The sequence below is a fragment of the Glycine max genome, chromosome 18, assembly GCF_000004515.6.
Source record: "Glycine max cultivar Williams 82 chromosome 18, Glycine_max_v4.0, whole genome shotgun sequence".
In the NCBI taxonomy this organism is placed as follows: Eukaryota; Viridiplantae; Streptophyta; class Magnoliopsida; order Fabales; family Fabaceae; genus Glycine; species Glycine max.
This window is the reverse complement of record NC_038254.2, coordinates 50,692,633-50,755,289: the sequence shown is the minus strand read 5'-3', so window position 1 is coordinate 50,755,289 and position 62,657 is coordinate 50,692,633. Positions and strand designations below refer to the sequence as shown.

The 62,657-nt window shown below is 32.0% G+C and overlaps 5 protein-coding genes across 6 annotated transcripts; 1 reads left to right on the top strand and 4 right to left on the bottom strand.

The window, feature by feature from the left end:
* Positions 1-4,713: 4,713 nt before the first annotated feature.
* Positions 4,714-6,882, bottom strand: LOC106796820 (uncharacterized). Its single transcript, XM_041011846.1, has 4 exons — positions 6,141-6,882; positions 5,235-6,044; positions 5,032-5,150; positions 4,714-4,932 (listed from the first exon to the last, which is right to left on the bottom strand). The coding sequence occupies exons 1-4, from the start codon at positions 6,880-6,882 to the stop codon at positions 4,714-4,716; spliced, it is 1,890 nt and encodes a 629-aa protein (XP_040867780.1).
* A 9,762-nt stretch (positions 6,883-16,644) lies between these two features.
* LOC100815884 (protein RETICULATA-RELATED 2, chloroplastic) lies at positions 16,645-18,470 on the top strand. The gene is made up of 2 exons (XM_003552281.5): positions 16,645-16,873; positions 17,113-18,470. Exon 2 carries the CDS (start codon positions 17,118-17,120, stop codon positions 18,159-18,161), a length of 1,044 nt encoding a protein of 347 aa, XP_003552329.1. The 5' UTR covers positions 16,645-16,873; positions 17,113-17,117; the 3' UTR covers positions 18,162-18,470.
* Positions 18,471-26,210: 7,740 nt separating this feature from the next.
* On the bottom strand, positions 26,211-30,607 carry LOC100800396 (putative zinc transporter At3g08650). Its single transcript, XM_003551575.4, has 6 exons — positions 30,353-30,607; positions 29,542-30,243; positions 28,793-29,077; positions 28,221-28,349; positions 27,535-27,632; positions 26,211-27,339 (listed from the first exon to the last, which is right to left on the bottom strand). The coding sequence occupies exons 2-6, from the start codon at positions 30,010-30,012 to the stop codon at positions 26,526-26,528; spliced, it is 1,797 nt and encodes a 598-aa protein (XP_003551623.1). The 5' UTR covers positions 30,013-30,243; positions 30,353-30,607; the 3' UTR covers positions 26,211-26,525.
* A 2,990-nt stretch (positions 30,608-33,597) lies between these two features.
* LOC100815005 (probable LRR receptor-like serine/threonine-protein kinase At1g06840) lies at positions 33,598-43,695 on the bottom strand. Of its 2 annotated transcripts, XM_014770461.2 has the most exons (22): positions 43,518-43,695; positions 43,297-43,384; positions 42,939-43,043; positions 42,471-42,621; positions 42,247-42,318; positions 42,066-42,137; positions 41,447-41,590; positions 41,282-41,353; positions 41,079-41,150; positions 40,034-40,108; positions 39,864-39,932; positions 39,681-39,749; positions 39,474-39,539; positions 39,195-39,281; positions 39,003-39,071; positions 38,278-38,789; positions 37,416-37,574; positions 37,047-37,330; positions 36,566-36,617; positions 35,527-35,786; positions 34,528-34,662; positions 33,598-34,154 (listed from the first exon to the last, which is right to left on the bottom strand). In XM_014770461.2, the coding sequence occupies exons 3-22, from the start codon at positions 43,030-43,032 to the stop codon at positions 33,795-33,797; spliced, it is 2,874 nt and encodes a 957-aa protein (XP_014625947.1). In that variant the 5' UTR covers positions 43,033-43,043; positions 43,297-43,384; positions 43,518-43,695; the 3' UTR covers positions 33,598-33,794. The 2 variants fall into 2 exon arrangements, with proteins under 2 accessions (XP_014625947.1, XP_003552328.1); XM_003552280.5 differs by lacking the exon at positions 43,297-43,384 and having other exon boundaries at positions 43,518-43,694.
* Positions 43,696-49,302: 5,607 nt separating this feature from the next.
* LOC102662855 (uncharacterized) lies at positions 49,303-52,406 on the bottom strand. Its single transcript, XM_006603499.1, has 6 exons — positions 52,060-52,406; positions 51,855-51,981; positions 51,707-51,772; positions 50,149-50,298; positions 50,018-50,053; positions 49,303-49,668 (listed from the first exon to the last, which is right to left on the bottom strand). Exons 1-6 carry the CDS (start codon positions 52,404-52,406, stop codon positions 49,303-49,305), a joined length of 1,092 nt encoding a protein of 363 aa, XP_006603562.1.
* Between the last annotated feature and the right edge of the window lie 10,251 nt (positions 52,407-62,657).

The following is a 62,657-nucleotide window of genomic DNA, read 5'->3' as shown; positions in this document are numbered from 1 at the left end:
TAAAATAAAATTGAGTTTTTTTAAACTTATCTAGGATGTGTTTTGTTTGCCATTAGAAAATTGATTTTAGATTTAGAATTAATTTTAGATTTATTTTTATATGTTTGGTTTCATGTTACAAAATAAAATTTGATTTTAAATTCAGAATTGATTATGAACTAAATTAATTTTTTAAGTAATTTTTGCGTTGGATTAACAAATTTATATTAATTTTACTTTTAATTTAATTTTATAATAAAAATATCCAAACTTAAATCATATCATTTCCAACTTAATTTTAACCGAATCAATTCATTTAAACACTTCCAACTTAATTTTAACCGAATCAATTCATTTAAACTTAATTTTGTGTAGAGACATACACTTAGATATGGTAATGTTTTTGTAATCTAGATTTCTTTTTTTTATACAAAATTACTCCCGCTTCTCAAGAGATGAACATGATAAAATAATATGTTTGTCATTTCAAATTATTTTAAAAGGATGATTGGTTTTGTACAAATAATAGGCTTTGTTTTTTCCTATCTAATTTCTCTCTCTTTTACCTCATGGTTATTTAAAGAAGTAGGTACAAATCATTAATTTCTTAAAAAAAAACCCAGAAAATTGCTTTTCCTATTCTAATTCTAAAAAAAAAGTTTTCTAAACACCTTACATTTTTTTAAAGTGTAACTATTTTAAGAAATAAGGCTTAAATATGTTTCCTCAAATATGAATCACTTTATTTTTGGTCCCTTAAATTTAAATTTTTTCTTTTAGTCCCTTGATTTTAAAAAAATATTCTTTTTAGTCATTTTTCATAAATAAAAAAATTAACATCCCAGTTACACCAAAATCAATTTGATATTTTTTTTAGGGAGAGAGACTAAAAGAAATATTTACTAAAATTAAGGGACTAAAAAAATTTAAATATTTGAAACAAAAAAAAAAGTGAATCAAATTTAAGAAATTAAATACATATTTAAATCAAATTTAAAAAAGCACTCATAGTCATTCAAAATGTTCATAAACTAGAGGAAGATAGACTCTATTCCACTCTATATTGAAAAAAAAAAAAAAAGAGATGATGGTGGTTAAAAAGGAAATGAAAGTGTGTAATTATTTTGAAATTGGACTTTATATGCTGTTAGTGGGGGTGGTTTTTTATATGATGTTAAAACATAATAATGGTTTAGTTTATAATGTTTGTTGAGGGGTAAAATAATCCAAAAATTGTGGAGAGAAAAAGTGGATATCACAATTATAATCGTTATAATTTCATTTTGATTTTTTTTTCCAATTCAAAATAATTGTTATCCTATATGTATGGGTTGATCAAGCAAACTTGAGGTTTGTTTGAAAAACTATAGTGGGAAAGATAATTTTTAGAATTTTTTGATGAGACAAATATCTTTCAAGGAAAACAACACACAGGTAGGTAAAAAGAAATAATTCAATTCTTATAAAATTTTAAAGATATTTTAGTTAGTTTCTTGAATCCAAAGTAAGAAAAAATCAAATCAAATTCTCCCCCCTCAAGGAATTAGATAGACACTGAGTTTGCTTTAGGAGGATAAGTGACAAGAATAAAAATAAAAGATTAATTCAATTATATATTGGTTATTCACATATTAACGAGTTAATGACTCACTAATACTAATTTGGAACATCTAGAAATATTATAGAATGACTCCCTATTTCTTCAAACTTCTAAACAATGATTGTGTATTTCTGAAATCGAATTAAAACAATTTCATATTAAATCAACAACGTTTGAATTAAAGTAGAATTACACAGAGGTTTAATTACAATTAGATATGCCTTAATTATAATTATTTCTACTAGATTGTTTGTTCATTTTCACAAACTTTCTTGACGTATAATATTGAAATTGAATTAAAATAGATAATTTTAAATCAACAATGTTCAAATTAAAGTAAAATTTTACAGAGGTCTAATTATAATTAGATATGACTAATTACAATGATTCCTACAAGACAGGTGGTTTCTAAATCAAACACTTTTCAAAATAGGTCCATTTGGATCAATCTTACACACACTTGGCAAACTTGCCTATTGAGGCATCAACTTTAAGCACTCTACTGACTATTGTTACAAGCATTAAAAGATCACTTTCATCTTAATACTCGATACTTAAACTTAGAAATTGTATTCACACCCATGTGTTATCAATTTTTACCTCGGAAGAAACAAAATCTGGAACTTATAGATTAACCACAAGTAATGATCAAAGATAATCCACAAACCCTCACCGGTAACTTTTTCCTTGTCCTCCACAAGATCGAATTTTACCATATATTATCCATGTCCAAACATCTACTGCAACAATATCCCTTGATGACTTTCAAACAGTCATGAAATGAACTCTCAAAGAATAAAAACTAAGTTTTCCCCTAATTACGTCATAATAATTATATTCTTCCAAAGTAATCACAACTTCTTTAGGCTTCAAATGATCACCATCCTCAAGCTCAATCCTAAACATACATTCACTATTAAATACACCAATCCTTTTACGAAATGATGCTTGTTGACCAAGTACCTTGTCAGAAAAGGAGACCTCACGTTGAGCAGCACCTCCCCCATCAGGAAGTTCAAGAGAAAGAAAAGAGCTTTGGTGCATCATCTTTCTCAATGTATCTCCCATCTCTTAGATAGTTTTAAAATATTTTAATTATTTTTAAAGTAAATAATAAATAGTTATCTATTTCAATATAATAATTTTTTAACGAATGGTTTTCATTGTATCCTTTAAGCCATTCCTGTGACATTTTCCTTTTTTTCTTTTGTGTGTCCGGAATGGGAGGGACAACGTCCCTAAGACCTGAGATCAATTAGCCGTCACTAGGCTTTTGCTTTGTGCATCCAGTATTTTTTTGAAATTCCAGAAATACCCATAATTGCTTCTTTTTCTTCCTTTTGCCTTGTTCACTCATTCATTATGTTGCTTTCTTCGCATTCATTCATTCTCATGAGAGGAGAGGTCCTTCGTTGTTGTGTTCGCTTTGGTCGAGGTGCAAGTGTCATGGTGGTTCGTCGACAAGTGCTGGTTGGTGTGGTTGTTAACGACGGAGGTAAGGTACTACAAGTTCGATCAAGTTTTTTTAGCATAAAACTTATGAATTGACAATCCGTAAGTTATATAAAATTTACGGATCGGTAATTTGTAAGTTTTATTTTTTTACTTTTTTATTTTTTTAAAACTAATTAGTATTATTATTTAAATATTTTAAAATACGTATAGTTTCATAATTCATTTGTACCTTTTAGTTTTTATAGTTTGAAAGTGATATTTATTTTAAAATAATTCAGACTTTTATTTTATTTTAGTCGTTTATTTAAAAAAAAAATAATCCTTATAATTTTATGAATTACAATTAAGTAAAAAAATATTAGCAACTCATTCATAAGTAATTTATCACAATATACTTTGTAATAAAAAAGAGTTAATATTTATAACTAATTTGTAGGTAATTACTTATGTATATTTTTTTGTAGCAAGGACTAAAAGGTAAGTCCCTAAAAGAGTTGATAATTTTTTTGGTAGCTAATACTCAATGAGTATTTAAATATTTATAATATTTGTGTAAATATTATTAATTTGACTACTTTATGGAAGTCAAAAAATAATTATATTGTGTCATATATTAGTTTATGGATGTCTAAATTTATATATATATATATATATATATATATATATATATATATATATGGTTATTAATTTTAATGTATTATATTATTAAATGTAGTAAAAAAATTAAAAATTGTGTGATAGTATGTGTATGGTGTGATTAGGGGTCATTTGTTTGTCATTGAATTTTTTTCAATGCTTTGTTAAGATGGACGAAGATAATGGATGCATGATAACATAATGTTTGAAAAAATTGATATGAATGAAGAAAATGAAGAGGAACTTGGTGTGAATGAAGAAAATGAAGAGGAATTTGGCGTGCATCAACATGTTAATTGTTCTGATACCTTAAATACTTCTCAGGTATTAATATGATTTTTTGTTGTTAAAGTAAGTAAATGAATGTCCCTTGAAGACTAAACATGTATGGATTGCATTGCAGGTGTTTGCTACCTATGATGATGTTTTGCATTAGGCTCGATCTGTTGCTTCTGATATTGGTTTTGTAGCAGTGATTATGAGGTCAGACCATAGTTGTCAAGACCGGCCTAGCGGAGCGGAGCGGCTGACCCCAAAATTGGGATAGCGAGATAGCAGATAGTGGGATGACCGCTCTTGTAAAGTCTTTTTATATATGTTAAATAATTAATAATATGTATGTATATAAGTTCAAAAACAGAAAAATAACTTAATACATAGTTACTTAAACAAAAGTTAGTAGAAAGTCAAGCAAATAAAGGAAGCCTTAGTCCTTCTAACATAAAGCCTAAAGTAATTATAATAATAGACAAGTAGACATTAAAATTCAAATAGACAAATGCAAGTTTCTTAATACTAAATTACTAATCAGAATCTACATCCTCTTCAAGATCCAAATCATTGTGTTGTTGAAATCCATCACTCTCACTAGCATTAGAATTGTACTCTTCTTCCCCTTCATCTTCATTCTCTTCTTCCACTTCCACCACCTTTTTTCCTTTTTCATTTGTAGGTGCAAGTACAGCTGCTGCCTTGTTTATATGTGTTTGACTCCTTGTATTTTGTAAAGGTTCACCAGCCCCAGTTGCCTCAGCAACATCTAATCAATTCAAATCATCATCATCAAAAACCAAATCATTACCAGCTTCTTCTCCTTCCAATTCTCCCAATAACCACTCATTGCTATCATCAATATCATTTAAAGCAATAGGATCAATCACATCATGACACTCAAAGCGATCTAGAAGAGCTTGATTATACTTAACATAAACCAAATCTTGAAGCTTTTGGTGCTCAAGCCTACTTCTCTTCTTTGAGTGAATCTATAATAATTTAAAAAACATGAATGTTAGTTACTTAGTTTCAATTTCAGCTTCTAAAGTTTCATAATTTAAAAAAAAACATGAATGTTAGTTACTTACATGCTCAAAGGTACTCCAATTACTCTCACATCCTGATGAGCTACAAGTCAAACTTAGAACTTTAATGGCAATGGTTTGCAAGTGTGGTGTTTTTCCTCCATACAATTTCCACCACTCAGCTGTAAAATGCAATTCATATGCATTAGCATTTACACATATTATTAATTAATCATTCAAATTTATAAGTGTATTTTTCCACTTACCAGGAGATATTTCAGTCCTTGCTTTCATTGCTACAGTCATACCAAACCTCTCCCCAACCCTTTTATACACTAGCAATTGTTTGTGAACTTCAACTACAAAATCATCATCTTCACTAAGCTTATCAATACATTTGTAGAGGCCATCCACCACTTCATTATCACTGTCAATGTTTGGATTGGTGTAAAAGAACTTTGGATTTAGATAATAACCCGCTGCATGCAAAGGGTGGTGAAGTTGGCAATCCCATCTTTTATCAATGATTGCAAGGAAATCCTTATACTTCCCTTCATTGTTATTGAAAGCTCTTTGAATTGCTTCTTTGGCCCTATCCATTGCTTCATAAATGAAACCCATTGCAGGTTTTTTTTCATTATCCACCAACCTCAACACACTTACAAGAGGCCCCATTGCCTTTAAAGCATAAACAACATCATTCCAAAATGATGGCATAAGAACAACATCTGTTGCTTGCTTCCCCTTGGGCTCTTTAGCTGCCTTAGACTTCAACCATTCATCTGAAGTAAACATCCTTCTAAGATTGGCCTTTTGCTTATGCAATCTTTGCAAAGTTAAGAAAGTGGTAGCAAATCTTGTAACTCCATGTCTCACTAATTCAGTTTTTTGTGTGAATTTCCTCATGGTGTTCAAAGCCAATGTATGGTTGTAAATGTAGCCTACAAGCTTGATGCCTCTCTGTATAACCCTTTTTACTTTTGGGATCTTTCCAATATCTTCTAGCATCAAGTCAAGACAATGTGCAGCACATGGAGTCCAAAATATTTTTGGTCTCGTGACTTGTAAAATTTTACCTAAAAAGACCAAAATCAATAAACTTGTATGAGTAGTGTAACAATTAAAAGTTGTAACTACAAAAAAAACTTAATTAAGTATGATTGAATTCTCACCCGCCAACACATAATTACTTCCATTGTCCGTCACCACTTGAATAACATTCTTTTCTCCAATCTCCTCAACAAAGCTATCCAAAAGCTCAAAGATCTTCTGACCAGTCTTCATGTATTCAGAAGCATCCACACTCCTCACAAATTGTGTTCCCAACGAACAATTTACCAAAAAGTTAATCAAAGTTCTATTCTTCCTATCCGTCCAACCATCTGACATAACTGAACACCCATATTTGATTCGCTCCTCCTCATGACCCCTCAATAAGCCCTTCGTGTATTCCAACTTTTTTTTAAGGAGTGGAACTCTCAATTCATGATAGCTTGGAGGCTTTAAATAAGGACCATAGGTTCCAATCGCCTCAATCATCAACTTGAAACTTTTTGATTTAGCAACATTGAATGGTATTCCATTCCTAAAAAAGAAACGAGCAATGTACTGAACTGCCCTGTCTCTTGCAGCCTTGTTATAAGTTTCATTTACACTTGATTGTCTCATGGTTTTTCCTAATTTGATACTTTCTTCAGGTGCTTTGGAGAACAAAAAATCAATAGGGCCTTTTTTAGTTGTGATCCTCTTATTGGAAGCAGTTGAGGAGGCTTCATTTGATGTTGCTGGACGCTTTTTTCCACTTTTAAGTCTTGCAATCTCTAGGATCCCATCTTCCTCTTCCTCGTCTTCTTCTTGCATTGCCTCCATGTATGCTGCAGTTTCAACTATTTTCTTCTCATAAGCAGCAATCATTTCTAATTTAACATCCTCCGGTACTTTTTTACAAGAACCTACATCTCCTTTTATTTGAAGTTGATGTCTTTTTGCTCTAGAAATTCCTCCCGTAGTCGTTTTGTGACCAAAATCACAGGTTACACTCTTCCTGTTATTTTTATCCTTTAAACTGTTCCATTTCCAAAAGGCATCTACCCTATCATCGGTAGGCTTGAACAACGAAGACCCCTCTGAATTCAACATTCTAGTAGACTAAAGTCTAATGCACAGTAAGGAGACTAAAGCACTGCAACCAAATAAAAAATTACATAAAAAATTAAATGACCTGATTTTTGTTCCATATTTTTCTCAAAGTTTAACATGTCTTTTATCGACTAAAATTCTGCACTCTATTATGTAAATAAATAGTGTCAAACCATTCACAGTTACAGCCAAAGCCAAAAATTAATTAGTAAGTAACAAGGTAAAAATTAATCATCAAAAAATTAATTAGTAAGTAACAAGGTAAAAATTAATCATCAAAAAATTAATCATAATTCCTGTTATTTTTGACACAAACCATTCACAGTTACAGCCAACGCCAAAAATTAGTAAGTAACAAGGTAAAAATTAATTATCAAAAAATTAATTAGTAAGTAACAAGGTAAAAATTAATCATCAAAAAATTAATTAGTAAGTAACAAGGTAAAAATTAATTGACACAAACTATTCACAGCTGCAGTCAACTCTTTTTAAATTCTTTGGCTTTCATTTTTTGCACACATGCATCAACAGGTGGATAACAACTATGGCTGAGACTGTTCCTCAATTTTTTATTGTTGATTCAATACTTTGCTAGTTGCTACGAGAATTCTAGAATCTAGCATATGTGGCAGTCACATGACAGGTGGTGGATAATAAGTTAATAACTACTTCATGCTTCACAAAAAAATGAATTAAATTCATATAAAATAAAAATCACAGTCACACAAAAAATCACAGTGCAGACACCCAAGAGGCCAAGACCCAACAGCAAGGTAAGACCAAAAAAATCCTCTTCGTTGTCTTCCTCACCTCAAGCAAGGGGTGGTGGCGCGACACAGTCGCAGGACGAAGACTCGTCGGGTTGCAGCTTTGCCGGGTGCAGAGTCGCCGGAGGGGGTCATCGGAGTCGCCGGACGGAGTCGTCGGAGTCGCAGGTCGAGGTTGCAGTCGCAGCTTCAATGGAGACTAGGGTTTCTCGAGCCAGCCAAACAACAGATCGGGGAGGGAGCGAGACCTTGGCCAGGTAATACAAAAAAAAAGCCAAAAATACCCTCACTTTCTCGCATTAAGTGAGGGCATTTTCGGCCATCACAAACGCGCGCGAAATTTTGCGTCCAGAACCCGCCCCGCGCCGCCGCTTTAGCGGCTGCGACGGCCGCTACTCTAAACCGCCCCGCTTCTCCTGCCTTCATCGCGGTGGGGTGCCGCGACGGCCGCTATTAACAACATAGGGTCAGACATAGATATTGGTATTAGAGGAAGCACCTCATTTGTTTTAATTAGTTGTGAAAGGATTGGTCAGTATAGGATCATGAAGAAAGATTTAGTTCGAATAGTTACTGATAGTAGAAAATGTGGGTGTCCCTTTAAGTTGCGAGCGAAACTAGTGGTGGGAGGCAAATGATGAATGGTGAAGTTAATATATGAGAGTCACAATCATGCATTGACTAAGTCATTAGTTGGACATTCATATGCTAGTCGACTGACTAAGGATGAGAAGATTATTATTGGTGATATGACAAAGCCAATGGTCAAACCAAAAAATATTCTTCTAACATTGAAAAAGTATAATGCCAATAGTTATACAACAATCAAGCAAGTATACAATGCAAGTAATACACATCGTTCTTCCATAAGAGGTAATAATACTGAAATGCAACAACTAATGAAGCTTCTTGGACGAGATCAGTATATTCATTGGCATAGATTGAAGGATGAAGGTGTTGTATGTGATATATTCTGGAGTCATCATGATGCAGTCAAATTATCCAATGTCTGTAATTTGGTATTTCTCATAGATAATACCTACAAAAGAAACATGTATGATAACTTTTGTGCATAAGTGTATCTTGTAATTAAATCAATAAAAATTATTAGATTTTTCCTCTTTTATTGTTTCTTTTTGTGTGAATAATTATAATTTTAGCATCATCTAAGTTTTTGTCCATTAGGTGTTTAAATTGGTGAATTTATACTATTTTGGTGTTAGATTTGATGAAGAAACACAAAATAAAACTTGGGAGATAGGTTGAAGATCTAAAGATTCTCGCTCAGTGCGTCAGACACATCCAGTGCGTCGTAGTCGCTTAGCAAGCAACACTTTCTTAGCACACAAAAGTCACATTGAGAAGTCTGATATCACGTGAAGACATGCTTAGCGCGAGTTACAGGCTTAGCTCATGATCACCGACTCACTCGCTCAGTGCAGCAGTCGCGCTTAGCGCGAGGTCTTATAAAAATTAAGCAAATTGCGTCTTTAAAAGGGGAAGAAGGAAGAAAAATTAGGCATTCAAAAATTATTTCATTCTTCAGTTCTCATGAAAGTAGAGAGCATCCCACATAGAGCTAAGACTAGGGTTCATGCAGGAATATGGGAAATCAACCCTTAGGAGTCATTCCTTCCGTCCATCTTCATTCTTCTCTACCCTCTTCTCTTCCCATCACCTTCTTGCAATTGTAAAGCTTCTCATGACAATTAGAAGCTAAATCCCCCTTTGTTGGGAGTCTAGAAACCAAACATTCTTGATGTAATGATTCTTACTATCTATTTAATGTTATTTCAATTTCATTGCCTCTTTTATGTGCTTAATTTCATTGATTGTGGTTTGATCACCCATATTCAAGGTATATTTTAGGATTTAGGCATTGGAAAATGTTTATCTCTTAAGAATTGGAAAAAGGCATCTAAATAATTCATCTTTAGGGATAAAATGACATTGTTTAGCCTATTTTATGCATCTTTGCAAATAATGCAATTTAACTAATTTGTTCTCTTAAGGGATTAGGAGAGGAATTAGGGAAATTAGGCTCTTTCATATGAGAGATCATGGTCAAAGTATATGAGTAGATGTAGGTGATAATTGGAATAATATTGAATAGAGAAAAATCATTAACATTACATTGAGAGTAGTTCTGATAGGCTAAGTCTCAACACCTCTATATTCTGAATCAACCTACGCTTCAAATGTTTGTTTTTTTTCCTTGCATGTTTTAGATAATTAGTGTAATTTTATGTCAATTTTATTTTTATTGTTCCTAATTACAATTATTTAAATTAATTAATTAATTGTCTGAGAATTGAATATACATCAATCTAAGTGCAAACAAAGTCCCTATGGACTCAACACTCAGACTTCCATTTTACTTTTCTATTTGGGACAATTTGGTGCACTTGCCAATGAGTTAACAAGGTACAGACTATCGTTACTTGACATTGTTGGTGTGACATCAACATAGATGACATTTTCTGCTATTTTTGCTTATTTGGAGGGAGAACGTGTAGATATTGTTGTTTGGGCTCCAGAACGATTTCGAAGTATTTTTCTCAGACGTGATGCACTCCCTGAAGTTATTGTTACCGACAGAGATCTAGCATTGATGAATGTAGTGAAAGCTATTTTCCCTAAGTCTACCAATTTGTTCTGTTAGTTTCACATTGATAAGAATGTAAAGACAAAATATAAAACCCTAGTTGGTAAAAAAAAATGCATGGGATTATGTCATGAAAACCTGGGGAAGTTTGGTGGATTGTCCTTTTGAGCAAGACTTCGATGAGTGTCTTATAAAGTTTGAAATTTTTTGCTCACCATGACTAATGTTTGTTGACTATGTCAAGCAAACATGGCTGATTTCCCATAAAGAAATATTTGTTAAAGCCTGGATGAATAAGGTGATGCATTTAGGAAATACAACAACTAACATGTATGAAAATTGAAAATATATTTTGGTGTTAGGGTTTAGGGTCTAATGGATAAAAAAATTTATTTTTATTTACTTGTTTGTTTATTTGAAATGCAGGATTGAGTCTGCTCATCAGGCCTTAAAGAGACTACTAATGAATAGCCTTGGAGACCTATGTGGGAAGCCATGAATAACAAGATCACGCTGTAACACACAAAAATTAAGGCATCTTTTGAGACAAATACACATGTGGTTGGCCACGTTTTTAAAGTTATCTTATACAAAAAATTACTTGACATGATATCAAGGTATGCTTTAAACAAGATTGTTGCTGAGTTTGAGCGTATAAGTTATGTTGGTATTGACAATTCTCATTGTGGATGTGTAATGAGAACTACTCATGATCTTTCTTGTGCATGTGAGTTAGCTAGATATGTTGTCGGTAGCATACCTCTCGGCATAATCCATATGTTTTGGTGGAGGCTAAGTTTTTCAGACTAAGGGTTATTTGAGCCCGAAGTCAATATAACTAAAGAGATGAAAATCATATACAAGCAGTTTGAAGAGCTTGATGTTTGTGGCAAAGTTACTCTAAAGAGTAAACTTTGGGAAATTGCCTACCCTGCTGTAAACTCTATGTGTGCTCCTCTAGAAAAGGTCAAAACAAAAGGTGCTAAGAAGAAACCGATGACCAAACATCAACAAACCATGATCTATCTTACTAGGAGTATATTGATGCATTACATTCTATACAAAATACTAATTCTTTAGTCAAACGTAGTGCATCATCATCTGAATAAGAAAAAACCAAGAGAGACCATGTTGATGTTGAATCATTTTCATCCATGCGTTCATAATTCCATTGAAAACATTGTCGATGTCAAAACTGATGGTAATTGCGGATATCATGAAATTGTTGCCTTATTAGGTATGTGTGAGTATTCATGGTCTTTGGTTCGTAACCATTTGCTTAAAGAACTTGCAAAATGGTCTGATGAGTATATCAACCTGCTTGGTGGCATAGACAAATTTAAGGAATTAAAGCGGTCCCTACTTGTTGATGGATTATCCATGGTATATAAGTTTTTTGTTATGTTGTGATAGATTAATTTTGTTTTAAATAAATATAATTAAAAATGTTACGTCCAGGTTACCATGGATAAGTGGATGAATATAATCGATATGGGATATGTGATTGCATCAAGGTATAATGTCATCTTTGTTTCTCTTTCTCTCCAACAAAGTATGATATTTTTTTCTCTTAGAAGTGAGCCACCAAGAGATGGTTATGTACATCATGTTATATGTATCGGTCATGTGTATGACAATCATTTTGTTAAGGTAAAATCATGATCGTCCTGTTTGTGTAGTTTATGTAATAAAATGTGTTATGATAATTTGAATGTATATGTCTATATGTAACAGGTATTTCTATACATATTGTCATTATCAAGCAAAGCAGTGACCTACACCATATATTAGTAGAATGCAGCACAAATTTGATGAGGTTGAAAATAAAAGTTGTTGATTTAGGGGAAGATTGAACATTTAGTTACTATTAAGCCAATATTTGTAACATACATAGTTGTGACATACTTATGGGGTTGCCATGTAATATGATAATTAATGCGTGTTTTATTTGATGTTCATATAAGTATTTATTTTACATAATTATTGATTGTGCAAATAATCATATTAGAAAAAAAACAAAACATCAAACGGTATATAATTATTTATGTTCTATGGTTTTTATTTAGGGTTATTTGACTAATTAAATTGAATTAGGATGTAGGGTTTTAGTGTTGATGAATTATGTATTTAGGGTTAAGGGATTAAATAATTATATTTAAGGTTTAACATAATAATCTACTTAGGTCAATAATTTAATATTGATATACTACATAAATGAAAATAAAAAAAAAACTTATCAAATAACAGTAAATAATAAACATTGTTCAGTCATATTGCATACATACTTCATATATAACCTAAAACTAACTATCTTCATGCGTCCGACATACGCCGCCTTCGTCTCGAACGAACATATACATTCCCTTGTGTAGTCACACCTCTAACGATCCTTATGCACTCCTTGGTCACAGTATATGCTTCTGTTCATTCAATGATTACCCTTAGGTTGATCAAGAGTTCCAACCTTTTTACTATTACTTGGCAAGCCTCCTACGACATTGACAACAAAGTAAAAAGTAAACATTTAATGCATAACACATAAAATGACTAACAATGAGAAATCAAAATATATTATACCAGTGCATGTTGAGGTATGTCTACATTAGCAGGTGCAGCTGCAGGTGGTTCTAGCATAGCCGTTGTGGAGACCGGCTGCTGAGGAGGATCTGGTTCAATAAATGTATCATCGTGCACCAAGGGTGGATGTCTAGGAGGATCCCCAGGCTATGTCAGAATCATGAAGGGTTGAGATATGAAGTAGAACCACTCAATGTAGTCCAATGCACACTGTCCAGGAGCAACACAAATCTAACCCATTGGTGCAAGGTATTCGGAAAATTGAATCCATCTATCATCAATATCCTCTATAGATAAAGATAGAGCAACAGGGTGTGGAGGAATGGTTTGCACATAACCAAACTGTCACACAATCCTCTCTAGTCGGTGTATGATAATAGATGGACCCCATCTAATATGTTCGAAAAATAATGAGATCAGCTTAAACTCTCTAAATGCACGGTGATCACCATAAGAAATCTAGCACACAACATCAAACGCCAATCTATCCAACAACTTTCAATACGTCGACATTGGTAATGCCTTTCCACACTTCCAACGGCAAGTATGTGGTTTCCTCTCATGATAATCTTTAGCAGCAATAAAAGAAGCAATAGTAGGAAAATGCTCATAGATCAAATACTGCACATATTTAAAAAACAAAAAAATAAGAACAATACTCAATATAAACTACAAAACTAAAAATTGAATTTAAAATAAATTATAAATACCTGTAAAAGTGTGATATATCCTGCAAGTTGCCTAACGCTTCTCTTTGACACATCATTCAAATTCTCATACGTATAGACCAGTACAACAGTTACCCATGCGTAGCTTCCAGTTTGACTGACGTTGCAAAATGCATCTATGAATACCACATGCACGTGTGTGACACTCTTGTTAGTAAAAAGTGTGCAACCTACCAGATTCAAAAGATATGTTTGAGCTGCTACGGTCCACTGTCCTACGTCACATTTGCTGCGATAAATGTCTCGCAGTCAGGATAGCTGAACATATGTTCGAGCTGCTATGATCCACTGTCCTACGTCGCATTGCAATGTCTCATCTTTTGCTTCTTGTGAATTGACTTCAAGCAAGTCCACTAACAACTCCACAGCTTTGCCTACATGAAGAGCCTCAAAGCTATGGAAGACACCAATATTGGGCAGATGTAGCAACGATGCCACATCATCTAGGGTAATTGTGACCTCTCCTATCTAATGATGGAAACTACTAGTTTCCTTATGCCACCTCTCTGCAAAAGTAGATATAAGTTTCTTGTCACTAGTGTCCAAGGAATATGCAATCGGAGCAACCACTATGCCTTCAATCTCTGGGCCAGGCCTTCAAAATATTTATACCTTCTTTCCATGGAAGGACAACTTCAACTTAGGACGTTCCTGAAAATAAAAATTAAAATCATTTCAACTTGAATAAAAATTGGTTATGAAAATATTATATATTTTAAAAAATAAATACATCTTCATTTCAAACTGTGATTGATGAGCATAGTCCATCAAAACTGATGTATCGTGGGGTCCTCCTGAAAAATCTTGGGCATCAACAACTACATCATCAGCAATTGCCTCCTGAGGCTGGTCATGAACCTCGTTAGCTGCATGACCCACATGCTCAACATCCTCAACAACAGGTGCAGCTGCCCGTAACCTATGTTTTGACTTTCGCTGCTGAGAGGTTTCATCCGCATCACCACTAACTTTTGTCCCAAAGGCTCTTCCTTTAACTTTGCCTAAAGCCTGACACAATCCTATTGTTCTAACCATAATATGCACATTTAAACAATAATAACAATTAATGTCATCGTTCAAATAATAGTTCAGTTTCATAAACTAACTAACAAAGTGACTAATAAGTAAATTTAATTTAAAATATTGAATAAATTACTATTTAATTATTCATAAAATATATATTTAATAATTTTTTTATTTAACCTTTTTAATACTTTTATATATTCATAAATCAATATACAATTTCTTTTTAAATATTTATACACTTCACATCACTAATTCTAGTAAACTTAAATATATGATAAAAATCTAAGTACAATTTTTTTTATTTCCAATAAATGAGTATTTTTTTATAAACAGATGAAGAAATTTGAATTTTATACTTCCAAATACTATTTATATAAATATTTATTACTATTAGTGTAAAAATATTTATATGACTATATCAATAAAAAAATTGTCATTTACAACTTTAGATTTTCTTGTCAAACTAATTTCTACAATATATACTTATAAAAATTTGAAATTAATGATATTTAAATATTTTATAAATAACTATTTCAAATATCAAATATAATTAAATTGCTTAAACAAAATTCATAAATGAATTAATTATTTAATTAAATAATTATTGAAAACCAACTTCAAAAAGCAAATATAATTAATTAAATAAATACATATAAAAATATACAACAATATTTATTTATTAAATAAATATAATAACAACAAAATTATTAATTTATTTTTAAATAATAATAAGTTATTCTATTATTATTTTTATTAATTAATAAATTAAAAATAAATTCATTTATACGAATAGGGAATCCGCATAAGCCATACGTTGGATTCCCAATCTGTATGACTTATACGAATTTCCAATCCTTATAAGCCTTGCACAATTTGACAAAAACCAAAATGGAAACTTACAGACAAAGACGAAGATGAAGATGACGACGGTGACGGGCGGAAGGACACGAACGACAACACCAACAACATAATGAACGTCAATGGGGCGATGACAACAAGAAGCGAAGAAGGAAAAAGAGAAATGCATAGAAGAAAACCTACGAAAAGGGAGAGGGAGAGGGAGAGGGAGAAAGAGAAAGGAGAGATTTTTTAAATTTTAAGTGAAGGACAATTTCACTCATTCATTTAAAATGATGAGTGCATTTAGCAAATCTCATGCCACTTATAGGCAAAATACAAACTTGGTACCTCCTAAAATGCACCATAGCCACTAATTTGACATTTTCCTTTAACATGGGAAAAAAATATTTTCCTTTAATATTTAACTGTTAAAGAAATAATTACTTTAAATATTTTTATAACAGAAATAAAATAAAATTTATGAATTTAATACAAGTACACTGATAATTTAAAATTATTTTATACTACTATTTATAATTTATGATAAAATTATTGTTTTTTTTATAATAATCAATTAAAAATTACTTTTAAGACCATTTATAATAATTGGATTTATAAATATTTTTCATGTTGAGAGTAAATGCAAATTAAATTCTAATTTGATTTTATTAGTTTAATTTTGATATACTATGTAAAAAGAAGTACTATAAAAATAGTTATTATTAATCTTAATATACATTAGACTTTGAAGTTTTTTTTTTTTCAAATAGACTTTGAAGTTAAATGACACTCATTAATATATTCCGTTCCTTCAATTTTTTTTTAAAACTACATTATACATTCTTTTACTATTTTATTTTATTACAATTATATAACCATTTTCTCCTTATGACATTTTTACTTCACTTGATTGTCATATTTGTCCACTAATAAAAACACAAGTCCACATACCATAATATTAATGATTTCCCAAACCACACTATAAAACTGAATTCCCTAGTACATCACAAACCCTGGTTCACTCCACTCAACAACAATAAATTACCCTAGTCACTAGTGTCTCTCCCTTCTATTTTCTTAAACTCCACTCCATATAAATATAAATAAAAAAAGGGTCTTTTTTCCGCCGAAGGTTTATTTAAGTTTCGTTTTCGGTTGTTCTTCTTCGCAGTCTCTCAAGCAGCCAGCATTTATTCTCTCACCACCCCACCATCCAGATCCAGGTAAGCCCTCGTTCCATGATCCCCACCCTCTTTGAAAAATCTGATCTTTGTTATAAAAATCAATTTTTTTCTTTATATATATATATATATATATATATATATATATATATATATATATATATCTGTTGTCATGTTTATGAACAACGATCTGTTGCTGTGATCATGAGCGAATGAATGATGTGAGTTTCATTCATTTGTTGATCTCAAAGTTTCTCTCTTTGATTTTTATTCTTTTGCAGATCAAATGGCAGCCATGGCTATGTTGCGTTTATCACCACTCTCTGGTCAAAACCATGCACTTTCTTTCCCATCATCACCATCACCACCACCTAAGCTTCAGAACCGTCCTCTGTATCTCACCAATTTGCCTCATTTGCCCCAAAGGTTGAAACTTTCCTTCGCCGGCGGCGACGGCGGAGATGGGGTGGGACGTGGTGGCGGTGGCGGTGGCGGAGGTGAAAGCTGGGGTGATGAAGGAAAACCCAAAGATTCATCTTTTGGAATTTTGGGTCTTTTTCTGAACGGTTGGAGATCAAGGGTTGCCGCTGATCCACAATTCCCTTTCAAGGTTTTGATGGAGGAGTTGGTGGGTGTGAGTGCTTGTGTATTAGGTGACATGGCTTCAAGGCCTAATTTTGGGTTGAATGAACTTGACTTTGTCTTTTCAACTTTGGTGGTTGGGGCAATCCTCAATTTCACTCTCATGTATCTATTGGCACCTACCATGACATCATCAGCAGCATCAAATCTACCCGCCCTATTTGCTTCATGCCCCAAGAGTCACATGTTTGAGCCTGGTGCCTTTTCTCTTTTGGATAGGTTAGGAACCTTGGTGTACAAAGGGACCATTTTTTCTGTTGTTGGCTTTGGTGCTGGACTAGTTGGAACCACACTTTCAAATGGGCTGATCAAGATGAGGAAGAAGATGGATCCAACCTTTGAGACCCCAAACAAGCCTCCACCAACCTTTTTGAATGCTCTAACTTGGGCTGGTCACATGGGGGTTAGCAGCAATTTGAGGTACCAGACTCTGAATGGAGTTGAGTTCATGTTGGAGAGGGTGCTTAACCCCTTGGCTTTCAAGTCCTCAGTGTTGGTGCTGAGGTGTGTGAACAATGTTATTGGGGGCATGTCTTTTGTGGTGCTGGCAAGGTTGACTGGGGCACAGAGTGTTGGAGGGGAGCAGAAGAAGGAGAATGAGGTTGCTTTGATTGCTGAGAAGGAGAAGTTGGAGTCAGAGAGGGAAGAAGGGTTGCAGAATAATCAGTCGACAGCACCATCAAAGTGATGGCATCACTCACTTTGGCTTGTTTCAGAGAGGTTTGTCTTTTACTTTGACCAGGGTTGTTGTTGGGGTTGGAGAAGCTAAGGTTTTTTTTTTTATGAAAATGTGTCCTAAGGTCATATGATATGAGTCTCTGGCAGCACCAAATAAGTGAAAAGGGTAGATTGAGATTTGAGACCTAGTTTGTGACATTTGCTGCTTGTATGTATGTTGCTGAAACCTGTTACCTGAAACAACAATAACACGCCAAATTAGTCCGGCCATGTATTGGCCCCCCCCTCCCCCTTTTATAAACAAAAAATATTTAGGCCATGCGGATTTTTTAAAAAAAATTTCTGATGACTTAGTAGGCTTTTGTTGTCGTTTTCTTGAGCATCCATCCTTGTAAAAATATCATATAATCTAGTTCGGGGCATTGGCTAATTAAAATCGGGAATATAATGATAATGATATTCAATCTTGTAGCATCGATTATTTGGGTGATATTTGTTTGGAGTATTAGTTTAAAGAATATCGTGTTGACACAAATAGTTAAAGAACTCTCATATTTTTTATGGGTGTGGGTTCAAATCCTCTTGATTTCACTTTATACACTTGGTGGGTAAGAACTGTTTTAAATTTTCTTTTCGGGCTTGGCGAGAAACAGCTATTTGTTTTGAATTCTCTAGGCGAGTCTTTGCTCGCAGCCTTATTTATACCAAGCTTAGTAGTAGCATGCTAGATGTAAGATTATTTTTAAAGGTTTTTAAAAGACGATGATCCACAATCACATTTAGATTCATAATGTAGGGGTGTTTGGAGTTCTTGTAATTGCATGGAGATAATTTTTAAAGGTTTTTTTAAAAAATAACAGTTTGTTATTGTAGTTGAGGTCGTAACTTCAAAGTTAACTTTATAAAGTAATGGTCCGTAATCATAAATGAGGCCATAACATCAAAATGTTTGGAGTTCGAGTAATTACGTGTTGGAATCTTTTTGTCACTTTTCCTATTTGCTGGGCAACTCTTCCTAGAAAGATTCTTTGATATTTAGGAGTTAGTTGAGTAGTTGTAACGGTCTCTACTGCTTTAGCATGTCATTGATATCCTGTGTAGTAGTAACATGTCAAAAGTAAGGATATTAATTTTTTTTAGCAAATTACAACAACCTTCCCTGAGTTTTTCACTGATCAAGCATGCACTTCCATTTGAAATCATTTCTTTGGCACTCCCTCAACCCATAGTGTTAAGTGATATTTCAATTTAATGGTGAATGACCAAATTATCCTTTAACCTAACCTCATTTCCTCACCCTTTTCTTTTGTTTCATCTCTAACCTTCTTGCTTCCTCCCCTTCACTAGTTTCTTCCTTCCCTCTTCAATTGCGCAGGCCCTTTTTACCTCCATGGCGAGCTTGTCGTGGCCGCTTGTGTCATTGTGAGGTTTGACTATCTCACCATCTCCCACGAGCTTGAGTCCATGGTGTATGTTGAGACCATATGCCACAAGAGGATCGTGGAGACCAAAGTGGTTGTCATCTTTGCTTGCGACTTCAACTCTAGATTGGCCACACGCCATAACCCCAACTCGATTTTTAGACATGTTTTTCTTCTTCAAATTTGGGTTATTTTCCCTCTCAAGTTTGGGTTTGTAGATAACTTAGAGGCAATTTAGTGATGGTGGTTCATGCGACGGTTATTGGAACATGAAAATTAAATTCTATGAGTGCAGTCAAACCTAGTGCATTTACTCTAATCTTCATTACTAGGTGAAGTCTAATGGTTTTGTAATTACAGTTACATTTGTATGCAATTTCTTTTTGTAATATTAGAGTCTTAAGAAATTTATAATTGTGATTACAATTAAAATTTTTGTGCTAAAAATAGGTAAGGAATTACATTATAAATAATTAAGACATGCAATGCTATCAAACACCTTAAGTCAAGTAAGGAAATATTTTATTAAATTATGATACTTCTCTAATACAATAAATGTGTGATTGATTTATCATCACATGTTTAATCGTACATCCTAAAATAATATCAAATAGGCACAAACTAAATATTCATGTGGGATGGTCTTTTTCATTATAGGTTAACATTATAGTCAAAGCGAAGTTGTTGAACTTAAATTCTTGTCACCCATTTAATACACTTCCTTTATTTGATTATAATTGTCATCCCACGTTATTTTATACAAAGCAAGAAAAATTAATAAATGAATGAAAGAGAATAATAATTTTACAAATTTAAATTTATCATCATTGATTCATCTTTAGTTTTTGTTGTCCATATTATTAATATTATAAGGAATATGAGTGAAAATGAGTAATAAATGTTATATTGAAAAGTTAAAATGACAATTATTATGGAACATAATTTTTCTTCTTATTCAACAATTATTATTGGACAGAAGGAGGATTTTATTAGGCCATTTGAGTCAATTCCCATGAATCTGTTTTAGACAACTATAAATTTTGTTAAATACATATGTAAGTCTTCATTATTATATTTTTATTTAGATCTTTATAGTTTAGAAACTTGTGATGAAGTCTTCATAGTTTTAAAACTTTATAACTAAGGGTCACGGGGATGGTTGCAAGTTTTTGATTTTTAGTTTTTAAATTTGATTTTCAAAACAAAATATATTTGAAAAAATCAAGAAAAAAGATTTATAATTTTGGTTTAATTTTAAAAAAATACATTCTCCCTACGTTTGACAATGATTCTTCTTGTTGTCACCACTAGCACCACCACCATCACTGACATTGCATCGCTTTTGCCATCAACACCACCACTACTGGCATTACATTGTCGCCACCATCACCGATGCCACTACCACCATCAACGTTGTTACTATCGTTATCATCATCACTATTGACACCACCAATAACATTGTCATCGTCTCCACTGCTAGTACTAATACAACAACAACAACAACAACGCCTTATCCCACTAGGTGGGGTTGGCTACATGGATCAACTTCCGCCATAATGTTCTATCAAGTACCATACTTCTATCCAAATTATTAAGTTCGAGATCCTTCTTGATAACCTCTCTTATAGTCTTTTTGGGTCTTCCTCTGCCTCGAATTGTTTGCCTTCTCTCCATCTGGTCTACTCTCCTCACTACAGAGTCTACCGGTCTTCTCTCTACATGCCCAAACCACCTAAGTCTATTTTCCACCATCTTCTCTACAATAGGCGCTACTCCAACCCTCTCTCTAATAGCTCCGTTTCTAATTTTATCATGTCGAGTCTTACCACACATCCACCGCAACATCCTCATCTCCGCTACACCTACTTTAGTCTCATGTTGGCTCTTGATCGCCCAACATTCTGTTCCGTACAAAATCGCCGGTCTTACCGCAGTCCGATAAAACTTTCCCTTTAGCTTGATCGGTACCTTTGCATCACATAACACCCCCGATGCTTTTCTCCATTTCATCCATCCTGTTTGAATGCGATGATTCACATCCCCTTCAATTTCTCCATCATCCTGTATTACAGACCCAAGATATTTAAACCGTGTGACTTGAGGGATAATATGGTCTCCTATTTTCACCTCTGAGTTAGATACCCTCCTACTTTTGTTGAACTTACATTCCATATACTCCGATTTGCTTCTGCTTAGGCGAAAGCCATGTGTTTCTAGAGCTCGTCTCCAAGTTTCCAACCTCTCATTCAACTCCTCCCTCGACTCTCCAAGGAGGACTATGTCATCTGCAAAAAGCATGCATCTCGGCGCTATCTCTTGGATTTGTTCCGTGAGGACATCCAGAATTAAGGTAAAAAGGTAGGGGCTAAGGGTTGACCCTTGATGCAAACCAATTGTGATGGGAAAATCGTCTGACTCTCCACCCTGTGTCCTAACACTAGTCGATACCCTATCATACATATCTTGGATAGCTTGAATATATGCAACCCTAACCCCTTTCTTCTCTAGAGCTTTCCACAAAATCTCTCTAGGCACTCTATCATACGCTTTCTCCAAGTCAATAAAAATCAAGTGCAAGTCTTGTTGGTCCATGCGATATTGCTCCATCACCCGCCGTAATAAATAAATCACTTCCATGGTCGACCTTCCCGGCATGAAACGAAATTGATTCTCAGTAACTTGAGTCTCCTTTCTTAATCTCCGTTCGATCACTCTTTCCCATAATTTCATGGTATGACTCATGAGCTTGATTCCCCTATAATTTGCACAATTTTGTATATCCCCCTTGTTCTTATAGATTGGCACTAACGTGCTTCTCCTCCATTCCTCCGGCATGCGTTTTGACCTCATAATTTCATTAAAGAGTTTGGTGAGCCACTCAAGACCTCTATCTCCAAGAGTTTTCCACACTTCAATAGGTATGTTGTCTGGCCCCACCGCCTTACCGTTACTCATTCTTTTCAACGCTTCCTTTACTTCTTGTTTCTGAATCCGACGATAATACTTATAGTTCCGGTCCTCTTCTCTTGTGTCTAGACTGCTAGAGTCATATCCATATCCATCATTAAATAAGTTGTGGAAATACACATTCCACCTTTTCTTGATATCTTTTTCATGCACTAAGACTTTGCCTTCTTCATCCTTAACACACTTTACGTGATCCAAATCTCTAGTCTTCCTCTCTCTACCCTTAGCAAATCTATATGTAGATCTTTCTCCGTCCCTGGTTCCTAGAGCTTGGTATAGTCCGTCAAAAGCTTGGGATCTTGCCTCACTCATCGCCTTTTTGGTTTCATTTCTAGCTATCTTATACTTATCCCAAGTTTCAGAATTTCTACACCTAGACCACTCCTTGAAACACTCATTTTTTACTCTAACTTTGCTCTGAACACTTTCATTCCACCACCACGATTCTTTACCCCTAGGTCCAAAACCTCTAGATTCACCCAACGTCTCTTTAGCCACTTTAATAATCTCTTGGGACGTCTTGTTCCACATATCATTTGCACTTCCTTGGGATTGTCCACACCATCCCTCCCATATCTTTTGTTGGAAGATTCCTTGTTTCTCACCCTTCAAGTGCCACCATTTGATCCTTGGTGCTACCATAGGACTTCTTCTCTTTGCCCTATCTCTAATTCTTACATCCATAACCAAAACTCTATGTTGGGTAGTCAAGCTCTCTCCCGGGATAACTTTACAGTTCAAGCAATACTTCCTATCAGACTTCCTGATAAGGAAGAAATCTATCTGAGAACATGTCCCTCCACTTTTGTAAGTGATAAGATGTTCCTCTCTTTTCTTAAACCATGTATTGGCTATAGAAAGATCCAAAGCCTCCGAAAACTCCAAGATGGATTTACCCTCCCCATTCATCTCCCCTAGGCCAAAACCCCCATGCACCCCCTCAAAACCTCTATCCACGCTACCTACATGTCCATTGAGATCCCCTCCTAGGAAAATTTTCTCTCCTTGGGGTATATCCTGAAGTACCCCTTCTAGATCCTCCCAAAATTCTACCTTAAAGTGTTCTGCTAACCCAACCTGAGGTGCGTACCCACTAATAACATTAAAGGTGTCCTGTCCCACTACCAATTTTAAGGCTATGATACGATCTCCTACTCTTCTTACATCTACGACATCCTTCTTCCACTCCTTGTCCACAATAATCCCTACCCCATTTCTTGATCTGATTTTTCCCGTATACCACAGCTTAAATCCCGAGTTGTCTAATTCTTTCGCTTTTTCACCTGTCCACTTAGTTTCTTGTAGGCACATAAAATTGATCTTCCTCCTCACTATAACATCCACTATTTCCATAGATTTTCCAGTAAGTGTGCCTATATTCCATGTACCAAAGCGAATCCTCCTGTCATGAACTAGCTTCTTTACCCACACCTGTTCACGAAAATGTGGGAACCCTTGCTTACTTTTCACTATATCCGGGCGGCGATGCAGCGGCCCTTGCTCTTTTGACACTGTACTCGAGCCATACAGCGCGTTGCTTCCGGGCAACGACCTAGCATTCACATTATTACGTAATTGATCCATGTCGTAGAGATTCGACAAAGTTTTACGTTGACTGTCGAAAGCCTAACACAACCCTCTCCTTTTATCCGGGCTTGGGACTGCTAGTACTAATATCATCACAATTACTATCATCAATATCATCACCACCCCCATCATTGCCATTGGCACAACCATCATGAGCAACATCATCATCGTCACCACTATCGACACTAGCAACACCAACCACTACTATTAGCACCACCACCATCATCAACACTCATTGTCACCACTTACAACACTATCTCCACCATTGACACAAGTACTATTGTTGATGTCATTATTGCAACAAAAACACACTTTTAATCAAATTTAATAGGATTGAAAACTTTTTAATTGAATTTATCTTTAAACTAAAAATTTGAAGAAAAAAACTAAAACTAACCAAACAAACTGGTTTTTTTTTTTAAACAAACTAAAAGTTAGTTGCTATTTTTTTTTTTTGAAACATACAGCTACACAGGACCCTAAACCGATCGATCCTAAATTCTTAAAAGTTAATCACAAAAACAAAGTTGACACCATTGTTCTTCCATTAAATATTGTCAACAAGAGTAGTATTATATATATATATATATATATATATATATATATATATATATATATATATATATATATGTTATGATTCTCGTTCTTATCATCTGCATATTTGGTTTGAAGTTATATTACGACATCATTTTGACGTAACTTTCAATACTTTTTGCTGGAATTATTTCAGAAATCACTAACAAAAAGGAATACTACTATGTCCCAAGTTTGGAAGGTGATGGCTTTGGACTCTTAGTAATTGGACAAACTGGATTGACAAGTAATTTGTCTGGAGATGTGATAGATTAGTCCAAAATCCCAGAATGCAGTTTACATGAGCAATGGAGGATATCCACAAACTCAAGTTAGCAAAGAAACCCACGTAAAAGTTAATAGTATTTATAGGTGTGAAAATGGTTTAGATATCTATGCTCAGATCAAGGGAGAGATGTACTTATCAGCTTCGATCTTTTGTATTGATTTCGAAACTAAACTAATCAAGGGAGAAACTTGGTTACAATTAAAATTTCTTGTCATTTCTTTAAATTGTATTATACGAGAATGAAACACAAATCTTCTCTTCAACTACAATTGTTATTTACTATGATCGGCATTTTAATAGACTAACCTTGGATTCAACTGAGCCCTAGTCCGGATCTGTGACAAGTACCATTCTACTCTTCAAAAAATTAGAGTCTAAATTGAGCCCTGGTCCGTATAAATTATATAATTTTGGTTTGCCCATAAAAGAGAAACTCTTTTCAAAATTACCGTCTCTAAATTCTAAACCCAATGAACAAAAAATACTCATTGATTAATAACTTGTTATCCGCATGTATAACATATTTTTCAGTCTGCAAAATTTAACTAAAGTTATATTTTTTAAAAAATAAAAAATAAAAATACAACATTTCATTTTTTTAAAAGGATTACCGAAATGAGCACGACTTTATCTTCTTCGAGTCTATTTCTCATTCCTTCCATAATTTTCTATACCCATTCAACGTCGATTCCGTGACATACGCAATTCAACAGCGATGCCGTGACATGAAACTATTTTTTGTCAAACTAGGCTTCAGGACACCAATTTTGTATCTTTTCATCGAAATGATAAAATCACACAAAAAAATCTGTCCTTACTTGGCTATTATTAATTTCCAAACAAATTGAACGAATAATTTTCTGCTTTACTGCAAATTCTCACATAAATGAGTGAAAAACAATTATACATACATAATTCTGTAGTAAACAATTTTTCTCATGTGTTATTACTTATCAATACAATTATGCAAGATTTAAATTGCAGTTATGATTGCAATTGCGATTTGGCTTTAATCTTTGATATTGTAAGAAATTATGAATAAATGCAAAAGACCTCAATTTGCTGAGTGCAAAAATCTTAGATATTATCACATACCGTTCTCAAACAATTGCAACTATTTCGTAAATCATCATAAACAACAAAAAAGAAAAGAACATGTAGGAAGTAACATTGCAAAATATCGATTCTATTCATACATAACATGCCAAAATAAAAAAAAATATATGAAAATCATCTGTTTCACTTCTCAATAGTTTTACAATGTTCGGCAAATTTAGATCATGTGTAAAACTATATATACAAGTAAGCACTAAAATATGACACCCATGGATATGTTCTACATGAAAACTTTGGTCACTTGTAAATCTGCCTTCCTCTTAGGGAACTTCCGTTTGAAATTGCTCTTTCTAGTTTCTTTACCAAGGATGATCTCTTCAGATTAGGCTAACCATGTTTCGGGAAATCGAATTACAGAAATGTATACAACTGTTACAAGAAGAGTAACAATAGCACATGCGGCAGAGGCAGCACAAGACTCTTATCTGACAGCCTCTGGTGCAGAATTGCAGTAAGGTGTATGTAAGCAAACCAACCTAGTGAATGTTAGACATAAAGTAGCAAACCCAATACCCATGATGAGGCCACAGGTGCTTTTCCTCTTGTCCAAACTTAGAGCTCTCTTTACTACATTTCCAAAGCTAGGTATCAATCCACCACAGGCAAGAACCATTATGTGATCAAGACCACTATAGTCAATACCAGTAAGAATAGCTCCTATTGCTGATATTGGTCCCATGAATCCAATTATGGCAGCTGTTGCTAGAGAACCGTGCCAGCTATCAGTGGCTCCAAATATACAGCTAGCCACAGCTGCACCTCGAGGAAGCCCATGTAGAGAGACTGGAAGGACCATGTGACGACCAAGCCCATATGCTTTTGGTGCAGCCACTCCCAATGCAAGTCCTTCAGCCAATGCGTGAAACGCAACTGCACCACATGATATGAATGATTGAAGGGTGTGAACACTGAGTGGGAAGCCGGTGAGTGTAGGTAAGTCATTGACTGAGGCTTTCTTGGATGCTGCCACCTTCAATACACCAGATGATGAAACATGGATGAAAGCAGCCCCCATTGCAAGGAGTAACAAAACAGGGAAAAGTCCCAATTTTGAAGACAAAATAAGCTGCACCGGTCGCCAGGCACCGAGAACAAAGGCAATACCGCATGCGGTGCCCATGAGGAGAGCATGCTGAAGACGCAAAGCAAGAGCAAATACAACCAAAATAATTCCTCCAAGTAAAGGGCCAAGACCAAAAAGTAATGAAACAAAAAAGCCTGAAGCATCCTCAGAGCTGTAACAAAGAAATCAAAATTTAGGGAAAAGAAAACTGTAACAGAAGAAAGAAAAGAGGGTAGCATTCGGCACATCTCTACATTAAGCAAATTTAGCAACAGAGCATGGATGATTAAATACTATTTCATCCGAGCAACAAAATCCAAACAATGTAATATACTAATAACCAAAAGAAAATCCAATACAAACTCACTTGTAGTCATGACTGAAATTCTGGAAGAAGGTGCTGAGAGCTTCCATAAATGCTACAGAAAGGGTTGCAGCTGATGCAACCTGTGAAGCTGAGGCTTCCTATAATTCACATGGAAGAGAAACTAAGGTTATATATATATATCTGAAAAGTGAAAACACTATTCAAAAAAAGTAAGCGAAATGATAACAACATAAAAATGTATGTGACTCAAAGATCTGAAGTCCTGCCCCATGGAGAAAATGGATGATATGTAAGGCATACACCAACCACCTTTTTCATGTTTACCAAAGACCATATTATCACTCTGTTCCCCCCCCCCCCCCCCCACCACCTTTTGAAGGGTTTACTTGTAACAAGCTTATAGCTTAAAGCTTAATAAACTTTATCTTGAATGGTATCACAATGGTCAATGGTTTAATACTAGTCACCCCTGTTGTTAATGATAAAATTAAATTAAATTACAGCACAAGGTAAGGAGGCTTGAACATTGCTTTAGAGGGATTGCTAGAGATATAAAACCATTTATGAACCTTTGTCTAATAGCTTAAGCTTTGAGTTGACCCATGCCAAAAAGCCAAAAAAATTAAAATAAAAAAGTAATGAAAAGCCAATTTTTAAGTCTTTAGAATGCTGCAGGAGAAGAAAACATCAAATATCTTTGGTGTATAATAATAATGGGAAATAACCTTGAAAGCATCAGGAAGCACTTCCGCAATGACCATCCAAATCATGCATCCAGCAGCAAATCCCGTACAAAAAGGAAGAAACTTGCTGAATGCATCAGCACAAATAAATGAAGGAACGGCTACAATTGGCTGCATTGACATACAGAATAAGATGTTAAGAGGATGAGTTGAAAGACAGCAATGACAAACTTAAAGGACCCTATCAAATCATCGATGGTCTATGTAATAGTACAAAGACAGAGTAGTCCTCTTAGGTTGGATGACACTACCAATCAGTGAAAAGCACTACAACAAATGGTTCTGGCCTAATCATGCAACATATTACACCTCACTTGTATCAGACTAAAAACACATCAAAACAGAGTGGAGTGACTGAGAGTCTGAGACCCATCCAATCCTAATTTTATTCCTAAGGATAATATGAGCATGGGGTTCATGACGGGCAGAAGGGATTGCAAAATTATAGTATATATAACTCATAAAGGCAACTCTCGAAAGTGATATGCTGACTAAAGTCAAATAATTTTCTCCTTGACAATTTAAGATAGTTAAATTCTTGAATTAAGAATTACCTGGGGTAAAGATGTAATTATGCTCCATAACATAGCATTCTGTGGAGAGACGCCCCTTGATGCAAGCACCATGCTCACAGCTAAGCCCTCAGGAATGTTGTGTACCGCAATAGCCAAAGTTACCAACAGGCCTTGAGTGAAACCCTTTGACCCAGCAAATGAGACCCCAACACCAGATCCCTCCCCAAAAGAATGGAGAGTCATTATTCCAATAACAAGAACAACTTTGGTAGCATCAGCACCTTTTAAATCCAACATGCTTACTTCCCCATACTGCTCAAGAAACTGAAACCGAAACCCAAGAGATTAAGCAAGACACAAGTGAGGAAGTTAAAAAACTGATTCATAGAGTAAAATTTGAGAATTATACAACAAAAATGGATCCCAGGCAAACAGAAAAAAAGAAGAGAAACACTAAACATAATACTACTATTAAATGATCAATTCATCAATTTTGTTATCATTTAAGCAGAAGATCAGTACGAAAGTTCACTTAAAAATTAATACAGCTGATTTGTACAAGTGATGTGAACAAGAAAAACCCTTTTTTAATTTTTATTTCATCTTAAATTGTTGTGGACGTGAAGCTTATCCATATCAACAATGTATGACTCGAGCATAGCAACAAGGAAGAATAAGACATGTATAGCGCATAAAGCAGTACTGGAGAAAAACTGCAACACCAAGTAACTTCTCTCAAGCAATACATAGAAAAGTAGTGACACAGATACAGGAAGAATCATCATCACCTTCTTACATAGCCAAATAAAGATTCCACCAGCAAGAATCCCAGTGACAACCCAATTTCCAGCACCAAACTCCTGCCCTTCTTGGATCAAATCAAAGCTCGCAGCCAACATGACACCTGCAGCCATTCCATTGCATAATCCAGCCCACTGCGGATCAAGCTCCACAAAGAAGAATGGCACGGCACCTAAGCCAGTGGCAGCTGCCATCGCCAGAGTAAACAACGCAACCGTCGAAACCGAAACCTTACTGCTTCCACCCTTCCGACTACCCACCACACTATTGGCATTCTCAAAATTAAAAGCATTCTCTACACCGGTGCCATCAATTACATTTGTCCCTACATCTTTATGAGGAGCAGCTATGACCTTATGTGAAACTTGATGATCCAATTCCGCATTAGAATTCAAGAGAAAACTCAACAACAAAAACAACAAGGGAACACATAATCTTAGCCTCAGATTTGGAGCCATGTGCAAAATACCCCACTTTCTGAAGGAGCACCTTCTTTTAGCCACAAGCCCCAAATCAAAATCCTCCAGAAGCTACAACTACAACTCCATAAGCTTCTTCTATCATATCATCACCTCAATTCAGGAAAAACCTGATGATATCAAATTCCAGAAAAAATGTAATTTGAAAAGACACCCCAAATGCAAGAAGTTAGCATTTGGAATAGGGTTTACCCCTCATCACCAACCTACCTGTAGATACCAATAAAACACAACCCAAAATTCAAATGACATAAAGACATCATCTTTGAAGAAAAAAATTGAAATTGGAATTGAATAGTTAAAGGGGAAGGTGGCATACATGCTAGGGCGATTGTTCCGGGAGTGAATCACGGAAGCACAGAACGAAGGGAAAAGGGGAAGACTTTTTGAAAACCCTAATTCGATTATTGATTAGAAATTGAGAGAGGATCACGTTAATAGCAAATGGGAATTTGGGGGCACCAAAAACCAGCGACTTTGCGCACGCAGAAAACGATGCTGACGTCACCGGGATGTGAAGTGAAAACCGATTAGGCATCCACAGCCCCACCAAAACCCAAAGAAAATCACAATTTGGGGGAATTGAAAAGGTTAATTTGGTTTAAATATTTGAATAAACGGGTAATTTAGCGAATTGTGGATGTGGGATTTTAATTAATAGTTTTGTGTAACGCGGAAAAATAAATAACAAAGTCTTCTCTGGTCTTAATTGAAAGGGAAGATACGAATCCTTATGTTTGTTTTCAATTTCTTCTTTTTCTAACTTTTAAGGTTTATTATGGATTTTATCTTGCAAAATAAATAAAAATAATTGAAAAGATAAATCACCTGCATTTCATTTGTCATTGTTTAAAACATGATCCGTGGTGTGATTATTTCCCTTCTCCTTATTATAAAATCTAAATTAAAAGTTTAATTTGATCTTTTTTACAAGATTTAATCTATAATTTCTCATACATTAATTTTTTTCACAAAAAATACCTTTCATTAATATTATTTGTTTGTTAATTTTATTTACAACAGTAATATTTTTGTAAAAAAATAATTTAAGATAAATTTAATGCTCTCAATTAAATTAATCTAATTTTTTATCTGAATTAGTTAATTGAAATTTATAATATTTTTTTCAAGAAAAATGAACTTTATAATAAGAACCACAAGAACCACAGAGAGAGAGAGAGTAAATTTGGAACATAAATCTCATAAAAAAATACATAATTTAACATAAATTAAGAATTCTAATGAAAGTATATTTGTTTTTTAGTTTTTACGCTATTAAATTATACTTGTTATAGTTACAAAATTCTAAAAATAAAATAAATGACAAATAATAAATCATTTGGTTCAATTTAATTTGAGTTTTTGTTTTAAAATATACTTATTCAGAACCTAAATATAAGCAAAAAAAATATTTTTTTAGATTCAAATATTAGTAAAATTTAACCATTTTGATCCTCTTTAATGATACCATTCTAAAAACACTCTTGAATTAATTGTGATTATAATTTCAATGAATTTTTTTATTCTTAATATCAAATTACAATGTAGAGGACTATAGAAAAAATGATTTTTTAAATGTCATTAGAAGAATTAAATGACATTGATCAACTTTTTTAATCCTTTGTGAGTTAGTTAAATTTAATTATATTTATTTATGAAGGAAGTTTGAATTTAATATAGTCCTCTATCCGTTCGTGATTGTAAGATATAGTAGTAGTTGATTAGTTTACATTTATTAATAAAGTTAGCTAATTTAGTTATTAATATTAAATTTATCTATAATTATAATACTTTTTAAAATTTATCCTTAATTTTATTGGAATCTATTCATCTTTTTTTATGTTTTCCACAAAAGAGAAAAAGGAGATAATTTAAGATATTTTAGTAAAAAATAATTAATACGCGAGAGGAATGAAATAAAGTGTTATAATAAAAGAAAGATATCTCTTTATTATACCTTATAAATAGAGAGGAAAGAAGTAACTTTTATCTAGCTTTTGAGAACTATGCATTTAACAGCTTTTTATATAAGCACTACGCATTGAGTAACTAAACCATAAGAGAGTGCTTTTATTCTAAAAAAAACTAAACCATAAGAAATCGAGTTTAATCAATTTAATTTACATTGGGCCAAGAATATGTAGACAAATTGAATAAATTTAATTGATCTAAAAGAGAAGTCAAATTTGTGGAATCTATTATCTATTATCTAAATAATAAAGTATTGTACAACTGAAATTATTAAACTAACCTCAATTATAATCTTGTCAATCTTATAATAAAAAAAACAGTGTTAGCCTCTCTCTCACGAGAACAAAGAGATATAAGAAATTAAAAACAAAACTGAAGTCTGAGCCTCAGCTTCTCTCTCTCACGAAAAGAACTTGTAGCCTCTGTGCCCTATAACAATGAAAGAGATTTCCATTATCAATAACAATGAAAGACTGACAGCCAAAGAAATTAAAAGAATGGTTCAGGATACAAGGCTGAAGATGAAAAGTTCATAAGGAAGGATCATGCTATGAATGCTTTGGATGCTTATGTTTACAAGATAAAGAATGCTTTAGAGAGGGAAATCAGTTCAAAACTTTGCTTGCATGATAAGAAGGATATCAATTCTGCAATAACTAGAGCACAAAATTTGGTTGATGATGGTAATAACAAGTTGGATGATATAGCTATGTTTGATTGAGGATCATCTGAAGGAGCTTGTGAGCATCTTTGAACGCATTAGCAGAATTGGTTAATTAAATATTTTAAGTTGTAATTTTTTATGTCGTGCTTATTATTGCCACATATCCATTAATCTATTTATGTAGAAGTATTAACTAATATCAACAATATTCTTAATAAATATTATTCGCATCAATGTTTAGGCAATTGAGATCTATGTGATGTTGTACATCTAATATGCATGTTTTAATCATTAAAATTTATATTTGTAACATGTATTTTCATTTTTCTTAAGAATACTTTTAAAATAACTTAAATATATTTTTCATAATGTTGTTTTAGTCCCTAAGTTTAAATTTGTTTTTTTTTTCCTTTAATTTCAAAAAATGCCTTTTTAGTCCCACTTGACTGATTTTTTACGGTTTATACGATTTTTTATAGCACGAGGGACTAAATAAAATAGTGACCCAAATCTGAGAAATCATCTTGATGAAATATCTTGTCATGGATAGATCAGCCTGTCAAAGAGAGAAAAGATCACGCTGCAGTTGCAGAATTCTGACATAATCAACAAGAGTGTTGAAGTGTTTCCATCACTGTGTAGGGAATTTTGATCATTTGGCCTAGTGATGATTCCATCAACAAATTCAAATTTGTTTTTCATTAAGAGCCATGGGTCATTGCTCTAACCCAGAGATGGGTTTTAATTAGGGTGGATATAGTAAATTGGAAGGGAGAGCAAGCCCTGTGGCAGTGATAAAGTTGTGTCTTGATGCCAGTTGGTCATGGGTTTGAATCTGGAAAATGACTTTAAAATTAATCGATTTTAAAAACTTATAGGAGTCCTTGTAATTACGGAAAAGAAAACACTTAATTTTGACAAACCACACATGATAAACATATTATTATTATTTTCTTAAAATGTAGTAGTTGTATGTATCATTCTCTTTTTCTTTACACCTCATCTGCAGATAATAGCTATGTCTCTAATAAACTTCCTGCCTTTACCATTTATCAAAATCTTAGTATAAAAAAATTATAATTAAATTTTTTGTAATATATGAAGGAGACTATAGCATAGTACAGCATCAGCGAGGAACAACGGTGGGAATGACATCACTGACAAGATCACTTCCTGAAACATATGAGGACATGTGTTGCTCCTCCCTTGTCACATTTGATGTTGATGTTGTTGCAGATGATGGGGGTGCTATGTTACCAGAATTGAGTAAGCTAACATCTGAGAAAAGAGTTTCAGGTTCAGGCAACATTGTAATGATATCTTCCAGTTCTCTCACCACATCTAGCATTGATGGTCTCTCCTCTGGATTGTCTTGGCAACATCTGAGGGCCAGAGTTAAAAACTTGTCCAAACAATCAGATGGATATAACCCCATTCTGCTGTCTATTATGGAATATATTGTACCAGATTGACGAGCCGTATTAACCTGACAATAAAATTGTGTAACATTGTTAATAATAGCTAGTTTGTTGAATTGAATTAGAATACACTAAGGGTATAAAGATTTTTTACAGAGTCATCCAATCATGAGTTGTCATGTATGGTAATGATTGACAGTTTAAAAATCTCTACACTAACAATCATCAAAGTTTAATACTTGTTTATTTAATATTTCTTTGTGTATGGTTTGCAAATAAGTCAGGTACTCGACAATTCATATGTACAGCTTTTTTCTTCACATGCATTGTGCTTGCAGTATTATAAAATTTTCATGATTGTTCTTGCAATTCAGTGTTTTTAGTGATTTAATGATCAGATATGAGAGAGAAGAACAGTGGAGTGATGAAAAAGAAAAGTACCTCGCGGACAATGTTTTTCCCATGTGATATTGGTTGCATGCCTGTCAAAAGCTCCAGATACACAATTCCCAGGCTATAGACATCACATTTGTCAGTCAGCTTATGAGTCAACAAATATTCTGGGTCTAGATAACCCTGCAGGCAAAATACAAAGTAATCATTATATTCTGACTGTATTTCTTTTCAGTATTAGATGATAAAATGGACAAAAATGCACCATCACTAATATCAAATGATAAGAACAAATTTAAACTATACTGCAGCATCCAAAAATACACGAAAATACTAATTAGTGCTGAAGGACATTGGTTGGTTAAGAAAATATAAATATAAAACTTTTATTGAAGAAAAACTTTATTATATAAAAAATACAAAAAATTCATTTAATACTTTTTTTAAGAACTAATCTAAAGCACTTGATGCAGTAGATTTGAAGACAAAACTTAGATGTAGCTCCTTAGGTGCTTTTGGCCCTACTTTGTAATTAGAATAGTTGTTTCACCTCGATAATTAATGTCGATCTTTAATGAAAACTTTAATTGCACAAATTACACAGGAGAAACTCCAATTCTTATCGGAGAACAACCCCAAAAGTACATAAGAAATTGCATCTAAGTTTATACTATATTTAATGCTCCTTAATCAGTAAGACTCAAAAACTAAAAGGAAAATGACAGTAAGACTCGAAAATGATATTTAATGCTTCTAATTGGAGACTACAAGTTTGAAGACATTGTGTATAACTTGAGCTATTCTGGAAAAGGTATATGGGGTCTCATTATTATGAAGTGGCTCACACAACTGACAACAATGAGGGTGTGAGGAGCCTTTCAAGAGTGACATATGACAAAAGCAAGAAAAAAAATTCATAATTAATTTGCCAAAATTGCATAAAAGGTATTGGTTGAATAATCTATGTAATCAGAAACTTCCAAATATAACTTCAGGTCTTAAATATTGGAAATGGAATTATTCCTTAATTTCCTTTAACAAACTTACTGGAGTTCCTTTCACAACTGTTGACACATATTTAGGACCAGTTCCTTCTTCATATAAGTCTGGTACAAGCCGTGACAATCCAAAATCGGCCACTTTAGCTGTAAACTTGGAGTCCAGAAGAATGTTACTGGCTTTAATATCTCTGTGGAATATAGGAGGGTTAGCCTCTGTATGCAGATACAGTATGCCTTTGGCTGCTCCCATTGCAATTCTCAACCTCATACTAAAATTTAGGCTTCCCTTGGTTTTTCTACTTTTACCTGCCACACGACAGTATAACATATGTTTATTTCATCATTGAGAACATCAACAATCCCAAATTATGGTACTATACTATCATTGTCTTTCCTTTCTTTCATGCAATTTTCTTCCTTTTTAACTTCTATCTTGTTTTCTACTTACAAGGATGAAATTACAAAACAGCAATGAGTTATATTAAGACTGCCATTATGGTCATGATTTGTTTTGTTTAACATGACTACCTCCACTGTTTGAAGTAAAAGATGGTAGTTTTAAGAAGTATTCATGTAGAATGAAGTTATAACTACTCCCTCCATCCCAAAATAATAGTCATACTAGGTTCTTTTACACAGACCAAGAAAAACTAATAAATAGATGAAACAAAATATTACTTTTTACAAAATTAACCTTATATCATCATTAATTCATTCAATAATTTTGTTGTCCACCATTAATATTATAAGGGATATAAGTGGAAAGACATAATTAATGTTACATTGAAAAACTAAAATGACAATTATTTTGGGACAATTTTTTTTCTTTTATACAACAATTATAATGGGACGGAGTGAGTATTTGAAATGATTTTTCCTCAATCAATTCATTAGAAGCATGTCAACCATGAAAAACCTAACCAGTTGGGTCAATACACCAGAGTTCAGATTTGAAAAGCTATAAAAATCCTAAACATTTACCAAGAAGATATTCTAAATTGCATGAGCATATCAAATATTTTTATAAATGAAACCCAAAACTGGAGAGCAGAAAAAATGTAGAAGGAAGAGTAACAATTTCATACCAGATATCCAGTCCCTAAGGGTTCCATTGGGCATGAATTCATAAACCAGCATCTGAATCAACACAAAGAGTATATAAGAATAATATTGTAGTCAATGTCAAGTGCAAAACTAATATGGCAAAAGTTATGTCTAAACTCAGATTATATTTGGGTTCCAAAGATAACATTTCTTGAATATATTAAAAAATATGAAAAAATTCAAGAAAAGAACTACAGTTCAGTTGGCAAAACTTAAATATCTAGTGACAGATTGAATACAGAAATTTTCTAGCATTGTATTTGTTTGCCACTTATTAGCGATAAGCTCAGGGACTAAAAGATCTGACTTAACAGTAAGATGAATGCTTATCTTATGCCATGGCATTTTTTAATCATTATGCAGATTCATGCAGAACAAATTCTTTTCTTTATATTTTAATTCTTAAATGAAATTAGTTGCAAGATGATATAGAAGACAAAAGTGTCGCTATAAGCTAGATACCTGTTCCTCTTTTTCATTACAGTATCCAATCAGCGAGACAAGATTTCGATGGTGTAACCTTGACAAAAGCTCAATTTCAGTCAGAAACTCCTTTTGTCCTTGTAAGGAACCTTCTTCTGCTCTCTTAACAGCCACAAAAGTTTCATCAGATAAAATGCCTTTATAGACATTCCCATAACCTCCTTGGCCAACTTTAGTTGAGATATTAAATTTGTTGGTAGCAATAGCCAGTTCTTTGTAAGTAAATGCTTTCATGCCATCTATTTTGATAGATACATTAGTAGCTGCAGAATGAAATAAGCATTTTAAACCTCTTTCTTCAAAAATAAAAAAAATGATATAACCAGCATAAAGCCTTAGAATACTTACACATTCGTTTCCTGGAAATCTTCTTCTGGTATTTCATATTTCTTTTAGAAATCAGGAGAATGATTATTGCAGATATTGCTAAAGCACAAGCAACAGCTGCTATCACAGCAGAAATTTTTATGCCCACATTATTCTTTTTCTTCTTTGAATCAACATTTACTATAGCAATAAAATGAAAGCTAAATTAGAGAAACTCAGCAAAAATAAATTTTATTTACCAAATTTGAATTGCCTAAAATTAACATCAGTTATTAGATGTACTCTATCTAATTCATCAACATAAATTCTAATTATAGACAGAAACAAAGGAAAGCTACTTCTGCATTGACATTTATTTTTCATGGATCAAGATATTTCCTTTTTTTTAACTTTTTTTAGTACAAGGATTGCTTAAGTGGAGAGATCCCCTCATCTTTGCAGTTAACAACCAAGAATAAAGAAGGATACAGGCATTTATGTTGCTTCTCCTCCTTGTATACAAACAAAATGTCACAAAACATAAGGCATGCACCATTAAAATATAAAGATTGTTATTTTCAACTTTCAAACAACACCTCAGATCAATCAGGTTTCCAATTGTAAATATCTTAGTTAAACAATGGTATATAAAAAAGATAGAGAATTTATAATAATATGAAGATGAGAATAATAGAAATTTTTATAGCGAGTAATCTCTTTGCAGTATGCATATTAAATTCCCAATTACTTCTACAAGTAGCATAAGAAATTTGTTTTAAAATTGTTGTTAAACAGTACACACATTTGGTGGGATCAAATGATAATATGGTCGAGTTGGCCAGAATTTGTTATGCATTGAATAAGATAACAAAAAATAATGATATGTTAAGTTTAAGAAACTTACAATTTGCATAAGGTCCAAGAAGAGTGAAGTTCAGCAGTTCATATGGTCCAAAAAAATCAGTGCGAGGAAAGTGCCATGATGAATATATGCCTTTAATGCGATGGACCTCACTTTCATTGAACATACTAGAACCGGAATCATTATAGGAAGGGAAGAGTTTCAAATACATTCTAAGACGAGGTCCCTCTTCCCAAGCAACTGAATCTATTGATAGTTGATAGAGATCTAAGTCTAAGGACCTAGTTATATAGTCTTCAAAACTACTTCTATAGGGAGCAAAGTAAGAAAAACTTGGACTTTTCAGCCTGTATCCAATTCTCAGAGGTGCTGCACAAAAGCAGGGAACTGGAGAAGAGGGGGCATATTCATAAAAGTCATCCACTGGACAAGATTGAACTGGACAGAAAGTTGAGTTTGTTGAATCTTGGGCTGCCTTATTATCTGCTTCAGGTCCACAATATTGACCAATACTTTGTATGTTAGAATTCTTGCAGATAGGATTACCAGAAAGCCTTCAAGGAAAAGAAAAAGAAATGATAAGAAATTTATACCACAGCAAAGGAAAAGCATAATTGTGACAATGTTTTTCGTAGTAAAATGTACAAATGAATTAAAAATTAAATAAAAGGGTATGCAATATCAAGAACATAGTATGAACTATAGAGAGAGAATCGGATCATATGGTTACGTGATGGCATATAACCAAACATATGCAATAAGAATACCTCAAGGTAACATTTTCCGGGGGGGTCAGGTTTCCCAAAACATCTGAAAATGAGTTGTTCTGGAGATCACTGCGAAGATAGGACAAACATAATGAATTTACAGTGCAAACAACATATAATCATTATACTAGTTTGATGCAAAAAAGTCAACAATCCTTGAGACTGAAGTAGTAATCCAGATAAAGAAGTTACATTGTAAGTTTATCTTTCGCACTGAAGGACATGTTCTGCCATATGCTACCAGGGATAGACCCAGACAGTAAATTGTTTGCAAGTGACCTGTGCTTGGCAATGAAAACAAAAAATCAACCCAATGTGCAAAGAATTGAACTTTTATAAATTAAAGTCTGTCTAGATTCTAGACGGCAACTTGTTTCTTATAAATAGAGTTTTATTTAAGACTTCAAGATATTGTTATGTAATAATTAGATAAATACTATGTGAAATATAGGTTTCTGAGTATCTTCTCACAATTTTTGAAGATGAGGATAAAAGAAGTGAGGAATGGATCCATTGAGACGATTATTAGACAGATCACTGCAATAGAAAGAAAATAGCACATCAAACTCAATTTTGTCATGTCTTGCATTAAGATAAATAAATATTGTGAAATAGATAAGGAAACCAATAACATTATAAATACAAAATAAATAAATAAAAGTTGGGTTGTTTACATACAAAGTTGTCATATTGTCTGCCACTTTATTTGATGGTATGGGTCCAGTGATCTGATTCCAGCTAAGATCTCTAGAAAACATGAACCAGTCACAAATGAGTTTGTAGCCAAAATGGGAGAAAAAAATGATTTCACTATCATTAGGCACAATATAAAGCAAAGCCACCAAATATACTCAAACATACAAATAGGTAAGCTTGGATATTGAACTGAAATCAGGAATAGCTCCTTGCAGACTACAGTTTCGTAGACTTCTGTTAAATCAAAAATAAAATCAGAGTCATTTAGTATCTGTAACATCCTACATTATGAAAAACAAACTAAAGGACAGGTAACTATTGCTAAGAATACTTACAATTTCACTAGCCTGGTTAGGTTTGCATAGGTAGAAGGAATTTCACTCCCACTGAAATCGTTGTTATCAAGCTGGCTGCAAAGGAAACAAGTAAATATGATAATCTAAGAGTATCTAAAACCCTTTTTCTGACCAAGGTAAAGTACACATTGAGAGCATATACGTGCAAAATGTACCGTGTAGTATACATGTAATGTTCTTGGTAGAGTGCATAAAACACTACAGACATTTTAAATTCTGAGGTAATGGCCAAAAGTCAGAAGAATAAGCTTTCCAAAATTTAAAAGGAAAAGAAAAATTAATCATTTATGAGAGTACTGTACTTGACTATTGCAAAACAAGATAAAAAAATCACCAAGAATGATAAAGAAAATCCGGAGGCTACACTGTGGATGTCTCAGAAACAGTATAAGGTAAATACGATTTATGGGAATACATGTATTTAACTAGAAGACTATTCATGTTGTATTATTCATCTTTTTTAAACAGTCCCTTTTGACCAGTTTGTTTCTTTTAGATCTCTTGAAGACACCTAGGGCTATTTTACTGATATTCTAGCTATACTACCACAATTACTCACTCAAAAATCTAGTTGTGATTATTTTATTGCTCCTTTAGCAAACATATAACACCCAAGATCTAAACTTTCTATACAAAAATTCAGGCATGGAGAGACAACACAGATCAATGTATCATAAATAGCTCAAACAAGAGAAACTCTAACAGGTCATTGGAGGGAGTCCACATACAGAACAAAATTACCGGATTATGATGAGTATGAGGAAGACAACATGAGTTGATGATAAATTACAAGTTGCTTAATGTTTCTAAGGTGCAACAGAGCATAATACTTCCATAATGATGCTGTATAAACTCAATTAGACTAATAATTATTGCTTTAAATATCATGAGAACTCTGGCTTATCATATCAGAGCATGATTTTCACTCCACCACAAATCAAGCACAGCATGTCAACTGCAGTAATAAATAAAAAATGAAATCGATAAATGCAACAAATCTAAAAAAATGGGTAGCCAAACGTACAGTATTGCCAATTCATCTAACATGGAGTATTCTGGTGGAAGATGGCCTGATAAATTATTGTTGTCCACAAGCCTGTAAAGCCATTTCAACAAGCAGACACCGTGAAAACTTGTAAAAAGGGTCAATTCAGAGATGCATCCCAGGTTGCAATGGAAGTTTTGAAACACTAGAAATATAAAAAAAAAAATTGATTTAATACTCACAAGTGTATAAGATTTGATAGCTTTGACAGTGTGGATGGAAGTTCACCACTAAATGAGTTGTTGTTCAAGTGACTGAAAATATACAAAACAAAAACGATAAAGTACATGTAAGAAATCCAGCTCCAAGATGAGTTGATGGTGAATTTAGCTTTGAGATCCACTTACAGGTGTCTAATATTGGTCATGTTGGCAAATGACTCTGGTATAGGACCTGACAATTGGTTTTCGTCTACTTGGAATCTATTCAAATTTGGAAGGTTGCCAAGCTCATCCGGTAAACTACCAGATAACTTATTCCCATTCAGGAGCCTTCATAGCAAATACATCAGAATAAGTATTCATGTTATAACAGAAGAGAAAAATTATATATATGTTGGAAACAGTATTTGATCTGTTGCATGATTGCCTCATAAAATTTCGTACTTTGCAGCATTAGTATGTTCAATTCACTTCTATCATGAACACTAAACTACAGAAACCAGAGCATCAGAAATTTCCCCCTAAACAGTATACCTTTTATTTTACCATAAGTTTTCCTTGTATATTCAGCCAATTAGACTCCTCAACTGAACTACAAACTTATGTTACGAAGACATACAATATGTTTATTTATAACAAATAAGGCTGAGAAGAAGTCCAAATTTAATTCCCAAAACATGGATGAACCATTAAGATCCATCTTTTCAAACAAACAGACAATATCAAGCAGAACAGACAATACCACCTTAAAATAAAAAATTGATGGGGATCAATGCTAATACATCTTCTTTGGTAAAGTTCTTACAAGAGTTTCAATGATTTAATATTTCCAATCTCCTTTGGTATTGTGCCTGTCAAGTCGTTCCACATGAAATTCCTTCAAGCATAAAAAAATGAAGATATTAGCATGTCATGAACATTACCATTTGGTTCTTCTAACACACATTTTGTTTCCAGAGAAAAAATCATAAAATGACACAACTCACAGTATCTCAAGATGGGATAGCTGTCCAAGCTGTGGTGATAGACTTCCCGAGAGATTCATTGTCATTAAGTAGCTTCAGTAAATTTTGGATAACAGAAAACAATCAAAATTTAGCAACCCCTCGAATGTTAACTATGTGTGATATACAAATAACAGTTAGCAATATCTAAATAATAACATTGAAATTAAGAACAAAGAGAAAGTAGAAGGAAAAAGAAGCCATACATCTCACGAACATGGAAGTACCCATCATCCCCCTTCTGATCAAAACACCAAACACCAGTCCAGTTTGCTGCACATGGATCTCCTTTATTCCAGTTCTTAAGATTGTTCTTAGGATCAATCAAACTATTCTTGATCTCTATCAGGGCATCAACTATAAATATGAAAAAAATATAGGTCAACAATTATTCAGGTTAAAATTTCAAATGCCAAATCAAATTACAAGGAAGTATCAAATATAGGAAAATGAAATGATATACACTCAGAACACTTTGTCGCTAAGCTAATTATTAAAAAAACAACAAATCCAACAGTAGAAAAAAAAGTGATACATATCATATCCCTCCCTATTTTCCAACTTGGACTGAAATTTCAATCTTTGCTCTCTTGTATAGTGTCTAAAATCACAGGCAAGAAAGAACAAAGTGAAACAGAAAGATTAAAAAATTTGAAGGCATAAAGCAAATTCACCTTCTGAAGGGTCTGTTGGTAGTGAGGCTGCTATGAAGGTGATAAGACAAAACGAAACAGCCAAGGCATATCCATGAATTCTCAGAGCCGGCATCACAGTATATCCTGAAAAGCCACCAAATGGAAGGTGATAGTGAATAAAGGAAGAATTGAAACATTTCAAGGAATAAGATTCCTTCACATCATACATTCAGAACATAAATTGAATATTTTATTGATCTAAAATCTCCTTAAACAAGGCAAAGTGATAACTCTGTCATGTCATTAACTCATCATATCATTTTCCCAAGTGACATCAATGAAATGTACAAATAGAAAAACAAAACAAAATTAAATTAAAGCAAGCATCATATCATACAATAACTGAGGCTGATTTTTCTGGTGGGAAATTAACTTGGAGGAAGTTGAAAGTGGGCAAGCTTGTTGGACTTAACTTTCCCAGATAACTAAAACACAAAGCTATAACATCAAAGCTTATGGTTGTAAGAGAATCATACATCTCAATTGTCAATTGCTTAAGCGAATTCCTTATCCAAAAATCCAAAATTTTTAAAATGATTCAGCGAGAGAGAATCTTACTTGAGAAGGTGGGGGTGATTGAAATGTCAAAACTTGCATGAGTGAATAAGCTGGAAATCTGAAAAGTGAAGTAAAAGCCTTTCAATGAATGAAAATGCAAAGTCAAAAAGATAAGCCCGTGGGGAACTTATAATTAGCTAAATCATTCTGTCACCATTAGATAATGATAATACTTAATGATTCATTGAAGACTCAATGGACCTTTATTTTTTTTTCCAATTCATGTTTCATTTGTTTATTTGTTAAATTAATATGAGAAAAAATAATTTTAGTGTCGTTGTGGTTGGTGCATCCACTTTGTGAATAGTCAAACATACCAAATCGGAACACGCAGGCATCATATATCCTTATAATAATGAAATTAATGTGCATAATTTTTTATGTCAAAATATTACGCCCGCCAACTCCTTTACCACTTGCATGTACCGGTACCACCACCACCTTTTCGAAAATATATTAATAGCAAAAGTTATAGGATAGAATTTATGTAAAATTAATTCATTTACTTGTCTATTGTAATGTTTTTCACTTATTTATAGAACAGGATTTATGTAAAATTAATTCATTCAATTATAAAAAAAAACATTAAAGAAGATAATAAAGCATGTATTGTCAACGTTTCTCATACATATATATTCCGTATATACGGTAAATATTTGCTTATAGATGTTAAGAAAAAAAAATTATGCATTTTTATTTTTTATTTAATCACATATCATGAATTAAGATAAGTTTGTTGACTTTTATAATAATTATATTAAAAAACATATTTATGATGATTTATAATTAAATGACAGGATAAAATAATTTTATATTATGAATACAAAATCATTAAACTCAGATATTTTAGCCTAAACTTCTGTATATTTAATTTTTTTATTATGTAACAAGAATTCTTTTTTAAGTAAAAGGAAATTTACTATTTGGTAAACATTAATTTTTTAATATAAATATATTTCATTATTGATTTTTCTTATATTAAAATTTCATTACCGAATTTTGATAAAATGTATATTATTACTACTAAAAAATATTAATTTGCAATTTTTAAAAATAGATAAATATCAATTAGTTCAACTAACACTAAATTATGTAACAAAAAAGTCTAGTAGTAATGTTTTATCACTTGAACAAATGAAAAAGAAATATGGAATCATCAATGCATCCTAGGAGAGAGTACTGTTAATAAGTGTGTAGCTAGCACTCTTAACACTTACACAATAATCTATATGAATAGTCAAACATACCAAATATAATTAGATGTTTGAGTAGAACATATTCACACAAAAATATCACTAAGGACGTTAAATATTTTGAATAAATTTTTTTACTCTTCATCAATTCCTATAGAGGTCCAGGTTCATGGGAGATACACATGCTCTCTAAAAAAATAATACATATAATATTATTAATTATTAATACAATATATATAATAATATTTTCTTACTTAAACAGTATTGATTACTCTAATTAACAAATATTATATTTCTTAAATTTAATAAATACAATACCTAATTATTATATGCATGACTTTTCATATGAATGTATATAAATTAAAAATATATTTTTGAAAATAATAATAATAATAACAAATTTAAATATCTGTATATATAAGAATAGCTCTAACATGTAATATTATTAATTTATTTGAAAAAATATATAAATATTTCTCTCCTTTCTTAGTATTAATTTCTTAAATTTAATAAATACAACATCTAATTATTAAATGCATGGCTTTTCATAAGAATTTTATAAGTATGACCTTTCATATGAATGTGTGTATATATATATATATATATATATATATATATATATATATATATATATATATATATATATAATATTTTTGAAAATAAAATAATAAAATATTTTAATATCTATGTATATATATAAGAATAACTCTAATATTTAACATTATTAATTTATTTGAACAAATAAATCAATATTTTTCTCCTTTCTTAGTATTAATCATTGAATCTATTGAATATAATATAATTTTTTAATAATATTATTAAATGATATATTTATTCAACACATCACATTTCAACATTAATAATTATATTTATTAAATATAGTAAATTTATATATAAATATTTTAAATAATATATATATATATATATATATATATATATTAAAAATCTACTGTTTAATAAAATAATATTTTAAAATATATTACCAAACTATAATATATATCCTTAATTATTCATCATTTAAATTAATTATTTTTAATTTATTTTAAATTTAAGATTAAATTGATCCTGGTCCCTATAAATTTATCAAATTTTCAATTAACTCCTCAGTTTCGTTTTAATTGGATTTTTGAACCCTTTTTTTTTCAATTGTATCCTTTGGTGTCTAATTATCATTATAAAAAATGAATCATAGACAATTAATTAAAGGTGCAGACAATAGATTGGTGTTTTTGTAATATGTTACAAACACAATTTAATTAATTATGAGAGTTTTATGTAGGATTTCAAGCTTTTACATAATCAAACAATTGTGAGAGATACAAGTGAGTCAATTGGTGAAATGTCTTATAATTAAACGGACAATATTGCCTTTATTTATCAAGTACAATTAATTATATATCATATTGTTAAGAGTTACACATCAGTGACTCATTATTGTGTAAATTAAATATGATAAATATCTGAACTAAATTAAAAATGCAATCAATAATACTATGAAGTATTTAACAAATTGCTTCAATGAACTAGCTATAACCTTTGATATATTTCATTTTTTTCCAATCATAATTTCCTTACAAAAAATTGGCAAATAATGTTGTTAATCGTAACAAAAAAAAATGTACATTTTATTTGTAATAAAATTTAGTCATAATAAATTAGTAAAGATTAATTTTTAACATATTTTTACATAATTAAATTATATTTGTGTGGTATTAAAATAAACTCATCCCACAAGTATTACATCAATAATAACACACTGAAATTTGTGTTATATGTATTATTCACTTTTTATGACATGACTTGCTTAATAAAAAGGATAAATTTCATTCACCTTCAAGTTCAGTTTAACTATATTAAGCATTTTGTTTTGCTTTATTTTGAGATTTAATTATCCTTTCACTTACTTATTCAGGAAATTGGAATTACATTGGCCTTTCTTTAGAGATGCAATGTAACTTTTAAAATAAGCAGAATGTTGATTAAGTGTAACTAAATCCAATTTCAAATAAGGATAACATAATATTTCAATTAAAATAAAATAATTTAAAAAGTAAGATACGCAACACCTCACGAAGTTTGCATGATATTTATTGTCTTGTCTAAAAAAATAGTAGGGTAAAATACTAATTTTTATTTTTATTTTTGAGAGTGTTAAGTGTTGTCACGTTAATTTATAAAATTAAAATAAGTTTCTCAATAATAAATTATTATCACTTTATTTCTTAAATATATATTACTATTTTATCTAAATCACATAACGTTGTGATTTATATTAACTTTTTAAATTTTAGATTAAAATTACAAATTACACTTTTGAAAGTGCTTTTCTTCTTTAATTTTGTTACTTTCAAGAAGTAATGTGACAACATTGTACACATTTAAATACCCTAGTAGTGTTTTACCAAAAAATAATGTTACTTTTTTACTGTTTCAGACGCGGAGACCGGTTCTGATCAAACACCAAACCCCACCCATCCATTATGGTGTGCCGTACTATCCCTCAGTTCCTCGAACATTATCGATCTTTTATGTATGCACGTAGCACACTTTCTCGAACATTATCATTGCCAACATAACGAGTTCATCTTTTTTCCAACTTGGACTGAAATTTTGATCCTATATCTCTCTAGTTTACGTAGCTAAAGTTACAGACCAAGAAGAACAAAGTGAAATCAACCATATGAAAGGGATGAATAAAACAAGTATTGAACATTGTAAAGAATTATTAAGTTTCATTCATATGATAACATCATCATCAATAGAATACGAGCTTGAAACTCAATTTTTTTTTTAAGTTCAAGCCTCATAAGTTCAAGAGAGAGATTTTTTTACTTTGTACTTGGTCAGTTCAAATGTTGAAACCTTCTAACTAGATGAATATGAGCTTGAAACTCAAAAGTGAAAGTAATTATGAACATCTAAAGTAGAAGACATAAAATCCGTGGCAACATGTTAGCATCGATCATCATTCTATCCCCACAAGCATAACGATCACCAAACGTACCAATGAGCTTCTGGGTTATGGAATAGATTACACTTTCATTGAAAGAAGATTAAATTTTGATTTTTTTCTTATTTGAAATTCCACACTTTCTACTTATTAATACCTTGTTTGTTACGGAAAAAAAAGAGAGAGAGAAGAAATATTTTTTAACCGGCAAAGAGAGAAGAAACGTAATTAGCCAAAAAAAAGGGCTTAATTACACTTTTGTTTTTTATGTTTTTGTGAATTTTACCACAAACTATGAAATTTACCCATCCTGCCAGTCAACTTTTAAAATTTCACCCATTATTCCTCCCAATTTTTAAACAAAATTTCTTAATTATAATATACGAAAAAGATGCATGAAATTTTGAAAATTGAGTAACAAAAATGTTTGAATTTTTAAAAGTTGAGTGAAAAAAGGTGAAAAGAAGTTAATTGGCAAAATGTATGAAATTTCACCGTTTGAGGGAAAAAATCGTGAAAACATGGAAAATGAGAGACAAAAAAGAAAAGTGTGAAAAAAAAGTTTAATTATTTATTTTACCACCCAGTTATAATCATATTTCACTACTAAAAAATTGTGATTTAGCAATCGACACATTCGGTCGCTAAAAGTGTTAGTCACCAAAATAACGACCAAAACTTTGCAGCCGAATTTATCTTTGGTCACTATTTAGCTACTGAAATAGTCACGCACAAAAATAATAAATTCGATCATTGAGTATTTGGTTGCTATTTTGCTTGGGACCAATTCTGCAATAGAAATAGTCGGTCACTAATTTGGTCACTAACAAATACCTGTACTTTAAATATAAAATAAAAACCAACAAGGTCTCTATCGAATAATTAATTTTAAATATAAAATAAATTAAAGAGGTGTTTGGTAGATATTTCGGTCGCTATTGAATAATTAATTTTAAAATAAAATATTGAAAATTACCTTGGGTGTCTAATTCGGTGGCTAAGTTTAAAATAAAATATATTAAAATGTTTCGGTCGCTAATTTGGTCGGTAATAAACAATTAATTTCAAAATACAAATGCATTCGGTTGCTAATTTGGTCGCTATTTATTTTAAATTTTTAAATGTAAAATAAATTAAAAATGCATTTCGGTCAAAAATGTGGTCACTAAATGAAAATATGATGTATGTTTTGTTTTTCCATTGTTACATTTTAACCTGATTAATAATTATCGACTATAAATATAAATTTTAATGAAATTGTATAATCAAACTTATAAATAAAAGTGGACATTCATAATAAGTAAATATATCTAATAACAAAGTTCTATTTTAAAGATTGATAAAGTGCAAATTCAAAGTTTTCAAAGTTTAATCAAATGTAATGTAAAAGTTTAATAAAATTCAAATTCATAACTAACGTGACATAATCAAACTAAAATAAACAATAACCAAGAGTCAATGATCATTACCCATGTCATGAGGATGATCAACCTAAGCATCATTAACACGGTGCTCAGTTCCATTTGCTATGGTAGGCGATAGACTACGAGCTGGCATGATAGAGTGAATATGCAAGTGTTGTAAGTATATGCTGCATTTGCTTATTTTGTTGACGAATTTGCTTATTTTGTTCTTGCATCTGTTATCGCATCTCCTGACTTTGGTGGTCATGATTCTCCATCAGCTGCAACATCTTTTCCTCAAGTGTCTTTTCCTTATTTGCCTTTGCCAAAAGCTCAGCATTCAATTTATTAATTATCTCACGCATTTCCTCTATTTGGTCTTTCACAAGAGTAATAGAAGTAGATGGAGCTGATTTTGAGCAACTAAACCTTTTGCTCAAAGTACCTAGCCCGTACATGTTACCCTTGTAATTTGGACCTCCAACAACATTCAAATATATTTCATTATCATTAATAGAAGTGGCAATGTTAAGGGAATCCTGTGTAGATCTGTCTTCCTTTGTCGAATGTTGTAAAATTTCATCTCGACGATGTTGATATTTCTCCTTCAATATAAAGTGAGGTATGAAGATATATTGTTAAATGTATAGACATATAAGGATTAATATTCAAGAAAATCACCACTAATACATGAAAAAATTGACTTTAATATACTATAGTAGGCTTCAAAGTTAATACTAGCCAATCACAAACATTTAACACTAGCTAAAGAAAAGCAAATCAAGATGTGTAAATAGGTTAAGAGATATTAACCAAAGGTAAGAGTTCATTTATAATATCAGCCACTATATATCAAATAAAGTGATAGAATTAGAAAAAACAACTTACAACAAATTCGCGGGACTTGTCATTGACTCATTCTCCCAACTTCAATTTTTTAGTTTTCTCCATCACCTCCCAAGCAGTTGGTGGTCTTTGAAACTCCTTTGACTACATAAATTTTAAAAGTTAAAACTGTAAAACATTTAATTACATTGAATTGAAAATCAATGAGGTACACACACACACATATAAAGTGAAATTACCAGCTTTACAAAGTGAGTTGCAGTAGATATGGAACCACCACAGTATGCTGAGGCTCCTCTATTAACAGATTGATTCGCCTTGGCAGTGGAACTCTTGTTTTGGAAATCTGTAGAACCCCAATGTTCATCCAAGGCTGCTCTATGTTGAGACTTTGGCAAGTGTACCAATCGCTCTTAAGTAGTAAACCTCGGAAGTCCGAGTATCGTTTCACAGGGATTTTATTGCACTTATTAGATACTTCTCAATTTGTAAGTAAGAGTAAAATAATAAAAGCAGGAATAAATGTAGGAATAGAGTGCTATTACTAAAACAAATAGTTTAAAAGGAAAAACAATTGATAAAGATGCCAAGACCAGACAAACCCAATTGGCCTACGATGCATGTAAATATGATATTCATTACCAATGCATTGGTGTTAGTTCTACCCACATCTGTTAACTACTTGCCCCTGATGCCTCACGTTGGCAAGCCTATTTTAACTACCTATCTCCCAAATGCATTTGCGAAGATTCAATAATTAAAATGCATTAAGGTTAAGTTCTAGATGTTGCTTAAATTCATGGGCAATAGGTTATCATTCTATGCCTAGCAATGGTAACCCAAGGATTCTTTTCTTAAGATGTTCTGTTAGGTGTTACCCTTTCCCAAGCGTATAACCCCTAAAACTGATGCATGCATTGAATCTTAAATATTTATTGGGGATTACCCTCTCCCGAGCGAATAAAACCCAAAAGAAATCTAAGAATGAATGCAAGATAACAAGAAAAGAATTAGAACAGAAAAACCTAGAATGAATTCCTTTTGCATTGATAACTCTTGAAGCTCATCGTACATCGTTGGCTTTTTAGGCCTGCCAGGCCCTAGCTAGGGGATTAGCCACTCATGGCCATTGAGGGCTTACAATTGGGGGTGAAAGAAAGAAGGGGTAGTAAAAACAAAGAATATAGAGAGAGGAGTGCTCAGGCTTGAAGTGCTGAGAATAGTGCTCTGAGGCGAAGTGATGATTCCTTGGGACTGCCTCTCTATTTATAGTTGCTGAAGTGGGCTTATGGGCCTTCGTAGTCGCGCTCAGCGCCACACCTCGCACTTAGCGCGTTCAGATCGCGCGCTGGTCGCGCCATGCAGGCTTAGCCTGTGCTTCTGTTGGATCGCGCGCTGGGCGTCTAGCTAGGCTTAGCGCACATAACGGTTTCTGCTCCTTCGTGCTTAACGCCACGCTTAGCGCCTGTAGTTAGTTGCTCGTTTAGCGCCTGATGCGCGCTTAGCGCCACTGTTGGGTTGGGCCTGCTTCAGAATTCCTTCTTTCTCTTCCTTTCCGTTGGCATTTTTGCTTAATGTACCCTCATTTTTCGTATCTGCAACCAGAAATTCAATTTAATTAATTTTTCAACTTTTAATTATAAATAACTGCTAAATAATTAATTTTAAGTCAAAATTTGACTATTTAACTACTGTTAATTCACAATTATTTAGTAGTTATCACTCTAACATTGGATATTATCCACTTTCCTTTATCTTGACCATTTCTGATCTTGTTCATTGCACTTTTCAAAATACGTGAACCTTTTGTCTCAAAAACAGCTCTAATGGTATGCTCTTCTTGTGGTGCCACCTATACTCTTTCTGCATAAAATAGGAAATAAGAACTAAATTAGAAATGATACAAGAAACAATATATTTTAAATTAAACCATAATTCAAGTTACCTTAAACTCTCCAAACCACCTATCGCGAAGGTCAACTGACACCTTCAACCAACTTGCAGCTGGTTCATCAAATTTTGCCCTAATGATATTTGATATGATATTAGAACACCTATATGTTGGTTGAAACCTATGTACAAATACATTGTCAATACCACATTCAAAAAACATTTTAAGAAAAAATAATAGTTAAATAAAATGCATTTACTCTCCTTTATATGCACAAACGAAAGGCCTCTGATCAACAATATGTTCACAATTTGGATTTGATGGGTACTCAAGTGTAAGAGAATCATCTGGTGCTGAAGGTGAAGCATCTCTAACAGGGGTAGTGGAAATTGACTCCCTTATAAAGGTAGGATTTGGTTGGTCTTGAGCTGTAGGAAGTGTGTTTGGAGTCGGTGAAACGGCATGAATCATCGACTCTGAGGTTGATATATGAATGGATGAGGTGGAAGGGTTGGTGGTAATTGGAGCTCCTAAACTAAGACCACGTCTTCTACCACGATTAAATGTTCTACGACCACCACCTCTACCTCCATCTGTCATCTGCATGTTTGATTTTTGTACACATGTACACCCACACATACATATGATATTTAAGAACAAATAAATAAAAAATGAAGTACCACAAGCAATACACTTCAGTAAACAAATAAATCCAAATTGTTAATGAAAACTCACATAAACATGTTTTCTACACCAAAATAGGTCACTTATCTTCTCTTTCATATTCACTACAAGAGTAAAAGTAATAATTTTTACAAACCACAATCATACAAATGTAAAAATACACACACACACACATACACAATGAACATAAGACATGCAATCAACTTTAATGTATGAATTACCTAAGAAGTATCTGTATCATCAAAATCACTCTCAATGTCATTCTCACTTAACATGCATTTATCCTCATTTGGTTCAACCAAGTCTAATTGTTTGAGTAAATCTACATCTATCTTTTCTCCACCTCCATCAACATCCGCAAGAGATTCATTAATGACATCAGGGTCAACTTCCAACACTTCTTGAAGCCCTACAAGCTCATCATCTTGGTATGGAGCCTTTTGCTCAGTTTCACTTACTATATTGTCAGTGATTATGCTGCGAGCTTTTGTCTTCATTACGGTTAACTATCCTTGATGTCCCTCGGGATATGTTGTGTAATAAACTTGTTCTGCTTGTTGTGCAAATATGAATGGGTCATATGCTTTAGTATATCTTTTTGATTGCCTTACTTCAACAATCTCATACTTTTTATCTACTCGTGTCCCTATATAAGGAGTATTATCAAACTAATCACACTTGAATATAACTAACTTCATCAATGGGATGCCAGTATACTCCAATTGAATAATATCATACAACATTCCATAAAACATCAGTTCCCCGTACGTGAACACCATAATTAGAAGAATTCATGCCTTCATTCCAACTAATTATTTGAAATTTGTATCCATTTATAATGTAGATAGGCCATGATTCAACTTTTCTCTTAGGTCCCCATGCCAAATTAACCAATATTGAATCTTGAATATTATTTTCTGGATTTAGAACCTAAAAAATTTAACAATTGACGCCTTATATAACACCGTATCATCATGGAAGAAATGTTATTTCAATAATATTTAAGGTGTTAACCTACATATTGCTTGAACCATGTAGGAAAGTTGGATGAAATGTCTTGGTTAAGTTGAGCATCCGAAGTAGTGGGATTCAACTCCCTCAAAGAATTCTCATAAATACTCAACGTAAAAAACATAACATCATTAAAATATTAATTAGTTATAAAAGTATTAAAATCATCTTACTCTAAATATGGCTCAACCTCTGGACAATTTTGAAGAACGTACAAGTGAGCAACATGAAGATCAACTTGGTCCAAAAAATATGTTTTGGATTTACCACTCGCTCTTCCTGGGTAATTGAAAAATTAATATAGGAGTAGAAGATGAAGAACCTTCATCCGGATCAACATTTCGAGGCATCCTAGTCCTTCTCGTTGTAATTTGATCAGGATAGTAAAACGAGGCAAAGGTAGATTTCTCCTCCACTAAGTACGCTTCACAAATCGATCCCTCAACTCTAGCTTTATTTTTGAGGGAGTGTAAAAACCTAAAATTAATATGAATAAGTACTTTTTAAAGATGACTATATGTATATAATACAATGGTGTATAAATGATTTCTCACTTTATACCTCTCGAAAGAATACATCCAACGATATTGGACCTGACCACCAAGTCTTGCCTCATAAGGTAAATGAACTGGAAGATGCTCCATTGAATCAAAGAAGCTTGGTGGGAATATTTGTTCTAACTTACACAACAAAACATGTATGTTATTTTCCATAATTCTTAGTTGTTCAACATTTAATGTTGTCGAAGTTAGTTCTCTAAAAAATTGACTAAGTTCAACAAGTGGCTTCCAAATAGGTTTTGGTAATAAGTCAAATGCAATTGGAAGCAACCGTTGCATGGAAACATGACAATCATGACTTTTCATTCCATGAATTTTTCCCTTGTTAAGATCCACACACCGACCTAAATTGGAGTCATAGCCATCTAGTAACTTTAGTTCTTTGACCCATTTAAGAACAACATGTCTCTCGGATTTGGTCATTGCATAAGTTGCCTTTGGTTTAAAGAACTTGCCACGACCAACATCTACCAACTCAAGCTTCTTTCGATTACATATTTCTGCTAAATCTATTTAAGCATTGTGTGTATCCTTACTTTTGCCATTGATTTCCATCACAATGTTAAAGACATTCATAAACACATTTCTCTCTGTGTTCATGACATCAATGTTATGACGCAGAAGTTAGGTTTTCCAATACGGTAACAACCAAAATATATTTTGTTTCTTCCAATTATGTTCAACACCATAACCTGAAAAATCCTTTTCTTCTTGCGACTCAAGGCAGAGCGGTAAATGTGAAACTCTATTCCAAATGTCAAGAGTAGACAAACGTGGAAAAAGGGGTGAGGTCTCAAGTCGACCTTTCTTGAATGACTTTTTATTCCTCTTATATGCATGATTAAGCAGAAGAAATTTGCGATGACAATCAAAATAACAGACCTTGTGAAAATTTAAAAGTTGTGAATGCTTTGATCGTTCCATACATGTGGGACAACCAAGTCTGCCAGCAGTTGTCCAATCTGACAACATCATATAAGTCGGGAAGTCATTGATTGTCCACATAAAAGCAGCCTTCATCAAAAAATTCTGCTTCAATGACACATCAAAAGTTGATATGTTGTCATTCCACAAGGTGCATAAGTCATCTATGAGTGGTTGCAAGTACACATCAATCTTGTGTCTTGGATCTAATGGACCTGGAATTAAGACAATTAAAAACATAAATTCTCTCTTCATGCACATGCCAGGAGGAAGATTATATGGAGCTAAGATAATCAGCCAACAAGAGTAAGTCTTTCCAAATTGACCAAAAGGACTAAATCCATCTGAACATAATCCCAATCTGATATTCCTAGGGTCTTGACTAAATTCTAGATGCATTCTATCAAAATGCTTCCACGCTTCAGTGTTTCACCATCAAATGGATGACACATGACATTCGAGTTCCTTTGATTTTCATTATGCCATCTCATGTGAGATGTAGTGGCCATTGAAAAGTACAATCTTTTTAGTCTTGGAATGAGTGAAAGTACCACATTTTTTTAGCAGGAAACTTCTTTTCAATCCCTCTCCTATTAACTATCAAGTACTGATCACTTTTACAAATAAATAATAATTAGTTATACTCTTATCTGAATTTTCTTTGTAATACAACATGCATCCATTTGGGCAACAATCAATTTTCAAACAATCGAGACCCAATTTCTGCACTGACCTCTTAGCTTGATAAAAATTACTAACCATAGTATTGTTTTTTGGCATGGTGTCACCCATAAGTTGAACCATACGATTAAAACACTCTTCCGACATATTATAATCAGATTTCAAGCTAAGACAGACCAAAGAAGATGACAATTCTAAATGATGCTCACATCCTTCCCACAATGGTGCTTGGGCAATTACAAGCACATCAAAGAACTTTTGAGCTTCAAGAATAGCATTTTCCTCCATGCATTCTGTCTCAATTACACCCTCTTGTTCTATGCATTGGCCAATTGATGGTCCAACATAATCCATGATCATTTGCTCGTAAGGATTCAATTCTTTCCTTTGCCCACCATTTTCGCAGTATGAACCTTGCAACACTATTGGAGGAAATTATGCTAACTCTTCACCATGGTTTGTCTACCAATAATAATTTTGCATGAACCCTTCCTCATAAAGATCCCTCATCACATCATCTACAAACTTGAAAACTTTACATTTGCATTTCTTGTAAGGACACCTTGTTTGTTCTCCTTGCATTTGAAACATGACCTGACTAGTAACAAATTGTACAAATTCAAACACTCCTTCTCTAAACTCATTTGTCCAACATTTATTACCATCCAACCTCTGATACATCCACCTTCGATTCTTAGGAATCTCCATTGATACAAACTACTTATAACAAATCTCCATTAAGAAACGTCAAGGAGTAAGAAAATATAATCATGAAATGAAATGATTCGATAGTATTCAGTGGAGTGTGTTCATGCAAACACACAAGAGACATACTATTACATCAATGAAGCCACCACTTATATAAGTATGAGGCACATCAAAATTGAAGGTGAAGAAGATCTAACAAATTATCATGTGTTCGTGTGGAATCTAGAAAATTCTAATTTTGTTTTAGGTGCAATAATGTTCCCTGAAAGCTAAGGAACAAATATATAAAATATCTTAATTTGATCAATTCCTAGGAGATATCAATATTAGGCCCTTTGGCTTAAACTATACATACTAATACTGTCAATGGACATATATTAGTTTGCATGGAAGTTGAAACAGTTAATTTAATGTTTATTTACTATGATTAATTTTAAACTTTATATAAAGTAAGGTTGATGATGGTACATGGATATTGTGTATTACAAGTACCTGAATGTATGTATAATTAGACTTGCATGGACCACTGAAGGTAGTAGGCTTCAACAAGAATGTCCGTTTTGCTGGTATGATGAGGCGAGATATGTGAGTTGCTCTGGCATGTGGCTTTGCAAGCCTTTAGAAAGGCCTGTTGAATGTACATTTACAAAAGTTTAAGATTGTGTGTAAGGCATAATTGTGGCATGGAATCGAGCAAATGGAAGAAATTATTCAAATTAAAGTTATGATTTCTATGAAACACTATAATTAACACAATGAAGAAAAACTCCTGCATGAAATTAATAAAATACATTATATTAAATCTTAATTAATTAATAGGGAAAAATAGTGCAAAATTTATATAAACAAACCACACATGATCAGAGAAGTTACTATAACACATAATATTGGAAATATGATAAGGGCTACCTACTCTGTATTTGGAAGCAGATTTTATTAGACATTATATTATTAGCCCCCTTTATTAATAAAATAAAACAAGTTACGCTTCAAGTTTATAATTGTTAATAAAGATACTAGTTTGGTTTGCTAATATTGGTTGATTGCATCAATTGAGACATATAATGGGGTTGCAAAAAATTATACTGCACACAATCTAATAGGAAAACACATGGCTTATGTAGACTAAGCTAAAGTAATTATAAATTTACTTACATTTAATTGTGAGCGTAAAAAAATATAAAATAGAAAAGAATGATTAATTTTAAATTATCTAATGAATTATCTTTAACTTAAATTTAAATATATTGAATTAATTAATCTATTGTATCAATATTATAACATACACTGCATCAATTTAAACATGAACAAGAAAGACAAACCTGGCTAGAGGGGTCCAACAAGATGTGTCTGCCACTATATCTGGTTCCTCTGGTGTTTGCAATCCACACGTCAAACCATCCTGCACCCACCTTCATCATATAGATATAATAATGTTCACTAAAATTGTTCAAGAACACTTAATTAATTAGCACTACATGCAAAAAACCATTAACTTATATTAAAAAATTATAAAATACAATAGACTACAATATAATATATAAAAGTTTAGATTTGTCCAGAAATGAAGAAACAAACATAGTAAGCAAAAAAGATGAAACAAGGTACCGTGTAAGAGCCATCGATACAAAATAGAATAGAGGAAGGTATAGTTGCGGCAATGAAATGTAGATGGGGTTCAAAAGATGAAACCCTAGTCGAAGAGGAAGAGCAGTGAAAAAGAAGAACTAAGAGGAGGATCAGAGAAGAAGGAGAGTGATATGTAACAGTTGACACCCGCGTTACCTACTCTTATTCCTTAAAATTTTAAATGCACCATTTTGGCTACACAACAACAACACTTCTATAGTAATAATAGTAGTGTTGTTCACATTTTAATTAAGCACACATTTTAATCAATATAATTAGTTTATTATTTTACTCTTAAATCAATTTATTAAAATATTATTTTCAATTAATTTACTTGTATTATTAAATTTACTTTACCTAAAATAATATCTAAATCCTTTTTAATTAGAAATTTCTTCAAATTGAATGGTCTCAATATTTGAAATATTTTTTTTTACTCAAAATGATGGGTAGTAACGTTTTGTTATCCACCTTCTAATATTTATAGGTTGTAGGTTCAATTATTTTGTCTAACTTTTAATTTAAAAGGAGTTTTTAAAATATAAAAATGAAAACTCATAAACAACTTCTACTTATTTTTTAAAGGTTTAATTTTTCTTATTTTAACTTATAAGTAGCTTTTAAGTCCAAAAAAGTTGGGTCAAACAAAACCTCAAGCTATTTCAGTCCCCTAACCTAAAATTATTATTTAATTATTATTATGAAATTTTCCTAACTTAATTATAACTCAATTATATTTATTAATTTTTCTTAAATTTTTTATAACTTTATCAATATAATATATAATAATTATTTTTATACAAGATAATTAAAAAATTGAGCTTAACATGTAATATATGTGACCATTTGAATGGCATATTCTTTATTCATTACAATCATGTGACCATTTGAATATTTGATGCAAAATATAGTATTAATATAAGTTTTATGCCAAAATTGTTTAAAATTCAAAGTTTCTTTTTTTAATTTATTATATTTTTATACTCTTATATATTATCTTTAAAATATAATATATAAGATTAAATTTTATTTTTCACATAAAATAGAATGTGTATACTTATATAAGATTTATTTTATATTATATTTTAAATGATAATATAAGACTAAAAATATAATAAATTTTAAAAATTAAATTTTGAATTTTGAACTATTTTCACCTAAAACTTTTATTAATATTATATTTTATACCAAACATTCAAATGAGTAGTTCGGTGTAGTGTAAAAACTTATATTAATACTATATTTTGTACCAAACATTCAAATGAGTAGTTGAGTGTAGTGTAAATGAGTGTGTTTCGTCCTTCAAAGACTATGGTTCTAGTCTTTCTTCAAACTTTTTAAAGTTCTTATTTTTTTTAAGAAAACGTTAGTCAATTTTCTAGTTTTATAAAATTCTTAATTTCACAAAATTTGATTATGACATATTTTCATAATATAAAGGATATATATTTATTATAATTTTTAAATAATTTTATAACATAAAAAATTATTTTGTATAAAAAACAAATTAAAAGGCTAATGATAATCATGATTTATTTATCTTAATCAAATAATGTAAATATTAGTATTTTAATTTTATTATAAATCATCAAAGTATAATTAAAAATAATATATAATTATTATGATTTACAAAATAATGAACATATTGATTTTTTAATTTAAAAATATTACTAATATATTAATTTCAATAATTTTCAAGTATAAAAATATTTAAGAATATTACATATTGATTATGATTTATAATAAATTAAAAATTTAGCTTCTTAATTTTTCTAGAAAAAAAGATCGATCTCAAATTCGGTTGCCAGCCTCAAAATAATTTTGTATAATAGCGACCGAACATTTCACGGTCGCTATCAGCATAACATAGCGACGGGAAAATATTCGGTCGCAAAAGTTAAGTCCAGGTCGGTCTTTAATTTCGTCGCTAAAGTGCTTTCGAATTTATGTATGCATCGCAACCGATGTAGCGACTGAGGAATTCAGTGACGTTCCACTTCGGTCGCGAATACGATCGCTGGGCAAGTTAGCTACCAACGATAAGTTCTACCGCAAATGCTGTCGCAATTAGTTACCAAATTGGTATGGTCGCTATTTTGGTCACTAACAGCGACTGAATAGTTGCGGTCGCTAATTTGGGTCCCTAAACGGTATTTTTTTAGTAGTGTTTCATGAATTTTATCATCAAAGTTTTTTTTTTTTAATTTGGTCACTCAAATTTTTTTTGCACCTTTTATCATCATGTTGATAACAAAACAATGTTGTTTAGCAAAAACCGATAATTAGGATGTTCACATCACGATTTGGTTCAAGTTTTAGACAAAAAAAAAAAAATCCAAATCAAACATAAAATAAATGTGGTTCTTGTGTGTGTCTATATATATATAGAGAGGGAGAGAATTTCTCCAAATTTTTGGAGAACTTCTTGGAATCTAACCTTTGATATTAATTTAGTGTTATGTATTTTATATGTATATATCACTTGAGTTTTACCGTGTTTTATATCTTTACATAAATAAAATTATATGATGTATATCACTTTTTCATATGACTTTTCTAAAATAAGTTTTGTTTAATATTGTAGAATGTTCAACATATTAATAAGTTTTGTAAATTGTGTATTAAGAATTTTTTAATGTAATTAAATTTAAAAGTTAAAAGGAAAGTATATAAATTTTAATAAAATAATATTTTAGTAAAATTCACAACAATCGAATCAAATCAAACTTTAAAATATTGGTTTGATTTGGTTTGAATTTTATTTTAAATAAAAATCAAATCAAACTAAATTGTATTTGTTTTTTAAGTTTGGTTTGGATAATTTTTTGATGAAAAATCAAACCAAAGCTAGCTGCTAACACCCCTAAGTTTAAAGGAGTGGAACATCCTAGAGTCCTATAGAGACACAAGTAGATGTGGTTTAGTTTGGTTTGATTTAAATATAACATCAAATCTAAAGCAAACCAAATTAATCTTTCACGTCTTCTTTTATTTTTTTTTTATCTATTATCATAATTTAGAATCTATTAACCAAACACACATAATTATTATATGTGTTATATTATTTTAAATAAATTTAGTTTTTTTTTTGTTAAATTTTGCTTAACATAATTTCGTTGAAAACTATCTTTTTCTTCTTCTTTTATTTAGCATTACTATAAAATGAAATATTTACCAACTATTTTTGTAAGCTAATAATAAATTATGCATCACTTGATATTTAACACTATTATTACATTCTTTTTAACATATGAAATTAAAATATGCATATTAATTACGAAGTACAAAAGGAAATGTCATAAATTATTTAATACTTATTATTAATTACCACAACAAAAATCACATATTACAAACTTATTATAGAAAAAAATGCTTTATAAATCACATACTATAATCATAAAAGGTTAAATAATACTAACTATTAATGCTAAACATCTATTAAATAAAATCAATATAATTTTAATATGTGATTTAGTTCAATTTGTATAAAAAGATCTATTAAATAAAAAATAAGTATGTGTAATATAAATTTCATTGTTCTTCTTTATACACATACTTATTTTTACATATACTTATTTTTTATAAAGGAAAAAAGAAGATATGTAAACATACAACATCACTCATTAACATATATGTTTTTATAATTCTTTATAATGTAAATTTTTATAATATTTATTAAATAAAAATAAACATATTTAATATTTAGGGGCAATACATTTAAGAGGTTTTTATTGTTCATTATAAGTAAACCATTTAGAAAGAGTATGAAATGGCATATGGTACTATTTACTCATTACTATTCATAAATTTTTGTAATATTTATAATACCAAAAATATTCTTCTTATGAGTGACAAAAAATAAATAAAAATGAGTTTCGTAATAGTGACAACAAATTCCTTCAGTCAATTATCTACTTTTATGTATAAGATAATTGAGACACATAAATTCCACTTAGATATTAAAATATAATCTAAACTAGTAAAATAATCACACGAATTAATTAAATTAGTAATAATATACCGACACGTACACAAATGACTACAATATTGTTATTGATAATGATTACCGACGAACTTCTCTTCCAAATTTCACAATGGACATTGGACAGGGATGGCCATTGACTTAGTTGTTTATAATTAAGCAAAACGTGGGAAGCTTGTTAATTTATTGTCAAAGTTGTCATAATAATATTTGTTTTAATTTATACTGTATTTCTTTTCAGTGTCACTTTCGAGATATGAAACAGCCTTGCATTGAAGGTCCATGAGTTACACACTAGACTTCCATTTAATTGTTAATCTGATTAGTACCTACAATATGCACGGAGTTGATAGTATAAAACAAAAACTATTTTATTATAAATTGAAAAGTTCATATTTGTATTTTTATTGAGGGAGTCATTATATTTTTTTCACGTTTCAATAAATTTAACAATTGATTGATGAATATATTTTAAATTATTTTCATATTTTAAAAATATTTAAGCAAGTATTTATATCACATAATAAGTTGTAAATAAATTCATTCAATAGTATATCTTAGAATACCCTTTTCATAATGAAGAAAAACACTATCTATACTTCATTTCCAATTGTAATACAATCCTTCCAAAAGCCAAAGAGTGTATATATGTTACAAGTGCAGCAGAGTTTTTACCGG

What these genes read in the sequence shown, in the direction of transcription:
- LOC102662855 (XM_006603499.1), bottom strand. Translation starts at nt 52,406, where the DNA reads ATGCAGATGACAGATGGAGGTAGAGGTGGTGGTCGTAGAACATTTAAT. An exon ending in CAACTCACTTTGTAAAGCTG is followed by an intron (nt 50,054 to 50,148) that starts GTAATTTCACTT and finishes AAATTTATGTAG; the next exon opens with TCAAAGGAGTTTCAAAGACC. An exon ending in GACCACCAACTGCTTGGGAG is followed by an intron (nt 49,669 to 50,017) that starts GTGATGGAGAAA and finishes TTTATATTGAAG; the next exon opens with GAGAAATATCAACATCGTCG.
- LOC100815884 (XM_003552281.5), top strand. Translation starts at nt 17,118, where the DNA reads ATGGCAGCCATGGCTATGTTGCGTTTATCACCACTCTCTGGTCAAAAC.
- LOC106796820 (XM_041011846.1), bottom strand. Translation starts at nt 6,882, where the DNA reads ATGATTGCTGCTTATGAGAAGAAAATAGTTGAAACTGCAGCATACATG. An exon ending in AAGGACTGAAATATCTCCTG is followed by an intron (nt 5,151 to 5,234) that starts GTAAGTGGAAAA and finishes TGCATTTTACAG; the next exon opens with CTGAGTGGTGGAAATTGTAT. An exon ending in ATTGGAGTACCTTTGAGCAT is followed by an intron (nt 4,933 to 5,031) that starts GTAAGTAACTAA and finishes AAATTATTATAG; the next exon opens with ATTCACTCAAAGAAGAGAAG.
- LOC100800396 (XM_003551575.4), bottom strand. Translation starts at nt 30,012, where the DNA reads ATGGCTCCAAATCTGAGGCTAAGATTATGTGTTCCCTTGTTGTTTTTG. An exon ending in TTATTTGGCTATGTAAGAAG is followed by an intron (nt 29,078 to 29,541) that starts GTGATGATGATT and finishes TTTCGGTTTCAG; the next exon opens with TTTCTTGAGCAGTATGGGGA. An exon ending in TGCTTCCTGATGCTTTCAAG is followed by an intron (nt 27,633 to 28,220) that starts GTTATTTCCCAT and finishes TGTGAATTATAG; the next exon opens with GAAGCCTCAGCTTCACAGGT.
- LOC100815005 (XM_014770461.2), bottom strand. Translation starts at nt 43,032, where the DNA reads ATGCCGGCTCTGAGAATTCATGGATATGCCTTGGCTGTTTCGTTTTGT. An exon ending in GCAGACAATATGACAACTTT is followed by an intron (nt 39,540 to 39,680) that starts GTATGTAAACAA and finishes TTTCTATTGCAG; the next exon opens with TGATCTGTCTAATAATCGTC. An exon ending in GTAATGAAAAAGAGGAACAG is followed by an intron (nt 36,618 to 37,046) that starts GTATCTAGCTTA and finishes GTGTTGATTCAG; the next exon opens with ATGCTGGTTTATGAATTCAT.